This window comes from Oncorhynchus nerka, linkage group LG4, assembly GCF_034236695.1.
Source record: "Oncorhynchus nerka isolate Pitt River linkage group LG4, Oner_Uvic_2.0, whole genome shotgun sequence".
Lineage (NCBI taxonomy): Eukaryota > Metazoa > Chordata > Actinopteri > Salmoniformes > Salmonidae > Oncorhynchus > Oncorhynchus nerka.
In genome coordinates this window covers 92,043,317-92,115,145 of record NC_088399.1, presented here as the reverse complement: position 1 = coordinate 92,115,145, position 71,829 = coordinate 92,043,317, and the positions used below count along the sequence as shown (strand labels likewise).

Genomic DNA, 71,829 nt, shown 5'->3' with positions numbered 1-71,829 from the left:
GAGTTCTAACTGTAAGTTAATACTGAGTTCTACCTGTAAGTTAATACTGAGTTCTACCTGTAAGTTAATACTGAGTTCTACCTAAGTTAATACTGAGTTCTAACTAAGTTAATACTGAGTTCTAACTAAGTTCATACTGAGTTCTAACTAAGTTAATACTGAGTTCTAACTGAAGTTAATACTGAGTTCTAACTGTAAGTTAATACTGAGTTCTACCTGTAAGTTAATACTGAGTTCTAACTGTAAGTTAATACTGAGTTCTAACTGTAAGTTAATACTGAGTTCTAACTAAGTTAATACTGAGTTCTACCTGTAAGTTAATACTGAGTTCTACCTGAGTTAATACTGAGTTCTAACTAAGTTAATACTGAGTTCTAACTGTAAGTTAATACTGAGTTCTAACTGTAAGTTAATACTGAGTTCTACCTAAGTTAATACTGAGTTCTAACTAAGTTAATACTGAGTTCTAACTAAGTTAATACTGAGTTCTAACTGTAAGTTAATACTGAGTTCTAACTAAGTTAATACTGAGTTCTAACTGTAAGTTAATACTGAGTTCTAACTAAGTTAATACTGAGTTCTAACTGTAAGTTAATACTGAGTTCTACCTGTAAGTTAATACTGAGTTCTAACTGTAAGTTAATACTGAGTTCTACCTAAGTTAATACTGAGTTCTACCTGTAAGTTAATACTGAGTTCTACCTAAGTTAATACTGAGTTCTAACTAAGTTAATACTGAGTTCTAACTAAGTTAATACTGAGTTCTAACTGTAAGTTAATACTGAGTTCTAACTGTAAGTTAATACTGAGTTCTAACTGTAAGTTAATACTGAGTTCTACCTGTAAGTTAATACTGAGTTCTAACTGTTCTAACTGTAAGTTAATACTGAGTTCTAACCTGTAAGTTAATACTGAGTTCTAACTGTAAGTTAATACTGAGTTCTAACTGAGTTCTAAGTTAATACTGAGTTCTAACTGTAAGTTAATACTGAGTTCTACCTGTAAGTTAATACTGAGTTCTACCTAAGTTAATACTGAGTTAATACTGAGTTCTAACTGTAAGTTAATACTGAGTTCTAACTAAGTTAATACTGAGTTCTAACTGTAAGTTAATACTGAGTTCTACCTGTAAGTTAATACTGAGTTCTAACTAAGTTAATACTGAGTTCTACCTGTAAGTTAATACTGAGTTCTAACTGTAAGTTAATACTGAGTTCTAACTAAGTTAATACTGAGTTCTAACTAAGTTAATACTGAGTTCTAACTGTAAGTTAATACTGAGTTCTACCTGTAAGTTAATACTGAGTTCTAACTGTAAGTTAATACTGAGTTCTACTGTAAGTTAATACTGAGTTCTACCTGTAAGTTAATACTGAGTTCTACCTGTAAGTTAATACTGAGTTCTAACTAAGTTAATACTGAGTTAATACTGAGTTCTAACTGTAGTTAATACTGAGTTCTAACTAAGTTAATACTGAGTTCTAACTAAGTTAATACTGAGTTCTAACTGTAAGTTAATACTGAGTTCTACCTGTAAGTTAATACTGAGTTCTAACTTAATACTGAGTTCTAACTGTAAGTTAATACTGAGTTCTAACTGTAAGTTAATACTGAGTTCTAACTAAGTTAATACTGAGTTCTAACTAAGTTAATACTGAGTTCTACCTGTAAGTTAATACTGAGTTCTAACTGAGTTCTAACTAAGTTAATACTGAGTTCTAACTGTAAGTTAATACTGAGTTCTAACTGTAAGTTAATACTGAGTTCTACCTAAGTTAATACTGAGTTCTAACCTGTAAGTTAATACTGAGTTCTAACCTAAGTTAATACTGAGTTCTAACTGTAAGTTAATACTGAGTTCTAACTAATACTGTAAGTTAATACTGAGTTCTAACTAAGTTAATACTGAGTTCTAACTGTAAGTTAATACTGAGTTCTAACTAAGTTAATACTGAGTTCTAACTGTAAGTTAATACTGAGTTCTAACTGTAAGTTAATACTGAGTTCTAACTGTAAGTTAATACTGAGTTCTACCTGTTAAGTTAATACTGAGTTCTAACTGTAAGTTAATACTGAGTTCTACCTGTTAAGTTAATACTGAGTTCTAACTGTAAGTTAATACTGAGTTCTACCTGTAAGTTAATACTGAGTTCTAACTGTAAGTTAATACTGAGTTCTAACTGTAAGTTAATACTGAGTTCTAACTGTAAGTTAATACTGAGTTCTACCTAAGTTAATACTGAGTTCTAAGTTAATACTGAGTTCTAAGTTAATACTGAGTTCTAACTGTAAGTTAATACTGAGTTCTAACTGTAAGTTAATACTGAGTTCTACTGTAAGTTAATACTGAGTTCTAACTGTAAGTTAATACTGAGTTCTACCTAAGTTAATACTGAGTTCTAACTGTAAGTTAATACTGAGTTCTAACTGTAAGTTAATACTGAGTTCTAACTGTAAGTTAATACTGAGTTCTACCTAAGTTAATACTGAGTTCTAACTAAGTTAATACTGAGTTCTACCTGTAAGTTAATACTGAGTTCTAACTGTAAGTTAATACTGTTCTAGTTCTAACTGTAAGTTAATACTGAGTTCTAACTGTAAGTTAATACTGAGTTCTAACTGTAAGTTAATACTGAGTTCTAACTAAGTTAATACTGAGTTCTAACTGTAAGTTAGTTCTACCTGTAAGTTAATACTGAGTTCTAACTGTAAGTTAATACTGAGTTCTAACTGTAAGTTAATACTGAGTTCTACCTAAGTTAATACTGAGTTCTACCTAAGTTAATACTGAGTTCTAACTGAGTTCTAAGTTTAATACTGAGTTCTACCTGTTCTAAGTTAAGTTAATACTGAGTTCTAACTAAGTTAATACTGAGTTCTAACTGTAAGTTAATACTGAGTTCTACCTAAGTTAAGTTAATACTGAGTTCTAACCTGTAAGTTAATACTGAGTTCTAACTGTAAGTTAATACTGAGTTCTACCTGTAAGTTAATACTGAGTTCTACCTGAGTTCTAAGTTAATACTGAGTTCTACTGTAAGTTAATACTGAGTTCTAACTGTAAGTTAATACTGAGTTCTAACTGTAAGTTAATACTGAGTTCTACCTGTAAGTTAATACTGAGTTCTAACTGTAAGTTAATACTGAGTTCTAACTGTAAGTTAATACTGAGTTCTAGTTAATACTGAGTTCTACCTGTAAGTTAATACTGAGTTCTAACTGTAAGTTAATACTGAGTTCTAACTAAGTTAATACTGAGTTCTAACTGTTCTAAGTTAATACTGAGTTCTAACTGTAAGTTAATACTGAGTTCTAACTGTAAGTTAATACTGAGTTCTACCTGTAAGTTAATACTGAGTTCTAACTGTAAGTTAATACTGAGTTCTACCTAAGTTAATACTGAGTTCTACCTGTAAGTTAATACTGAGTTCTACCTAAGTTAATACTGAGTTCTAACTGTAAGTTAATACTGAGTTCTAACTGTAAGTTAATACTGAGTTCTACCTGTAAGTTAATACTGAGTTCTAACTGTAAGTTAATACTGAGTTCTAACTAAGTTAATACTGAGTTCTAACTGTAAGTTAATACTGAGTTCTACCTGTAAGTTAATACTGAGTTCTACCTGTAAGTTAATACTGAGTTCTAACTAAGTTAATACTGAGTTCTAACTGTAAGTTAATACTGAGTTCTAACTGTAAGTTAATACTGAGTTCTAACTGTAAGTTAATACTGAGTTCTAACTAAGTTAATACTGAGTTCTAACTGTAAGTTAATACTGAGTTCTACCTGTAAGTTAATACTGAGTTCTAACTGTAAGTTAATACTGAGTTCTAACTGTAAGTTAATACTGAGTTCTAACTGTAAGTTAATACTGAGTTCTAATACTGAGTTCTAACTGTAAGTTAATACTGAGTTCTAACTAAGTTAATACTGAGTTCTAACTGTAAGTTAATACTGAGTTCTAACTGTAAGTTAATACTGAGTTCTAACTAAGTTAATACTGAGTTCTAACTAAGTTAATACTGAGTTCTAACTGTAAGTTAATACTGAGTTCTAACTGTAAGTTAATACTGAGTTCTAACTGTAAGTTAATACTGAGTTCTAACTAAGTTAATACTGAGTTCTAACTGTTAATAAGTTAATACTGAGTTCTACCTGTAAGTTAATACTGAGTTCTAACTGTAAGTTAATACTGAGTTCTAACTAAGTTAATACTGAGTTCTAACCTGTAAGTTAATACTGAGTTCTACCTAAGTTAATACTGAGTTCTAACTGAGTTCTAAGTTAATACTGAGTTCTAACTGTAGTTAATACTGAGTTCTAACTGTAAGTTAATACTGAGTTCTAACTAAGTTAATACTGAGTTCTAACTGTAAGTTAATACTGAGTTCTAGTTCTAACTGTAAGTTAATACTGAGTTCTACCTGTAAGTTAATACTGAGTTCTAACTAAGTTAATACTGAGTTCTAACTGTAAGTTAATACTGAGTTCTAACTGTTCTAAGTTAATACTGAGTTCTACCTGTAAGTTAATACTGAGTTCTAACTGTAAGTTAATACTGAGTTCTAACTAAGTTAATACTGAGTTCTACCTGTAAGTTAATACTGAGTTCTAACTGTAAGTTAATACTGAGTTCTAACTGTAAGTTAATACTGAGTTCTAACTAAGTTAATACCTAACTGTAAGTTAATACTGAGTTCTAACTGTAAGTTAATACTGAGTTCTAACTGTAAGTTAATACTGAGTTCTAACTGTAAGTTAATACTGAGTTCTAACTGTAAGTTAATACTGAGTTCTACCTGTAAGTTAATACTGAGTTCTAACTGTTCTAATACTACTGAGTTCTAACTGAGTTCTAAGTTAATACTGAGTTCTAACTGTAAGTTAATACTGAGTTCTAACTAAGTTAATACTGAGTTCTACCTGTAAGTTAATACTGAGTTCTAACTGTAAGTTAATACTGAGTTCTAACTGTTAATACTGAGTTCTAACTGTAAGTTAATACTGAGTTAATACTGAGTTCTAACTGTAAGTTAATACTGAGTTCTACCTAAGTTAATACTGAGTTCTACTGAAGTTAATACTGTAAGTTAATACTGAGTTCTACCTGTAAGTTAATACTGAGTTCTAACTGTAAGTTAATACTGAGTTCTAACTAAGTTAATACTGAGTTCTAACTGTAAGTTAATACTGAGTTCTAACTAAGTTAATACTGAGTTCTAACTGTAAGTTAATACTGAGTTCTACCTGTAAGTTAATACTGAGTTCTAACTGTAAGTTAATACTGAGTTCTAAAGTTAATACTGAGTTCTAAAGTTAATACTGAGTTCTAACTGTAAGTTAATACTGAGTTCTAACTGTAAGTTAATACTGAGTTCTAACTGTAAGTTAATACTGAGTTCTACCTGTAAGTTAATACTGAGTTCTACCTGTAAGTTAATACTGAGTTCTAACTGTAAGTTAATACTGAGTTCTAACTAAGTTAATACTGAGTTCTAACTGTAAGTTAATACTGAGTTCTAACTGTAAGTTAATACTGAGTTCTAACTAAGTTAATACTGAGTTCTACCTGTACTGAGTTCTAAATACTTAATACTGAGTTCTAACCTAAGTTAATACTGAGTTCTAACTAAGTTAATACTGAGTTCTAACCTGTAAGTTAATACTGAGTTCTAACTGTAAGTTAATACTGAGTTCTAACTGTAAGTTAATACTGAGTTCTAACTGTAAGTTAATACTGAGTTCTGAGTTCTAACTAAGTTAATACTGAGTTCTAACTAAGTTAATACTGAGTTCTAACTGTAAGTTAATACTGAGTTCTACCTAAGTTAATACTGAGTTCTAACTAAGTTAATACTGAGTTCTAACTAAGTTAATACTGAGTTCTAACTGTAAGTTAATACTGAGTTCTAACTAAGTTAATACTGAGTTCTAACTAAGTTAATACTGAGTTCTAACTGTAAGTTAATACTGAGTTCTAACTAAGTTAATACTGAGTTCTAACTGTAAGTTAATACTGAGTTCTAACTGTAAGTTAATACTGAGTTCTACCTAAGTTAATACTGAGTTCTAACTAAGTTAATACTGAGTTCTAACTGTAAGTTAATACTGAGTTCTACCTGTAAGTTAATACTGAGTTCTAACTGTAAGTTAATACTGAGTTCTACCTAAGTTAATACTGAGTTCTAATTAATACTGAGTTCTAACTGTAAGTTAATACTGAGTTCTACCTGTTAATACTGAGTTCTAATACTGAGTTCTACCTAAGTTAATACTGAGTTCTACCTGTTTAATACTGAGTTAATACTGAGTTCTACTAACTGTAAGTTAATACTGAGTTCTAACTGTAAGTTAATACTGAGTTCTACCTGTAAGTTAATACTGAGTTCTACCTGTAAGTTAATACTGAGTTCTAACTGTAAGTTAATACTGAGTTCTACCTAAGTTAATACTGAGTTCTACCTGTAAGTTAATACTGAGTTCTACCTAAGTTAATACTGAGTTCTAACTAAGTTAATACTGAGTTCTGACTAAGTTCATACTGAGTTCTAACTAAGTTAATACTGAGTTCTAACTAAGTTAATACTGAGTTCTAACTGTAAGTTAATACTGAGTTCTACCTGTAAGTTAATACTGAGTTCTAACTGTAAGTTAATACTGAGTTCTAACTAAGTTAATACTGAGTTCTAACTGTAAGTTAATACTGAGTTCTACCTGAGTTAATACTGAGTTCTAACTAAGTTAATACTGAGTTCTAACTGTAAGTTAATACTGAGTTCTAACTGTAAGTTAATACTGAGTTCTACCTAAGTTAATACTGAGTTCTAACTAAGTTAATACTGAGTTCTAACTAAGTTAATACTGAGTTCTACCTGTAAGTTAATACTGAGTTCTACCTGTAAGTTAATACTGAGTTCTAACTGTAAGTTAATACTGAGTTCTAACTAAGTTAATACTGAGTTCTAACTGTAAGTTAATACTGAGTTCTAACTGTAAGTTAATACTGAGTTCTAACTGTAAGTTAATACTGAGTTCTACCTAAGTTAATACTGAGTTCTACCTGTAAGTTAATACTGAGTTCTACCTAAGTTAATACTGAGTTCTAACTAAGTTAATACTGAGTTCTAACTAAGTTAATACTGAGTTCTAACTAAGTTAATACTGAGTTCTAACTGTAAGTTAATACTGAGTTCTACCTGTAAGTTAATACTGAGTTCTAACTGTAAGTTAATACTGAGTTCTAACTGTAAGTTAATACTGAGTTCTACCTAAGTTAATACTGAGTTCTAACTAAGTTAATACTGAGTTCTAACTGTAAGTTAATACTGAGTTCTACCTGTAAGTTAATACTGAGTTCTACCTGTAAGTTAATACTGAGTTCTAACTGTAAGTTAATACTGAGTTCTACCTAAGTTAATACTGAGTTCTACCTGTAAGTTAATACTGAGTTCTACCTGTAAGTTAATACTGAGTTCTACCTAAGTTAATACTGAGTTCTACCTGTAAGTTAATACTGATTTCTAACTGTAAGTTAATACTGAGTTCTAACTAAGTTAATACTGAGTTCTAACTAAGTTAATACTGAGTTCTACCTGTAAGTTAATACTGAGTTCTACCTGTAAGTTAATACTGAGTTCTAACTGTAAGTTAATACTGAGTTCTACCTAAGTTAATACTGAGTTCTACCTGTAAGTTAATACTGAGTTCTACCTGTAAGTTAATACTGAGTTCTACCTAAGTTAATACTGAGTTCTACTGAGTTCTAACTGTAAGTTAATACTGAGTTCTAACTGTAAGTTAATACTGAGTTCTAACTGTAAGTTAATACTGAGTTCTAACTGTAAGTTAATACTGAGTTCTACCTGTAAGTTAATACTGAGTTCTAGTTCTACTAAGTTAATACTGAGTTCTAACTGTAAGTTAATACTGAGTTCTACCTGTAAGTTAATACTGAGTTCTAGTTAATACTGAGTTCTAAGTTAATACTGAGTTCTAACTGTAAGTTAATACTGAGTTCTAACTGTAAGTTAATACTGAGTTCTACCTGTTAATACTGAGTTCTAATACTGAGTTCTAACTGTAAGTTAATACTGAGTTCTACCTGAGTTCTAACTGTAAGTTAATACTGAGTTCTAACTAAGTTAAGTTCTAACTACTGAGTTAATACTGAGTTCTACCTGTAAGTTAATACTGAGTTCTACCTTAAGTTAATACTGAGTTCTAACTGAGTTCTAAAGTTAATACTGAGTTCTACCTGTTAATACTGAGTTCTACCTGTAAGTTAATACTGAGTTCTAACTGTGTTAATACTGAGTTCTACCTGTAAGTTAATACTGAGTTCTAACTGTAAGTTAATACTGAGTTCTAACTGTTCTAACTAAGTTAATACTGAAGTTAATACTGAGTTCTACCTGTAAGTTAATACTGAGTTCTAACTGTAAGTTAATACTGAGTTCTACCTGTAAGTTAATACTGAGTTCTACCTAAGTTAATACTGAGTTCTACCTGTAAGTTAATACTGAGTTCTAACTGTAAGTTAATACTGAGTTCTAACTGTAAGTTAATACTGAGTTCTAACTAAGTTAATACTGAGTTCTACCTAAGTTAATACTTAGTTCTAACTGTAACTGAGTTCTAACTGTAAGTTAATACTGAGTTCTACCTGAAGTTAATACTGAGTTCTACCTGTAAGTTAATACTGAGTTCTAACTGTAAGTTAATACTGAGTTCTACCTGTGTTAATACTGATAATACTGAGTTCTGAGTTCTACCTAAGTTAATACTGAGTTCTAATACTGAGTTCTAACTAAGTTAATACTGAGTTCTAACTGTAAATACTGTTAATACTGAGTTCTAACTGTAAGTTAATACTGAGTTCTAACTAAGTTAATACTGAGTTCTACCTGTTAAGTTAATACTGAGTTCTAACTGTAAGTTAATAAGTTAATACTGAGTTCTACTGAGTTCTACCTAAGTTAATACTGAGTTCTAACTGTAAGTTAATACTGAGTTCTACCTAAGTTAATACTGAGTTCTAACTGAGTTCTAAGTTAATACTGAGTTCTACCTGTAAGTTAATACTGAGTTCTACCTGTAAGTTAATACTGAGTTCTAACTGTAAGTTAATACTGAGTTCTACTGTAAGTTAATACTGAGTTCTAACTAAGTTAATACTGAGTTCTAACTAAGTTAATACTGAGTTCTAACTGTAAGTTAATACTGAGTTCTACCTGTAAGTTAATACTGAGTTCTAACTGTAAGTTAATACTGAGTTCTAACTGTAAGTTAATACTGAGTTCTAACTAAGTTAATACTGAGTTCTACCTGTAAGTTAATACTGAGTTCTAACCTGTAAGTTAATACTGAGTTCTAAAGTTAATACTACCTAAGTTAATACTGAGTTCTAACTGTAAGTTAATACTGAGTTCTAACTAAGTTAATACTGAGTTCTAACTAAGTTAATACTGAGTTCTACCTGTAAGTTAATACTGAGTTCTACCTGTAAGTTAATACTGAGTTCTAAAGTTAATACTGAGTTCTAACTGTAAGTTAATACTGAGTTCTAGTTCTACTGTAAGTTAATACTGAGTTCTAACTGTAAGTTAATACTGAGTTCTAAGTTAATACTGAGTTCTACCTGTAATACTGAGTTCTACCTAATACTGAGTTCTAACTGTAAGTTAATACTGAGTTCTAACTGTAAGTTAATACTGAGTTCTAGTTCTACTAAGTTAATACTGAGTTCTAACTGTAAGTTAATACTGAGTTCTACCTAAGTTAATACTGAGTTCTAACTAAGTTAATACTGAGTTCTAACTGTAAGTTAATACTGAGTTCTAACTAAGTTAATACTGAGTTCTAACTAAGTTAATACTGAGTTCTAACTAAGTTAATACTGAGTTCTAACTAAGTTAATACTGAGTTCTAACTGTAAGTTAATACTGAGTTCTACCTGAGTTCTAACTGTAAGTTAATACTGAGTTCTAACTAAGTTAATACTGAGTTCTACCTAAGTTAATACTGAGTTCTAACTACCTGAGTTCTAACTGTAAGTTAATACTGAGTTCTACCTGTAAGTTAATACTGAGTTCTAACTGTAAGTTAATACTGAGTTCTAACTAAGTTTAATACTGAGTTCTAACTGAGTTCTAACTAAGTTAATACTGAGTTCTAACTGAGTTCTAAGTTAATACTGAGTTCTAACTGTAAGTTAATACTGAGTTCTAACTGTAAGTTAATACTGAGTTCTAACTTAAGTTAAGTTAATACTGAGTTCTAACTAAGTTAATACTGAGTTCTAACTGTAAGTTAATACTGAGTTCTAACTAAGTTAATACTGAGTTCTACCTGTAAGTTAATACTGAGTTCTAACTGTAAGTTAATACTGAGTTCTACCTGAGTTAATACTGAGTTCTAACTAAGTTAATACTGAGTTCTAACTGTAAGTTAATACTGAGTTCTAACTGTAAGTTAATACTGAGTTCTACCTAAGTTAATACTGAGTTCTAACTAAGTTAATACTGAGTTCTAACTAAGTTAATACTGAGTTCTAACTAAGTTAATACTGAGTTCTAATACTGAGTTCTAACTAAGTTAATACTGAGTTCTAACTGTAAGTTAATACTGAGTTCTAACTAAGTTAATACTGAGTTCTAACTAAGTTAATACTGAGTTCTAACTAAGTTAATTCTGAGTGTCCCATGTCCGGGATCGTTGTCATCATCTGACACTAATTAGCATAACGCAACGGACATAAATATTACTAGAAAATATTCCTATTCATGAAATCACAAGTGAAATATATTGAAACACAGCTTAGCCTTTTGTTAATCACCCTGTCATCTCAGGTTTTGAAAATATGCTTTACAGCCAAAGCAAGACAAGCATTTGTGTAAGTTTATTGATAGCCTAGCATAGCATTATGTCCAGCTAGCAGTAGGCAACTTGGTCACGAAAATCAGAAAAGCAATCAAATGAAATCATTTACCTTTGATGAGCTTTGGATGTTTTTACTCATGAGACTCCCAGTTAGATAGCAAATGTTCCTTTTTTCCAAAAATATTATTTTTGTAGGTGAAATAGCTCCCGTTTGTTCTTCACGTTTGGCTGAGAAATCGACCGGAAATATCGACAGAAACATGGCAAACGTTGTTTATAATCAATCCTCAAGGTGTTTTTCAAATATCTATTCGATAATATATCCACCGGGACAATTGGCTTTTCAGTAGAACCGAGAGGAAAAATGGCTACCTCTGTATTTTACGCAAGAATCCCTCTGAGAGCCATCAGGTGACCACTTACGCAATATAGTCGCTTACGCTCATTCTTCAACATAAATGCGTGAAACTACGTCAAAATGCTGTAGACACCTTGGGGAATACATAGAAAAAGTAATCTGGTTGATAGCCCATTCACTGCTCAATAGGGACGCATCGGAACGCAGAGCTTTCAAAAATTATATGCATATTCTAGCATCTTGTCCTGACAAAATAGCCCGTTTACATTGGGAACGTTATTTTTCCAAAAATGAAAATACTGCCCCCTAGTTACAAGATTAACACTGAGTTCTAACTGTGGGTTAATAAAGTGACAATGCCTGAGAAGCCGGTGTTTAGAGGATATATTGGCACGGGTGTTGTTAGGCCCGAGACGAAGTCAAGCCAATCTATCCTCCAAAGACTGGCTTCATTATCACTTGTATACAACAGGTTACCAACATATTCAAATAATGATTTACATATTTTCATTAAAAACATAATTTTGATTCATTCATTCATACTATTTCATCCCTCCACAAGATCAAATCTAGGGTTTCTGCTCAAGCTGGCAAGTTGTTCGTTCTAGCGATTTGGTTGCCAGAGACGTGACCCAGTCATTAAGTCTTTTTGTTCTGTATCTATGGGCGCGACCATACTGCCATACTCACACTCAATGTCAACAAAACTAAGGAGATGATTGTGGACTTCAGGAAACAGCAGAGGGAACACCCCCCTATCCACATCGATGGAACAGTAGTGGAGAGGGTAGCAAGTTTTAAGTTCCTCGGCATACACATCACAGACAAACTGAATTGGTCCACTCACACTGACAGCGTCGTGAAGAAGGCGCAGCAGCGCCTCTTCAACCTCAGGAGGCTGAAGAAATTCGGCTTGTCACCAAAAGCACTCACAAACTTCTACAGATGCACAATCGAGAGCATCCTGGCGGGCTGTATCACCGCCTGGTACGGCAACTGCTCCGCCCTCAACCGTAAGGCTCTCCAGAGGGTAGTGAGGTCTGCACAACGCATCACCGGGGGCAAACTACCTGCCCTCCAGGACACCTACACCACCCGATGTTACAGGAAGGCCATAAAGATCATCAAGGACATCAACCACCCGAACCACTGCCTGTTCACCCCGCTATCATCCAGAAGGCGAGGTCAGTACAGGTGCATCAAAGCTGGGACTGAGAGACTGAAAAACAGCTTCTATCTCAAGGCTATCAGACTGTTAAACAGCCACCATTGAGTGGCTGCTGCCAACACACTGTCATTGACACTGACCCAACTCCTGACCCAACTCCTGACCCAACTCCAGCCACTTTAATAATGGGAATTGATGGGAAATGATGTAAATATATATATATACAACAAAGTAGCTGCATTTGCATTTGTTTAAGCTGTTTTCTAGTGACATTTATTTGGATATATCAATGAGCTAATGAGGGGCGATTTCGCCTGGCACAGAACATGTGCTCTCTCGTCAGGACACTGTTGTTCAGAGGAGCTAGCCAACAACACAGCTAACACAATCACTTCAAACTGAACCTGGAAAGACTGCAAACTAGCTGCACTTCATTTTGTTTGACCTGTTTTCTATTCATATTTCTTTGTGTATATCCATACAAATGATGCTGATTCATGATTTCGACTGGCTGAGAAAAGCTACCTGCCTGTCCGTCTCACCTCGACTGCTGACAATTTCATTACTATGCTACAGCTGGAGATCGAATTTGAATATAGAAACGATGTTGCAAATATTGGAGAGACAGACAGCAAGTTTATACAAATCTCTGCTGTTGAAAACTAAATGTCTAAAAGAAATGTGAGATAATGTCTAGATGCTTTTTATAGTGGAGATCAAGTTTATAAATTGCCTGGCTGGGCTGATGAGATGGTGGATTGCGTAGTCAGACGGAACAGAGTAAATAGGCATTTTAACGTCAAAGATTTAGCCGGTGGTACCAAGTGGAATAGACACCGGCTAGAATGCGGTTTTAACCAATCAGCATTCAGGATTAGACCCACCCGTTGTATAACACTGAGTTCTAACTGTAGTACTTGAGTTACAACCTTAGAAAGTACTCAACAACACGATCACATTATTCTAAAAGACCTTAGAAAGTACTCTTTCGGTAGTGTTTCTAAGTACTCCTACACACATTTCAGTGTTCTTTCTAAAATCACAAAACCCTGATCACCCACAGGGTTACATAAATGGCTGTAGTTTCCTCTAGCATGATAAATAGATAATACTAACGAGAGAAAGACTGAGGACTTTGGAGAGCATCGTCTGTGACTAATCAGCTGAAAAGGTGATAGACCGATGCCTCGGTTTGCTGTTGATCTTTAACCCCTGACATCATGCAGACAGCCAGAGAGACCTGGGTTACATCCGAATGGCACCCTAATCCCTACATAGTGCGCTACTTTGATATAGGGATTAGGGAGCCATTTGGGACACAGCCTGGATAATCTCTGCTAGCCAGATGCTTCTTCCAACTGGACTGACAGAGAGATTAGCAGCTAGAAATGTGGAATGTGGCCCAGCACAATGTGGCCCAGCACAATGTGGCCCAGCACAAAGTGGCCCAGCACAAAGTGGCCCAGCACAATGTGGCCCAGCACAATGTGGGCCAGCACAAAGTGGCCCAGCACAATGTGGCCCAGCACAATGTGGGCCAGCACAAAGTGGCCCAGCACAAAGTGGCCCAGCACAATGTGGCCCAGCACAATGTGGGCCAGCACAAAGTGGCCCAGCACAATGTGGCCCAGCACAATGTGGGCCAGCACAAAGTGGCCCAGCACAATGTGGCCCAGCACAATGTGGCCCAGCACAATGTGGCCCAGCACAAAGTGGCCCAGCACAATGTGGCCCAGCACAAAGTGGCCCAGCACAATGTGGCCCAGCACAATGTGGCCCAGCACAATGTGGGCCAGCACAAAGTGGCCCAGCACAATGTGGCCCAGCACAATGTGGGCCAGCACAAAGTGGCCCAGCACAAAGTGGGCCAGTACAATGTGGCCCAGCACAATGTGGGCCAGCACAAAGTGGGCCAGCACAATGTGGCCCAGCACGTGGGCCAGCACAATGGCTTGTTGGTGGTGTAATCACCGTGCCCCCCTAACCCCTCCCACATTATGTCATCCTCCACCTAGTTGTGATTTTGGCAGGACAAGGCCCTGGGGCTTGCCTGCTGGCTTTATGAGCTGTTAGAGTCGCAGAAGCCATCTTGTAAACAGCCAATTAAATGAGAAGAGATCACGAGAGACTGCATACCTATCCGGAAGGAACCACAAAATCTAATAAGGGGAGAAAAAGTTGGCCTGGGAGAGAGGCTCTGCTGAGGATAATTACAGCTGGGGAATTTCTCCTCCCCCCCCCTCAGGAGGACTGCTCCAACACGCGGCTGTGATGTGGGGACAGATCTGATCTACACAGACACACAGAGGAACTTGTGGTTTTGTAGATGTACTGTAGGTGAGTGTTATCTAATTCAAGGTCATAGGATGTCCTCTGTCGAAGTCTTTAGCATAGATTAGAATAATAGTAGTGGAGAAAGTAGATAGGAAAGTGCTTGTGTTACGAGAGATTCCAAAATTCTGTTCAGACTTCCATTTTGTTCCATTTGAATGCCTTGTGTCGTGGTAAACCCATGCTGATTGGCTCTGGTGACAACTAGGAGGCTCATTGGTTCACATCCCAGCAGAACGTCCTCAAGCTGGGAGGAACAATGAGACACGAAGCCCCTGTCGAGTGAGGAATAGGGTCATCAGTTTGGCACACACAAATAATGATACCATATAAATACCCCATCGGAAGGTTGTAACCTTGCCAAGGTGAACCAATGAAACCACTGACAACACAAGGAAGTGTTTTTGTTGTTGCTTTGCCTTATATTTGTAACACAGACATGGCATGTGAGTCTACGGGGTCAGACACAGACAATAATTGTTCTGTCAGACCTACTGATATTGCTTGGTAATACATTTAGAACACAAATTGTCACACTGACATGGCACACAAAACAGGCAACACTGACGAGAGAGAGAGAGAGAGAGAGAGAGAGAGAGAGAGAGAGAGAGAGAGAGACAGAGAGAGAGAGAGAGACAGAGACAGAGAGACAGAGAGAGAGAGAGACAGAGAGAGAGTGACAGAAAGACAGAGAGAGAGAGACAGAGAGAAAGACAGAGAGAGAGAGAGACAGAGAGAGAGAGAGACAGAGAGAGAGAGAAGGACAGAGAGAGAGAGAGAGAGAGAGAGAGAGAGAGACAGAGAGAGGACAGAGAGAGAGAGACAGAGAGAGACAGAGAGAAGGACAGAGAGAGAGAGACAGAGACAGAGAGAGAGAGGACTGTGGCATTGAAAATACAATGGCGCCTTCTCTCCACATCAGCCTGTGTGTGTGTGTGTGTGTGTGTGTGTGTGTCTTGTCCTAAGGGAACCAGACATGTCTTAATCACGTAGCCCCACACACCCCAACTGCATGCTAAAACATTGATAATTTCATTCCACTAAATCAAACAGACTGAGACAGTGCTGTCCTCCATTCCCTCACCTCTATTGGACGAAGAAAGGGGTGACCCTCCTCGTAAACATTAGGTCCGCGTCCCAAATGGAACCCTAGTCCTTATACAGAACACTACATAGGGAATAGGGTGTCATTTGGGACGAACACAAGATGCACTCTGAGAAGGAAGCAGTGAGAGAATCAACAGGCCGGTAGACAGGAGGAAGGGCTTTCTCCTCACCGCTGATTCCCACTGGTGAATTACCTGGGGATGCATCTCAAACAGCACCCTATTCCCTAAGCCAGGACTCCCCAACCCTGTTCCCTATGCCAGGACTCCCCAACCCTGTTCCCTATGCCAGGACTCCCCAACCCTGTTCCCTATGCCAGGACTCCCCAACCCTGTTCCCTATGCCAGGACTCCCCAACCCTGTTCCCTATGCCAGGACTCCCCAACCCTGTTCCCTATGCTAGGACTTCCCAACCCTGTTCCCTATGCTAGGACTCCCCAACCCTGTTCCCTATGCCAGGACTCCCCAACCCTGTTCCCTATGCTAGGACTCCCCAACCCTGTTCCCTATGCCAGGACTCCCCAACCCTGTTCCCTATGCCAGGACTCCCCAACCCTATTCCCTATGCCATGACTCCCCAACCCTGTTCCCTATGCCAGGACTCCCCAACCCTGTTCCCTATGCCAGGACTCCCCATCCCTGTTCCCTATGCCAGGACTCCCCAACCCTATTCCCTATGCCAGGACTCCCCAACCCTATTCCCTATGCCAGGACTCCCCAACCCTATTCCCTATGCCAGGACTCCCCAACCCTGTTCCCTATGCCAGGACTCCCCAACTCTGTTCCCTATGCTAGGACTCCCCAACCCTGTTCCCTATGCCAGGACTCCCCAACCCTGTTCCCTATGCCAGGACTCCCCAACCCCATTCCCTATGCCAGGACTCCCCAACCCTGTTCCCTATGCCAGGACTCCCCAACCCTGTTCCCTATGCCAGGACTCCCCAACTCTGTTCCCTATGCCAGGACTCCCCAACCCTATTCCCTATGCCAGGACTCCCCAACCCTATTCCCTATGCCAGGACTCCCCAACCCTATTCCCTATGCCAGGACTCCCCAACCCTGTTCCCTATGCCAGGACTCCCCAACCCTGTTCCCTATGCCAGGACTCCCCAACCCTATTCCTGGAGACATACCCTCTTGCAGTGAAATCCTACTGGATGGTATCTCTCCAGTAACAGGGTTGGAGTTAAAACCTACAGGAGGGTATCTCTCCAGGAACAGGGTTGGAGTTAAAACCTACAGGACGGTATCTCTCCAGGAACAGGGTTGGAGTTAAAACCTACAGGACGGTATCTCTCCAGGAACAGGGTTGGAGTTAAAACCTACAGGACGGTAACTCTCTAGGAACAGGGTTGGAGAGCCCTGCCCTATACAGACCACTACTTTTGACCAGAGCCCTATGAATGCAGGTCAAGAGTAGTGCACTATATAGGGAATAGGGTGTAGTTTGGGACACACACTTGGTAATTACCAGGAGAAGGACAGCAAACGGACAACATAGTACGTGAAGGGATTTATTACCCATTCATAAGCTCTACATAACCCATTCATAAGCCCTACATAACCCATTCATAAGCCCTACATAACCCATTCATAAACCCTACATAACCCATTCATAAGCTCTACATAACCCATTCATAAGCTCTACATAACCCATTCATAAGTCCTATATAACCCATTCATAAGCCCTACATAACCCATTCATAAGCCCTACATTACCCATTCATAAACCCTACATAACCCATTCATAAGCCCTACATAACCCATTCATAAGCCCTACATAACCCATTCATAAGCCCTTCATAACCCATTCATAAGCCCTACATAGCCCATTAACCAGTCCTTCATAACCCATTAACAAGCCCTACATAACCCATTCATAAGCCCTACATAACCCATTCATAATCCCTACATAACCCATTAACAAGCCCTACATAACCCATTCATAAGCTTGCATAACCCATTCATAAGCCCTACATAACCCATTAACAAGCACTACATAATACTTAATCAATGCTTATGTAGTGTTTATGAATGTGTAATGAAGTCTTTATTTAGGTAACCTTCAAATAAAGTGTTATCAACCAATCATTAACTATGTGTTTATCTGATCCACAGCCAATTAAAGCATTATTCTGCATAACTATGTAGATGTAGATTACACATGACATCTCTATCATCATGCACTTGTTTTGGTCTATGGAACATGTGTTTTATTGTACTAGCTGTTATCAGAAGCACATCTGAGGCTCGCCGACAGATTTGAGTAGTTTGGTTTTTAAATAGATTACACAGTGAAGACAGTCCCTCGTTATAATGCGTTTTCCACCTCCCACATTCGGATGTGCTTGTTGTGTCCTGGAAACAAGCAATGCCTTGGCAATGAAAGACAAATTGATTCCTTCAGTGTTGCCAAGTGTCAAGCCTAACTGCCACCCAGTACACAGACTGGGAAATGTCTCCAACGTATCTTTGACAGTATGGAGTATTGTTCCCCTCTTAAAACAGAATGTCTGCCAAACTGATCCCATTGGTCTGCAGTCTTCCAACACTTGTGTTTATATATCCACGCCATGGGAAGTCCGAGAAACAAGGTTTCTAAAAGGTTTGTATCTTCAGATTTGGAAGCTGCTCGACACTGTGGAGAGGAATTGGGTGTCGTACATAAAAGGGTTTCTGGGGTTCAGGAGTCAGTGAAAACAGTGTTATAATCCAACAGAAAAAGCTCCTACTCCTGGTCGTCGATATATCAGCATCCATGAGGATCTTTCTTTATAAACTGCTTTTAAAAAACAGACAGAGGACCCTGATATGGGGCCTTATTGAGATATGGGGCCATATTGAGATATGGGGCCCTTACTGGGTCTCATTGGAAAGGCCCTGAGCCGAAACTCTTATCCCACTGAGAACACTGCTGCTCCAACTGGTCTAGTAGTCTGTCCACCGAGTCCTCCTTATTGTCCAGCTTCAGGTACCTGCGGGCACAGCCCAGGTCTAACCGGGGCCAGCTGCGATGCCTCTGTTCCTCTACGGGGGTGAGCTCCGGGGTCTCCACACATCCAACCATGTTCACACACACGTCCAAGCTGCGCTCCCTCCGCGTGGGCTTGTGCTGCACTATCTGTGGGTCTGCCCCAGGTCCCCCGGGTCGCATGGCCCCTTCCTGTAGACGTATTACAGTCTGGGGCCCGTGGGGGCCTGGGTTAGTCCTGTAGCTAAGACTGTAGGAGCGCCTGGGAAGCATGGCTGTGACCTCCGACCAGTCGTCCCCTCCCAGAGTGGACATGGAGCTGGCTGACACCAGACAGTTGTGGAGTTTAAAGAGGTGAGCGGGCTGGGGGTCTGGGCTGGAGCCCCCTACGCCTGGCTCACCACCGCACCACAGCGTGTTGAAGTCAGTCTTGCTGGAGTTGCAGGAGTTGGAATGGGAGGAGTGGAGGGAAGGGGTGGAGGCTGACTCCTGGTGGTGTAGAGCCTCCGTCTGTATGGTGGCCTGCTGGTACGTATAGTCAGCCCTCTCCTCCTCCTCCCTGCTGTCTCTGGTCGTCTGCAGCAGGGGCTCTGAGCTGGCCAGCTGCTGCAGACAGAGGATGTTAAGGTGGGTGGCAGGCAGACTGCTCACCCACTGGTAGTGTCTGGCCATGGAGTTGGCTGCTGACATGTCTGAGAGGTCGGCCGAGGGCACGGCCGCCGACACCGAACAGATGACGTTCTGCATCTGGGCCAGCAGCATCTGGGTCTCTCTGTCGCGGTTCTCGTACAGCACCGTGTTGGCACAGATGAGGATGAACAGCCCCACGCCCATGATGACTGGTCCCAGGAGCTTCATCCGCTCACTGTGGATCAGACTGGCCGTGGTCAGGAGTCTCTTAGCCCCCAGGTTCCAACCGGATGACTGGGGCTCAGAGACACCCTTACCTCTACCTCCTGCTGCTCTGTCCACAGAACCAGAGCCTTGTTGTCCAAGTCCAAGGAGCTGTGATGATCGGTGGGACCGGTAGGGCCAGTACCCAGCCACTGCCAGAGCCGTGCCCACCACCACCACAATGACCCCCAGCACTAGGAAGGCTCCTGGCACAGAGCGGATCCGCAGCTTGCCTTGGATCAGGCCCTCCTTCTTCTTCCGGCCCCGCAGGCTGAAACCAGACATCCGTTGGCGTGGGGAAGGAGAGCTTGGCGTTGGGCCCCCGGGGGCCCCGGCCTTCTGGGTCTTCATGGTGCGACTCGGTCCAGCGCCCTATCGGAACACTGTGGAAGAACAGCAGGTTAATAGAAGAGACTACTAACGTGGCTTCTGCTTCCTGTATAGTTTTATACTGTTGTTGATATTGTTCACCTCTCTCCCTCCCTCTCCCTCCCACCCACCCACCCACCCTCCCTCCCTCTCTCTCTCCCTCTCCCTCCCACCCAACTTTGTTGCTCTATTGTTCTACTGTAAAAACAGCTTCTCTGGTTTTTGATATGTCACACAACCAAATGTTTCCCTGTTGAAACACTGTTCAAAATGTTTTATATAAGAGGGAGATAATAAAAGGTATTTCGTTAATGTTTTTATTCCTTTGGAGATTAACAGATTTATTACCACGTTTTGCATCACAGCAACCTTATTTTTTCTCCATTTTAATCTTCACAGAAAATCATTAAAGTTAGATAACTATTTTTAACAAACCGTTCCAAACCTTTCATGTCGTTGGCGAGCTTGTAAATGGTAAAGGTACAAACAAAACCCGGGGAAAACACTCTCTCACGTGGCGTTCTACTTGAGTGCACACATGACCATAAACAAGGTGAAACAGCTTAAAACGCTTTAGCTGCAATTAAGCTGCTAAGCAACAATTATTTTAAAACCTAGTGTCTCTAGTACCAAGATGATCTGATAACACTCAAAACACATGAAAGTCAAGTACATCTTTAAAACATTGATTCCTTGGGCCTCCCGAGTAGAGCAGCGGTCTAAGGTACTGCATCGCAGAGCTAGAGGAGTCACTACAGACCTTAGTGGAGCAGCGGTCTAAGGTACTGCATCGCAGAGCTAGAGGAGTCACTACAGACCTTAGTGGAGCAGCGGTCTAGACCTTAGTGGAGACAGCGGTCTAAGGTACTGCATCGCAGAGCTAGAGGAGTCACTACAGACCTTAGTGGAGCAGCGGTCTAAGGTACTGCATCGCAGAGCTAGAGGAGTCACTACAGACCTTAGTGGAGCAGCGGTCTAAGGTACTGCATCGCAGAGCTAGAGGAGTCACTACAGACCTTAGTGGAGCAGCGGTCTAAGGTACTGCATCGCAGAGCTAGAGGAGTCACTGCAGACCTTAGTGGAGCAGCGGTCTAAGGTACTGCATCGCAGAGCTAGAGGAGTCACTACAGACCTTAGTGAAGCAGCGGTCTAAGGTACTGCATCGCAGAGCTAGAGGAGTCACTAGACAGACCTTAGTGGAGCAGACCTTAGTGGAGCTCTAAGGTACTGCATCGCAGAGCTAGAGGAGTCACTACAGACCTTAGTGGAGCAGCGGTCTAAGGTACTGCATCGCAGAACTAGAGGAGTCACTACAGACCTTAGTGGAGCAGCGGTCTAAGGTACTGCATCACAGAGCTAGAGGAGTCACTACAGACCTTAGTGGAGTAGCGGTCTAAGGTACTGCATCGCAGAGCTAGAGGAGTCACTACAGACCTTAGTGGAGCAGCGGTCTAAGGTACTGCATCGCAGAGCTAGAGGAGTCACTACAGACCTTAGTGGAGCTGCGGTCTAAGGTACTGCATCGCAGAGCTAGAGGAGTCACTACAGACCTTAGTGGAGCAGGTAGTGCCAAGGTACTGCATCGCAGAACTAGAGGAGTCACTACAGACCTTAGTGGAGCAGCGGTCTAAGGTACTGCATCGCAGAGCTAGAGGAGTCACTACAGACCTTAGTGGAGCAGCGCGCCTGCAGGTACTGCATCCGCAGAACTAGAGTCACTACAGACCTTAGTGGAGCAGCGGTTAAGGTACTGCATGTTTCGGAGAGCTAGAGGAGTTGCATGACAACCAGATGTGATTGGTAGTGCCAAAGGGTGGCGCAAACAAATAAGAAAAGCGTTTCCGGGTTAGGGAGGGTTTGGCCGGGTCCTGTTTATTTAACTCTTCGTGCTCTAAATCTTACTCCTTTCCAGCAGTGTGTTTCTGACCTCAGTCCGTCAGGTGAACAGTGTTTCCTCCGACACATTGATGCGGCTGGCTTCCGGGTTAAAAGGGCGGGTGTTAAGAAGCATTTGGCGGGTCATGTTTCGGAGAACGCATGGCTCGACCTGTAGCCTCCCTTATTGTAGGCACAACTGGGGAGTGTAGGCACCAACTCCTTTTGTAGACCAGACTCGAAATTGTAGGGACAAAACTCCTAAAATACCAAACAAATAAGAAAAACGTTAATTCCTTTGTCACATAATCAACATGTCCTGTTCATTTAACAAAAAATATTCTGCATCCCAAATCTTACCGTATTCCATACAGTGTGTTTCTTTTGACCAGAGCCCTGTACAGTGAATAGAGAGCAATAGTAATGGCTCTTATTGTAGGCACCAACTCCTTATTGTAGGCACCAACTCCTTTTTGTAGGCACCAACTCCTTTTTGTAGGCACCAACTCCTTATTGTAGGCACAACTCCTTATTGTAGGCACCAACTCCTTTTTGTAGGCACCAACTCCTTATTGTAGGCACCAACTCCTTATTGTAGGCACCAACTCCTTATTGTAGGCACCAACTCCTTTTTGTAGGCACCAACTCCTTTTTGTAGGCACCAACTCCTTTTTGTAGGCACCAACTCCTTATTGTAGGCACCAACTCCTTATTGTAGGCACCAACTCCTTTTTTGTAGGCACCAACTCCTTTTTGTAGGGACCAACTCCTTTTTGTAGGCACCAACTCCTTTTTGTAGGCACCAACTCCTTTTTGTAGGCACCAACTCCTTTTTGTAGGCACCAACTCCTTTTTGTAGGCACCAACTCCTTGGCACCAACTCCCTTTTGTAGGCACCAACTCCTTTTTGTAGGCACCAACTCCTTGTAGGCACCAACTCCTTGTAGGCACCAACTCCTTATTGTAGGCACCAACTCCTTATTGTAGGCACCAACTCCTTATTGTAGGCACCAACTCCTTATTGTAGGCACCAACTCCTTATTGTAGGCACCAACTCCTTATTGTAGGCACCAACTCCTTATTGTAGGCACCAACTCCTTATTGTAGGCACCAACTCCTTTTGTAGGCACCAACTCCTTATTGTAGGCACCAACTCCTTATTGTAGGCACCAACTCCTTATTGTAGGCACCAACTCCTTATTGTAGGCACCAACTCCTTATTGTAGGCACCAACTCCTTATTGTAGGCACCAACTCCTTATTGTAGGCACCAACTCCTTATTGTAGGCACCAACTCATTGTAGGCACCAACTCCTTATTGTAGGCACCAACTCCTTTTGTAGGCACCAACTCCTTATTGTAGGCACCAACTCCTTTTGTAGGCACCAACTCCTTATTGTAGGCACCAACTCCTTATTGTAGGCACCAACTCCTTTTGTAGGCACCAACTCCTTTTTGTAGGCACCAACTCCTTTTGTAGGCACCAACTCCTTTTTGTAGGCACCAACTCCTTTGTAGGCACCAACTCCTTATTGTAGGCACCAACTCCTTATTGTAGGCACCAACTCCTTATTGTAGGCACCAACTCCTTTTGTAGGCACCAACTCCTTATTGTAGGCACCAACTCCTTATTGTAGGCACCAACTCCTTATTGTAGGCACCAACTCCTTATTGTAGGCACCAACTCCTTATTGTAGGCACCAACTCCTTATTGTAGGCACCAACTCCTTATTGTAGGCACCAACTCCTTATTGTAGGCACCAACTCCTTTTGTAGGCACAACCAACTCTCCTTTTGTAGGCACCAACTCCTTTTGTAGGCACTCAACTCCTTTTGTAGGCACCAACTCCTTTTTGTAGGCACCAACTCCTTATTGTAGGCACCAACTCCTTTTGTAGGCACCAACTCCTTTTGTAGGCACCAACTCCTTATTGTTGTGTAGGCACCAACTCCTTTTGTAGGCACCAACTCCTTATTGTAGGCACCAACTCCTTATTGTCCTTATTGTAGGCACCAACTCCTTTTGTAGGCACCAACTCCTTTTGTAGGCACCAACTCCTTTTGTAGGCACCAACTCCTTATTGTAGGCACCAACTCCTTTTGTAGGCACCAACTCCTTATCCTTTTGTAGGCACCAACTCCTTTTTGTAGGCACCAACTCCTTTTTGTAGGCACCAACTCCTTTTTGTAGGCACCAACTCCTTTTTGTAGGCACCAACTCCTTTTGTAGGCACCAACTCCTTTTTGTAGGCACCAACTCCTTTTGTAGGCACCAACTCCTTATTGTAGGCACCAACTCCTTATTGTAGGCACCAACTCCTTATTGTAGGCACCAACTCCTTTTTGTAGGCACCAACTCCTTTTTGTAGGCACCAACTCCTTTTTGTAGGCACAACTCCTTATTGTAGGCACAACTCCTTTTTGTAGGCACCAACTCCTTATTGTAGGCACAACTCCTTATTGTAGGCACCAACTCCTTATTGTAGGCACAACTCCTTATTGTAGGCACCAACTCCTTCATGGTTCATTGGACAAAGCCAATGAAAATAGAGTCTTTGTGGGGTTTTTGGGATAAAAAATTAGATGTTATACGTTTTCTTTTATGAGATCATCTTCATCAGCTAACATCACTTTCTGTGAATTTTGAGGCATTTTTGTCATTAAAAAAACAAAACACAAAAAGACTTCATTGTCCATAAAAGTCATGTTACGTGACTGGTATTGTCTCATAGAACAAAACGTATAAGATTTCCTAAGCCCGTGTTAACCTCAGACCTTATTTTCTAAGTTTATCCAAAAACCCATTCTTTCTTCATTCCTTTTCCCCATAGGAATGGCTAAACAAACCAGAGGTAAATCGTTTCCATTTTTTTTTTTTAGGACCGCAAGCAAACGAGCTTTATAGGGTGTCATTTGGACTCAGCCTCACTGTGGCCAGATAACACAGAGAAAAACAGCAACGCTGGACTGAAATGGTGAAGACATGTCTTTTCCACTGTTAGGTAAATATTCATACACAGAGACAGACGGGGGCCACGGGGCCACATCCTTTGGCTTGAGTTCATCAAAGCACTTTAGATATGGTTTAGAATGAATGATGAAACCCGGCACAACTTCATAGGCTCCGTACTGGTCTCCCAAAGGACTTCTTTAGTCATAAACTATATGTAAATGAAGTGGCAGAGTCTGGTAGCAGCAGTTGTGATGTGTGTGTGTGTGTGTGTGTGTGTAGCATGAATGTGTATGTGTGTGTGTAGCATGAATGTGTATGTGTGTGTGTAGCATGAATGTGTATGTGTGTGTGTAGCATGAATGTGTATGTGTGTGTGTCTGTGTATTTCCAGTTCAAGTGTTCAGCAGTCTGAAGGCTTGTAGATAGAAACTGTCTCTGAGCCTGTTGGTATGAGACATCATGCTCCGATACAGTCTGTCTGACGGTAATGGAGAGAACTGGCTGGTGGCTGGGATGTGTGGGGTCCTTGATGATGCTGCGTGCTTTCCTCAGGCATCGTTATGATTAGATGTCCTGGGTGGGTGGGAGCACGGTCCCAGTGATGTCCTGGGTGGGTGGGAGCCGGTCCCAGTGATGTCCTGGGTGGGTGGGAGCACGGTCCCAGTGATGTCCTGGGTGGGTGGGAGCACGGTCCCAGTGATGTCCTGGGTGGGTGGGAGCACGGTCCCAGTGATGTCCTGGGTGGGTGGGAGCACGGTCCCAGTGATGTCCTGGGCCATCTTCACCACCCACTGGAGGGCCTTGCGGTCGTGGAATGAATAATTCCCGTACCAGGCCGTGATGCAACCTGTCAGGAGACTCAATGGCGCAGTGGTAGTATTTGGAGAGGACCGGGATGACATGCTGAATTTCTTCAGCCGCCTTAGGAAGTAGAGACGGTGTTGCGCCCTGTTGACAAGAGTGGTGGTATTGTCGGTACATGACAAGTCTTCTGTGATGTGGACACCGAGGAACTTAAAACTTGTGACTCTTTCTACTGCAGTCCCATTGATATGGTGTCTCAGAGCGAGGGTACTGGAGTCTCAGAGCGAGGGTACTGGAGTCTTCAGAGCGAGGGTAGTCCCTACTGTGGCATGTAATTTACAACACTACTTTGAATCCCATCCTCATTTAGTTTGGCTTATTTGACCTCAGTGGAGACGCAGGGCTGGTTTTGACAGCCACTACATCCTAAATGGCACCCTAATGCACTATAAATGGAATAGGGTGCAATTTGGGACACAACAAAACAGCAATTCAGTTCAGTCAGAGAACACATTAAGGCCCTGTGCACACTCATGTTGTACAACACATTAAGGCCCTGTGCACACTCAGGATGTGCAACACATTTGACACAATAATTGTGATGCAACAGAGAGTTTGGTATGAACCAATATGTCTACAAAATCATTGTTTACACAATGTTTGTGTAGGGCCTAATATTTTTTTGTGTAGAAAAACAACCATTGTGTAAAAAATGAGTTGAACTTGTGTCCAGACCAGAGAGTTACAGGTTCAAATGCCATCTGGGTGATCTGGATAGTTAAAGATGCACTATGCAGAAATCGCTCCACCATTTCCTGGTTGTTAAAATTCTAATAGTGCACCTAATTTTAGTTTATGTGACAAAACAAGCAAGTATAGTTTAGAGCACCATTGTACCATCTAAAACTCTGTGAAATATATTTCCATAAGCAAAAATATTGTATTTTCAGCTGTTTGAAGCTGGTGTACAAAACCCAAAGTAAAAGACCCAAAAACAAAACATTAGGACGGGAATTGTAGAAATAGAGCACATAGAATAGCTCTACCGCTTCTTAAATATGCGTTCAATGAGAAGATCTATAACTAACATTTCTATGTGAATTTGGTCTGGTTGCCCAAAAGTGTACAAATAGCAGCTTTAAAATCATGTACGGCTGCTAATTCCACTCTCACTGAGAATAGTTGCCTGGCTACCTGGAGCAAAAACATGCGTGGCTAGAGCAAAGAATTCATTCCTGGCTCTAGTTGCCTGGCTACCTGGAGTTCAAAAACATTCCCTGGCTAGTTGCCTGGCCCCTGCAGAGCAAAACATTCCCTCTAGTTGCCTGGCTACCCAGAGCAAAAACATTCCCTCTAGTTGCCTGGCTGCATGAAGCAAAACATTCCCTCTAGTTCCCTGGCTGCATGGAGCAAGAACATTCCCTCTAGTTGCCTGGCTACCTGGAGCAAGAACATTCTCTCTAGTTCCCTGGCTGCATGGAGCAAGAACATTCCCTCTAGTTGCCTGGCTACCTGGAGCAAGAACATTCCCTCTAGTTCCCTGGCTGCATTCCCTCTAGGCCTGGCTAGCAAGAACATTCCCTTGCCTGGTTGCCTGGCTGGCTACCAGAGCAAGAACATTCCCTCTAGTTGCCTGGCTGCATGGAGCAAGAACATTCCCTCTAGTTGCCTGGCTACCTGGAGCAAAAACATTCCCTCTAGTTGCCTGGCTACCTGGAGCAAAAACATTCCCTCTAGTTGCCTGGCTACCTGGAGCAAAAACATTCACTCTAGTTGCCTGGCTACCTGGAGCAAGAACATTCCCTCTAGTTGCCTGGCTACCAAGAGCAAGAACATTCCCGCTAGTTGCCTGGCTACCTGGAGCAAAACATTCCCCTGGCTAGTTGCCCTGGCTACCTGGAGCAAAACATTCCCTCTAGTTGCCTGGCTACCAGGAGCAAGAACATTCCCGCTAGTTGCCTGGCTACCCAGAGCAAGAACATTCCCTCTAGTTGCCTGGCCTGGCTACCAAGAACATTCCCTCTAGTTGCCTGGCTAGCAAGAACATTCCCTAGTTGCCTGGCTAGAGCAAGAACATTCCCTCTAGTTGCCTGGCTACCTGGTTGCCTGGCTACAAAACATTCCTCTAGTTCCCAAAAACATTCCCTCTAGTTGCCTGGCTACCCAGCAAAAACAGTTGCCTGGCTACCTGAGCAAGAACATTCAAGTTGCCTGGCTACCTGGAGCAAAAACATTCCCTCTAGTTGCCTGGCTACCTGGAGCAGCCTGGCTAGAACATTCCCGCTAGTTGCCTGGCTACCTGGAGCAAAAACATTCCCTCTAGTTGCCTGGCTACCTGGAGCAAAAACATTCCCTCTAGTTGCCTGGCTACCAGGAGCAAGAACATTCCCGCTAGTTGCCTGGCTACCCAGAGCAAGAACATTCCCTCTAGTTGCCTGGCTACCAAGAGCAAGAACATTCCCGCTAGTTGCCTGGCTACCTGGAGCAAAACATTCCCTCTAGTTGCCTGGCTACCAAGAGCAAGAACATTCCCGCTAGTTGCCTGGCTACCTGGAGCAAAAACATTCCCTCTAGTTGCCTGGCTACCTGGAGCAAAAACATTCCCTCTAGTTGCCTGGCTACCAGGAGCAAGAACATTCCCGCTAGTTGCCTGGCTACCCAGAGCAAGAACATTCCCTCTAGTTGCCTGGCTACCTGAAAAACATTCCCTCCTGGCTACCTGGAGCAAAAACATTCCCTCTAGCCCTGGCTACCTGGAGCAAGAACATTCTCTCTAGTTGCCTGGCTACCTGGAGCAAGAACATTCCCTCTTGTTGCCTGGCTGCCTGGAGCAAGAACATTTCCTCTAGTTGCCTGGCTACCCAGAGCAAGAACATTCCCTCTAGTTGCCTGGCTACCTGGAGCAAGAACATTCTCTCTAGTTGCCTGGCTACCCAGAGCAAGAACATTCCCTCTAGTTGCCTGGCTACCTGGAGCAAGAACATTCCCTCTAGTTGCCTGGCTACCCAGAGCAAGAACATTCTCTCTAGTTGCCTGGCTACCTGGAGCAAGAACATTCCCTCTAGTTGCCTGGCTACCTGGAGCAAGAACATTCCCTCTAGTTGCCTGGCTACCTGGAGCAAGAACATTCTCTCTAGTTGCCTGGCTACCTGGAGCAAGAACATTCCCTCTAGTTGCCTGGCTACCTGGAGCAAGAACATTCTCTCTAGTTGCCTGGCTACCTGGAGCAAGAACATTCCCTCTAGTTGCCTGGCTACCAGGAGCAAGAACATTCCCTCTAGTTGCCTGGCTACCCAGAGCAAGAACATTCCCTCTAGTTGCCTGGCTACCTGGAGCAAGAACATTCCCTCTAGTTGCCTGGCTACCTGGAGCAAGAACATTCTCTCTGGCTAGTTGCCTGGCTACCTGGAGCAAGAACATTCCCTCTAGTTGCCTGGCTACCTGGAAAAACATTCCCTCTAGTTGCAAGAAAAACATTCTCTGCCTGGCTAGAGCAAGAACATTCCCTCTAGCCTGGCTACCTGGAGCAAGAACATTCCCTCCTGGCTGCCTGGAGCAAGAACATTGCCTGGCTACCCAGGAGAACATTCCCTCTAGAAGCAAGAACATTCCCTCTAGTTGCCTGGCTACCCAGAGCAAGAACATTCTCTCTAGTTGCCTGGCTACCTGGAGCAAGAACATTCCCTCTAGTTGCCTGGCTACCTGGAGCAAAAACATTCCCTCTAGTTGCCTGGCTACCTGGAGCAAGAACATTCCCTCTTGTTGCCTGGCTGCCTGGAGCAAGAACATTCCCTCTAGTTGCCTGGCTACCCAGAGCAAGAACATTCCCTCTAGTTGCCTGGCTACCTGGAGCAAGAACATTCTCTCTAGTTGCCTGGCTACCCGGAGCAAGAACATTCCCTCTAGTTGCCTGGCTACCTGGAGCAAGAACGTTCTCTCTAGTTGCCTGGCTACCTGGAGCAAGAACATTCCCTCTAGTTGCCTGGCTACCTGGAGCAAGAACATTCTCTCTAGTTGCCTGGCTACCTGGAGCAAGAACATTCCCTCTAGTTGCCTGGCTACCAGGAGCAAGAACATTCCCTCTAGTTGCCTGGCTACCAGGAGCAAGAACATTCCCTCTAGTTGCCTGGCTACCTGGAGCAAAAACATTCCCTCTAGTTGCCTGGCTACCTGGAGCAAGAACATTCCCTCTAGTTGCCTGGCTGCCTGGAGCAAGAACTATCCCTCTGCTCATATGGCCACTGATCATAAATGAGTGAGGCAAACCAGACCTCACCTTTCATTTGCTAGCTGTTTTTTCCACTCTCACTTTTAATGAGTCAGGAACAAGCAGTACTACATGACAGTGGAATAAACTTAATATTTTGTTTAAATTATATAAGAGATGTATTAAGTTATATAATTATCAGGTAAAGTGACTTTGGTCCCAAGACAGCCTCTTATAGCATGGAGAGAATAGGAACGTACCTTTGACAGTCCACTCTCAAAATGTAAGTCACGTGACCGTTTCTGCGTTTTTACTGTTTCTCTTAATTACCCTCTTGGTAATCGACAAAACACTCAGGGCAATATTCTTCTACTGAATCCTGTTCCTAGGCATGTATGACGCACGGTAAATAATTATTTTGATGATTGCCAAGCTCATTGACTATGCAAAAGAGGTCCACATACTATTTAGGAGTTGGTCCATGCGTCGTGCTTGCAATATCTTTCCCTTATTATATACATTTTTTATCTGCACTGATTAGCTTACAAATATTGCGTGCAAAACGCTATTATGCGCACTCCAAATGAACTATATAATACTCGACTACTTTATCAATTAACTGTATAATAAATTGAGTACAATATACCTTGAAGACCCATATTGGGATCATGTTACAGATATTCAACCCCCCTTGCAAATAACGGTTTTATATCGGTCGCGTCATAGCAGGCTACGGGGGAGAAAACGATGGAGCGCTGCTACATTCCTTCAGTCCATTGCCCAGTCTCATTGTGCACTGGTCAGGGTTTGCGGGGAAAATGTAATCTTGTTTTTATTTCCTCTAAATTACAGATCAAATCTCCCAAATATCATACAGTTGAAATAGGCTAATAGGTGAGGGGAAACCAGACAGTGACAGCTTCACTGATTGTCTCGAACTTCAGTAGGTGCACGGTGTCAAAATATAATATTTTCCTTCTGACCTACCAGAAAAGTCTACATTTAATTTAACGTGAATTGTCTGAAGTTGGCGCTCTCATCCAAAGATTCCGCAACACTGTAACAATAATCTTTCCACAACCAGTTGAGTGATGATAGCCTACTTTTGAATGTTTATACCGGGGAAAGTTATAGCCTACTTGCCTTTGACGCAGAATTCTTCGGTTCTATTCATTGTCCCCCGACACATATCGATACAGTATCGTTTGGTTTGTTGTGTCATGTAGCCTTAGGATCTTGTCCGTGAAGAAGCAATTTAATTTGCCTATAATTTAAACCAAAACAGAAGGATCAAGGATGAGTGTGGTTCTGCTGCTCGCCGTCTCCTATAAACTCTATCTCTTATTCAATACGTTTTCTAGATATCCTTGTCGTTCGTTACTGGGGAGAAAAAAAAATGCATTTTCAAAAGCATTAGCCAAAAATGACGCTACATGTGGCCGCCCTCCTCACAAGACAGACCGAACATTCCCACCTCTACTTTTCTTTGACGCTTCCATTCCTTCTCCAGCCGTGATGCTATGCGCACTGCACTTCCATGGAAATGGAGCAGTGGAGCAGGCTGCTCTTGAAGGATTATTCCATATGCGCACTGTTGACTGACTGACCGACGATCTTAATCGTAGCCAACCATTAGAAGTGGTCTCAAACATATTTAAATATGGTCAAATTGTTGTGCCTGGTAATTCGATCAGATTTATATGCCAATTTAGTATGGCCCTACAATTTATTGTAATGAACTTTAATTGCTGCAATTGATGTGATAATTGAAACCAAAACATTGGAAGGGAATATATTTTATTCCCATGGTTACTCATTGCTAATTACCATTGCTAGGGAGGGCATTTCTGTTAGCATGAATGCAGGACTGTTAAATTACTACTGCCATCTTGTGGCTAAGAAGGGGCACATACCCCAAACCTTTATGGTCCACCATAGAGCCCCACCGTGGAGATGTCATAATACCCATAAAACCTAGAGGTCAAACAGAGAAATGGTTCCAATCGTTTTCCCACCATTCCATAGAGGATTTTAGAAACACTTAAAATAAGGGCTGTGTTTCATGCAGCTTACCCTGGCGTGATGTATTGATAACCATGTAAATCTCTCTCGGAGAAGGTGACTTTAATATATTAGTCTATTTACTCTGATTCAAAAATGCTAATTAGCATCAAAGTAGACCATGCAAAACTACAAATCCCTGCACATCAGTTCTGACAAATTTGCTAACAGGTATTTTGTCAATTTTAAACTTGCACCACAGTTCACAGAATTGTCCACTTAAAGAAATTGAGCTAATTTATTCATTACTACATTTAAGATAGTTAATCCAGAGATTCTTACCTTTGACTTGAGTCGGCAGTGTCATCCAGGTCTTGGCATTTATAATTTATTAATGATAGTCACATTAGCATTTCATTTTTTTTGGGGGGGGGGTGTAAATACAGGCAAATATGTTGAAGTCACCTCGTCCTAGAGAGATTTACACGGTTATAAAAACCACCACACCAAGTTAAACCTACATGAAACACGGCCCTTATTTTAAGTGTTTCTAAAATCCCCCATGGGAACAATGAATGGTGGAAAAACAATTGGAACCATTTCCCTTAATGACCGCTAGGTGTTATGGTATTATGACTCCAACTGTGGTACTCTATAAAACAGACATTCTTGTTGCCCTTATAGTGGTGTAGTTTCTCTGGCACCACGGTGTCATGTGCTGAGTGGAGGAACACGTACTCCACCCTGGAGCAGAGGTTGGTTCCAACAGTACTAATCTCAGTACCCAGAACTTCACCAATTTGATCAGTATGACATGTTCATGCAACCAAACTTATTTTAGAAACCAAAAGTCAACTCCATTTGAGATCAGGATTTTTATTTTTTAAAAGTGGTAAAAAGGATTTTCCACAAAATGAGAAGATACAACTGAACAAAACAACCAAACAAAACAACCCCCATCCTTGCACAACTTGGACAGCTCGGTATGCTTAAGTATGTCATTAAGGTCAACACACTTACTACAGCACTTGTAACTTACAAAAAATCTATCCAAGCAAATACCCTCCAACTTAGGTCGCACATTTTCATATTTTTACAAACATCTCAATTAAGAGACAACACTACTGCGAAAAAGATGCAGATTGACCGACAAGCACTGTATATTTAAAAGAATTGGGGAAGACAACTTGAGCGTGAGTGCCTGGGTTTTTCATACAACCATTTATCAAAAATACTAAAAGAAATGTGACCAAAAAAGAAAGGGGGGGGGGGGGGTTGCTGGGGATGAGAAGAAACAGAGGGGGAAAACGATGGATGGGAGCTGTTGGTATCCTAGCTCAGGACTGTGATCGAGAACGGGAGCGAGAACGAGATGCGGAGCGAGATTTGGAGTGGGACTCTGAGCGGGAGACGGAGGGGGAACGGGAGCGGGCTTTGGCCGGGGAGGGAGATGGAGATTTGGACTTTGACTTGGATTTAGGTTTGGATTCAGTGGGCGTATGGGAGCGAGAGCGGGGAGCCCCCTTCTCGACTGCAGCTGCCTCGTTGTCGCTCTTGGCCGGTTCACGGCTCTTGGAGCCTGACTTCCTGGAGCGATCCTTGGCTGCTGATCTAGAGCGAGAGCGGGAACGAGACCTGGACTCATCCTTCCTGCTCTTCTTCCCTTCTTTCTTGCTGCTCTTTTTGCTCTTACTGCGGCTCTTACTGCGGCTCTTACTGCGGCTCTTACTGCGGCCCACATCCTTGGCCTTGTGTGCACCGTTGGTGCGCTCCTCCTCTCTGCGGCCCTTGATCTTGTCCTTGTCCTTCTTGCTGTGGGAGCGACTACGTGAGCGGGAGGCAGCACCCCTGGGGAACAGGAAGGAGCAGACAGACAACCGGTCAACTAAAATGTCATTGAACTACGGCCAACACCCCAAGCAATAGCTGGTCATGACATCTGCTAGGACATCTGGGTAGCAAGAAAAGAAGGGGGGGGGGGGGGGGGCAAAGTCCATATTGGAGTCAAGAGCTCTGGGTAAGTGGACATTTACTACACAGTGACTTGAGATACGGGTGATGTCCCTCAGAAAATGACTAAGTACAGTCGCAGTAGATAAGGGCAGAAGTAGAGAGTAATAAATGGCACCCTATTCCCTTTATAGTGCACTAATTTTAACCTAAGCCCCAGTCAAAAGTAGTGCACTGCATAGGGAATATGGTTCTATTTGGGACACATTAAAGAGGTCAGGGGTCACCCATGAGTTAAACGTTGCCTGCGCTCTGGGACTCACCTGGAGCGGGAGCGACTGCTGCTGTCACTGCGGCTGCGGCTCTTACGGGACCTGCGGCTCCTGGAGCGAGACCTGGAGACAGAGGGAGGTGAACAGAAGTTAAAAAAGGTAAGCCATGTGCATGAAAGATGCTTGAGGGGTTAGGGTGAAGTGCAGTCAAATGGAAGTGTGAACCTTAAAATTGTGAACTGGTGGGAGAAGCAGTGCATTGAGGGGGAGGGAGCACAACTGAAGAAACTAGTCCTTTGTTTTAATGCATTTTGCTCAGTCGCTGATTAAAGATGGTCCATTGAATAACTACTCGTTATGATTTGCAGCTCGGTCTCATATACAGTGGAAATCCCATCCTCTTCTAGAAGGCCTACTCAGTGTTGGACACGACCAATTAGGCTTTGTTTACACAGGCAGCCAATTCTGATATTTTGCCCAATTATGGGTAGCAAGATCCGATTGGTCAAACGACAAATTAGTGGCAAAAAAAAAACAACTGAATTGTGAATTCAGCCTTAGCTTTAGTCACTGATCAGACTGATCACCTTGCATCAAAAATAACTATGAGACTTGTAAATAATAATAGCGATTTAGCTACCTGGAGCGACTGCGAGAGTAAGAGCGCTTGCTGCGCTTGGCCCCGGGGCGGTCCTCAATCAGCCGGATCTTCCTGCCGTTCACCTCTGTGCCGTCCAGCTTCTCCAGGGCTCTCTTCATGTCAGAGTACAGCCTGAACTCTATCACGCCCTCGTTCCTGCGTCCTTTATTGGTGTCAGCATACGTCACCTCACCCGCCTGCCTCATGTAGTCCTGGTGAAGGAAGGGAAAGGGTTGGGATTTGGCCAGCAAACCACAAAGATATTAATGAATTAATAAATATAGGTCATTTTATATGGTATACATTATATACACATTTCATGTTATATATGTATTTTGTGAACGGCTAGAAATGTCTGATTTATTCGGCGCCATCTAAAGCTAGTTCAAGCATGACAATTATGGGCATTTAATTCAATGACGAAGGTGCACAAAGATGGCGGATTTCAGCTATGACGTCATTATTTAAGCACTACCCACAAGAGTTTAAAAAAAAAATACGTCTCACGACATGGTAAAAGGTCTACACTCCTACTGTCGTTTCATGTTTTCCAAATTGCCGCCATCTTGGGATCATGTATACCGTGACAATGAACATACAAAAACAAGCGTCACAGAGAGCAGTACGATAGGGAGAACACAGTAAACTAGGCATGTGTGGTAAGTGCATGGGGACCTCCATCTTTATACACCTCCGCTATTGTAAAACCATTGGGTCTTATGACTAAATGTACATGTAATAAGGCTATAGGCTTTCTCTCCAAAACATGACCATAGGATGCAGAAATCATAATGAAGAAGAGTTATTTTTTTAATGATAAAAAAATAAAAAATAAACTTTATTTAACTAGGCAAGTCAGTTAAGAGGCGGCAGGGTAGCCTAGTGGTTAGAGCGTTGGATTAGTAACCGGAAGGTGAATACAAAACTAGGCTACATTAAGTTCAAATCCCTGAGCTGACAAGGTACAAATCTGTCGTTCTGCCCCTGAACAGGCAGTTAACCCACTGTTCTTAGGCCGTCATTGAAAATAAGAATTTGTTCTTAACTGACTTGCCTAGTTAAATAAAGGAAAAAAAAGAACAAATTCTTATTTTCAATGACGGCCTAGGAACAGTGGGTTAACTGGTCTAGGAACAGTGGGTTAACTGGTCTAGGAACAGTGGGTTAACTGGCCTAGGAACAGTGGGTTAACTGGCCTAGGAACAGTGGGTTAACTGGCCTAGGAACAGTGGGTTAACTGGTCTAGGAACAGTGGGTTAACTGGTCTAGGAACAGTGGGTTAACTGGTCTAGGAACAGTGGGTTAACTGGCCTAGGAACAGTGGGTTAACTGGTCTAGGAACAGTGGGTTAACTGGTCTAGGAACAGTGGGTTAACTGGCCTAGGAACAGTGGGTTAACTGGTCTAGGAACAGTGGGTTAACTGGTCTAGGAACAGTGGGTTAACTGGCCTAGGAACAGTGGGTTAACTGGTCTAGGAACAGTGGGTTAACTGGTCTAGGAACAGTGGGTTAACTGGTCTAGGAACAGTGGGTTAACTGGCCTAGGAACAGTGGGTTAACTGGCCTAGGAACAGTGGGTTAACTGGCCTAGGAACAGTGGGTTAACTGGTCTAGGAACAGTGGGTTAACTGGTCTAGGAACAGTGGGTTAACTGGCCTAGGAACAGTGGGTTAACTGGTCTAGGAACAGTGGGTTAACTGGTCTAGGAACAGTGGGTTAACTGGCCTAGGAACAGTGGGTTAACTGGTCTAGGAACAGTGGGTTAACTGGTCTAGGAACAGTGGGTTAACTGGCCTAGGAACAGTGGGTTAACTGGTCTAGGAACAGTGGGTTAACTGGTCTAGGAACAGTGGGTTAACTGCCTGTTCAGGGGCAGAACGACAGATTTCTACCTTGTCAGCTCAGGGGACTCGAACTTGCAACCTTCCGGTTAGTAGTCCAACACTCTAACCACTAGGCTACCCTGCCGCCCCCAACATTCCTGAATAACCCGTCGCCACCTTACCTTCAGGTCCTGCCAGCTGCAGCGACTGGACAGGTTCTCAACGATCAGCCGATAGTCTGTCCTTGCGGGTGGGCCATATCTGTCTCTGCCACCACGCCCATACCCGCCCCCGCCTTCACAAGTAACAAGGATAGAGCAACAGCAATTAGGGCAAGGGGGCACACCGAGAGGACAGCCTCAACACTAATCTCCAAGCTACATTATGTAAACAATGGCCACATAAAAAATATGGGAGAAATTTAAATAGATTACAGATGGGGGGAAAGTAATGACGAAAACAAGCTAACCAAAAAGAAACAAAAAAAGGAAATCAAATCCTGTGTGTAGGTTAATTAATGTAGCCTAGAAACCTGCACATTTCCATCAGGAACACTGACATACCCTATTCCTCATCTAAACTACTAAATCATTAACTGATGAGTCACGCTTGGGTAGAACTGAATACAAAACTCTACATAACTTAAAAAATGAAAAAAAAAAAAAAAACTACATAAAAATCTGACTGAAAACAGTACTTACGGTGACACTAATGTTTAACTTAACTAGCACATCTAAATATATAGACATTTCACATTTGTTTCAGGCACCTATAAGAGCTCAACCCACATCTGTTCCTAACCCAATGGCATCCTCACCACCCGGCCTGGGACTAATGGGACAAGCGGTCTTCATTCACATTGGCTCCCTTTTTTGGTCTGCCCAGGGGCCCAGAATGGTCAAACCACACTCTTGGTTGGAAAGGGGACACCATGGCCAGGCCAGCAATAGGGGCAGGCAGTCAGCAAAGGACTCTTTCAATTAAAACATTGGAGGTTCTTTGTTAAATCTTTACCTTTATTATTCAACATTCATTTAATTAAAACAAAATAAAAAAGAATCCTGAATAAAACAAGCAGATTACACGATTCTCAAATTACTCAAACAAATGAGCTAGTTAATTTATTCTAGTCAAAAATCACAGAATTTATCAGCAAATATTCTAAATGGTAGTGAATCTCAAGCTAGATTCCCCCTGACAATTTGAATGAATACGAGTGCATTTGTTTCTCCTGTGACAGTTTCAAATCAAGCACACCGTTTCCCAAGATAACGGCATGTCATTTGGTGGTTGTGGTTCATGTAATTTTAATTCCAGTCATCAACTCAAATATAAAAATCTGTTCTCTACACCCATTATTTAAACAATTACTGTTAAGTACCATAAAAGGGTTTAATTCAGTAGTACTAGCTCGTCCGTGATGTGACTACGTCTGCAATACAATACCGGTGTTGTCTTAAAAAAAAGAAGAGGATGGGCCCTCCCGGGTGGCGCAGTGGTTAAGGGTTGGGTTCGCGCCCAGGCTCTGTTGTAACCGGCCGCAACCAGGAGGTCCGTGGGGCGACGCTCAATTGGCCTAGCGTCACCCGGGTTAGGGAGGGTTTGGCAGGTAGGGAAATCCTTGTCTCATCGCACACCAGCGACTCCTGTGGCGGGCCAGGCGTAGTGCGCGCTAACCAAGGTCGCCAGGTGCACGGTGTTTCCTCCGACACATTGGTGCGGCTGGCTTCCGGGTTGGATGTGCGCTGTGTTAAGAAGCAGTGCGGCTTGGTTGGGTTGTGTATCGGAGGACGCATGACTTTCAACCTTCGTCTCTCCCGAGCCCGTACGGGAGTTGTAGCGATGAGACAAGATAGTAGCGACTAAAAACATTCGGATACCACGAAATTGGGGAGAAATAGGATAGTTTGTCAATGCCGTCCTTTTATCTAATTCCCCAGAGTCATAAACTCATGGATACCATTTTTCATGCCCGTGTCCAGCAAGCCTATGGTATCTGTGAGCATGCGACGTGTACGCTAATTGAGACTAGGATTTAGAACAGAACCCTTGGCAGCCACTCGTCCCAGAAACTAGGGGAAACTACAACAAAGAAGTTAAATATGTCCTCTTAAAAAGTCACAGAAAAACAACTTGAGGTGCAACTAATCAAATCATAAAAAGGGATGGAATCCCAAAATGTAACGGAACACAATTATATGAACTACAACCACCAAGGACAAACTTGAGATGTTATGCAGTAGTCTCCTATCCTACATGCACTGCCATGTTGGCCTCCTCAATCACATTTCAAATCATGTTAAAACACAGCTGCATTGTAAACTTACTTCTTCCACCTCCTCCTCCCCCTCCGCCGCCGCCTCCTCCTCCGCCTCCTCCTCCTCCTCCTCCTGAGCCATAGCTGCCGTCCCGCCGCGGCCCCTTTGTGTGTTCCACAATAACCCTCTCCCCACACAGGTCTTTCCCATTCAGGTCATACACAGCATCATCTGCATCGCGGGGGTCATCAAATTCAACAAACCCATACCTTTACACAGAGGAGACAAAGCATGTTAGGCCAGAGACAAGGTACAGATTTGGGATCCAATTATTTGACTAAATCTACTGCCAGACTCAAATGTATATGATACTTTTCATAAATCACAAAGTAACATTTGAATCGGTCCCACTCAAGACACATTGATTTGATAAAAACAGAACATTTCCCCCAATTCCAACGTTCCACCTGCAACTAGCGATGGGCGTTGAGAAGACTGGCAAGTTCCAAGTTGAGAATTAAGCAGGGGTGAAGTGAAAAAAAAAAATGTTAGATTATATTTCTTCCCAGTACGGGAGCTCTTTGTGAAATATTATTAAATCATAGAATCCCATATAGAATCCCTATTAATTTTAACTTTTAAAAATGCATTACCTTTTATTAAGGTGGCATAAACTAGAGCTGACCCATTTAGTCGACAGGCTGTTGGTTGACCGAGATTTCTTTAGTCGAGCAGACAAATGCTCTCTCTTCTCTTTTTCAAACTCTCATGGTGTACAAGACACCCGTCTGATTCACACAGAGTGGACTGATCCATTGTGGAGGCCGTGGGGGTGGCACAGTCCATCAGTCTAAGACTGATGTGCTCCTGAAATTGTATATGGTTATATTACATAAGAACAAAATGGTGCAACACTAATAAAAATAATTTATATCAAATGCACTTTCTCCCTCGATGAATAGTGGTCTCTGTCCACGGTTCTGAAACACTTCAGTGCGCCTGTTGAATTGGCGCCTTTTCCTAGACCATATTCCTATGTGCATAATAGCAAAGTTAACCAAGATATTGGTGTTGAGAACAATACAGTGGAGGTAGCAGCAGAATGAGATGAGAAAACAGCCCTTGCCTTATTGTCTAAGAACAGTGAGAAGAGGGGAAACCAACTTAAGTGTATAAATCAATAGCCTAACTGTTAAAATGTGCCTGGCTTTATAAATCAATACATCTACAGAAAAAAAGAAAGATCCTGCTTATGTGTGTTTGTTTAAAAGCCTACTGATTCCGTGAGCACTAAGCCTCACGCAACGACACGGCAAGTAAACAATTCCACAGCTGTTTTTACATTTTTTTTAACGTTTTGCTGTAGCAAATAAAGGCGTTAGACTTCTTTGTGTTGGATCAGCCTCTGCGGTATTATTGATTTAGTGTTCTTTAGCGCGGTTCCAAATTTCCTGGAAAATTCTATAATAATGCTACATTTTCTTGGATCTTCTTCTTGCCATTATTATGATCATACGTAACATGGGAAAGTAAAACGATTTGTCATGGGTCCTGAGATCCTCAAAAAAAAGGTTCTACAGCTGCAACATCGAGAGCATGGTTGCATCACTGCCTGGTACGGCAACTGCTCGGCCTCTGACGGCACTAGAGGGTAGTGCGTACGGCCCAATACCTCACTGGGGAAAAGCTGCATCCAGAACCTCTACACCAGGCGGTGTCAGAGGAAGGCTCCCCAAAAAATTGTCAAAGACCCCAGCCACCCCAGTCTAAGACTGTTCTCTCTACTACCGCATGGCAAGCAGTACCAGAGTGCCAAGTCTAGGACAAAAAGGCTCCTCAACAGTTTTTTACCTTCAAGACATAAGACTCCTGAACAGGTAATCAAATGGCTACCCGGACTATTTGCATTGTGCATTTTAGTTTGAAAATAAAGCGAGCCTTGAATAATTAGCTTATACAATAAATAAAAACGGTTCCATTTCAGAAATTGCATTCACGGATGAATGTTACTGTTAAGGTCTTTGCTGTAATAAACTCTTCAGACAAATAAATAAAGTGTTACAGACTCTCTGGTACATTTATACTTTAGTGTTGTTTATACAGCATCTGTTTGGCACAATATGTACGCAGAGCTGGCTCCTTACCTGCCTTTTCCCTTTACCTCCTGAGCAACCAGTAAACATACCGGTTTCTCGAGTTTGTAACGTCCTCTGCATCCATTTTGCTGTCACGTGTGTTACGGTGTTCAAAGTTGGTTTAAAACCAATTTATTGACGTGATTATGATGCTATAGGTCAGGGCCTATTCAGACGGGATTAGTTTTACAATGGGAGGTTGGGTAATGTATGTGCACAAAACATAGGTAATTTTAGTCCCGTCCGAAAACTGCCACGTCAGTAATTTTTATATGGCAGGAGTGTAATAATCCCAGCCAGAATAACCTACTGTTTTTTGGGGGCAAACTCCAATACTATCCCTGTGCCAGTCGACATCCCTGTGTTTTAAGAGAAATGTCTGAGTATGACCAGTGTTGATCAAGGTTTTCGCGAGAAAACAATAACGGATTTGATAAATTGACATGTGCTGCGAATAAGCTATATACATACATACATACATACATACGGAGTTGGAAGTCAGAAGTCTAAATACAGTTAGGTTGGAGTCAGTGAAACTTGTTTTTCAACCACTCCACAAATTTCTTGGTAAACTATAGTTTTGGCAAGTCGGTTAGGACATCTACTTTGTGCATGGCAAGTAATTTTCCCAACAATTGTTTACAGACAGATTATTTCACTGTTTCACGATTCCAGTGGGCCAGAAGTTTACATACACTAAGTTGACTGTGCCTTTAAACACCCTGGAAAAGTCCCGAAAATGTAATGGCTTTAGAAGCTTCTGATTGACTCAAATTATCTTAATTAGCCTATTGGAAGTGTAACTGTGGATGTATTTCAAGGCCTAACTTCAACACCAGTGCCTCTGCTTGACATCATGGGTAAATCACAAGAAATCAGCCAAGTGGTAGACCTCCACAAGTCTGGTTCATCCTGGGGAGCAATTTCCAAACGGCTGAAGGTACCACGTTCATCTGTACAAAACAATAATACGCAAGTATAAACCCCATGGGACCACGAAGCCGTCATACCGCTCAGGGAGGAGACGCGTTCTGTCTCCTAGAGATGAACGTACTTTGGTGTGAAAAGTGCACATCAATCCCAGAACAACAGCAAAGAACCTTGTGAAGATGCTGGAGGAAACAGGTACAAAAGTATCTATATCCACAGTAAAACGAGTCCTATATCGACGTAACCTGAAAGGCCGCTCAGCAAGGAAGAAGCCACTGCTCCAAAACCACCATAATAAAGCCAGACTACAGTTCGCAACTGCACACAGGGACAAAAATCATACTTTCTGGAGAAATGTCCTCTGGTCTGATGAAACAAAAATAGAACTGTATGGCCATAATGACCATCGTTATGTTTGGAGGAAAAAGGGGGAGGCTTGCAAGCCAAAGAACACCATCCCAACCGTGAAGCATGGGGGTGGCAACATCATGTTGTGGGGGTGCTTTGCTGCAGGAGGGACTGGTGCATTTCACAAAATAGATGGCATGAGGTAGGATAATTATGTGGATATATTGAAGCAACATCTCAAGACATCCGTCAGGGAGTTAAAGCTTGGTCGCAAATGGGTATTCCAAATGGACAATGACCCCAAGCATACTTCCAAAGTTGCGGCAAAATGGCTTAAGGACAACAAAGTCAAGGTATTGGAGTGGCCATCACGAAGCCCTGACCTCAATCCTATAGAAAATGTGTGGGCAGAACTGAAAAAGCGTGTGCGAACAAGGAGGCCTACAAACCTGACTCAGTTACATCAGCTCTGTCAGGAGGAAATGGGCCAAAATTCACCCAATTTATTGTGGGAAGCTTGTGGAAGGATACCCAAAACATTTGACCCCAAGTTAAACAATTTAAAGGCAATACTACCAAATTGGGTGCATGTAAACTTCTGACCCACTTGGGAATGTGATGAAAGAAATAAAAGCTGAAATAAACCATTCTCTCTACTATTATTCTGACATTTCACATTCTTGTGGTGATCCTACCTGACATAAAACAGGGAATTTTTACTAGGATTAAATGTCAGGAATTGTGAAAAACTGAGTTGAAATGTATTTGGCTAAGGTGTATGTAAACTTCCGACTTCAACTGTATGTATGTATATATAGATATATATATATATATATATATATATATATATATATATATATATATAAAATGGCCTACATGTAGCCCATTAATGCTTTTGTTTCTATGCATTACGCCGCCACTATAGGGAAGATGGTTCAGAAACCAAGCTGGAGTTCAATGTGGCCCCATCACTTGGACATGTTGAATCTGTATCCTCACTCCACCAGGCTTCTGTCACAACAGTCATATATATATATATATATATATATATATATACACACTTAATTTTAGGGGGGGGTTCTGAGAAAAACAAAAACAAATCCCATCTAATCTGTTCTCTGGAATAATGGACATTCTGGATTAATCAATACACAACCGTTCAAAAGTTTGAGGTCACTTAGAAATTCCGTTGTTTTCCATGAAAACATACATGAAGAGTTGCAAAATGAATAGGAAATATAGTCAAAAACGTTGACAATGTTATATATACATTTTTAGTAAGTGTTCAAACTTTGCTTTCGTCAAATAATCAATTTGCAGCAATTACAGGCTTGCAGACCTTTGGCATTCTAGTTGTCAATTTGTTGAGGTAAATCAAGAGATTTCACTCCATGCTTCCTGAAGCACCTCCCACAAGTTGGATTGGCTTGATGGGCTTTTCTTACGTACCATACGGTCAAGCTGCTCCCACAACAGCGCAATAGGGTTGAGATCCGGTGACTGTACTGGCCACTCCATTATAGACAGAATACCAGCTGACAGCTTCTTCCCTAAATAGTTCTTGCATAGTTTGGAGCTTTGCTTTGGGTCATTGTCCTGTTGTAGGAAGATATTGGCTCCAATGAAGTGCCGTCCACAGGGTATGGCATGGCGTGAGTGAGCCTTCCTTGTTCAAGATCCCTTTTACAAATCTCCCACTTTACCACCAACAAAGCACCCCCAGACCATCACAATGCCTCCACCATGTTTGACAGATGGTGTCAAGCACTCTTTCAGCATCTTTTCTGCCTCATACGAATATTCTTCTTCGTGATCCGAACACATCAAACTTAGATTTGTCTGTCCATAACACTTTTTTCCCAATCTTCCTCTGTCCAGTGTCTGTTCTTTTAAGCCCATCTTAATATTTCTTTGGCCAGTCTGATATATATTTTTTTTCTTTGCAACTCTGCCTAGAAGGCCAGCATCCCGGAATCACCTCTTCACTGTTGACGTAGAGACGGGTGTTTTGCGGGTACTATTTAATGAAGCTGCCAGTTGAGGACTTGTGAGGCGTCTGTTTCTCAAACTAGACACTGATGAACTTGTCCTCTTGCTCAGTTGTGCACCAGGGCCTCCCAATCCTTTTTAGATTCTGGTTAGAGCCAGTTTGGTGAAGGGGGTAGTACACAGAGTTTTATGAGATATTCAGTTTCTTGGCAATTTCTCGCATGGAATAGCCTTCATTTCTCAGAACAAGAATAGACTGACGAGTTTCAGAAGAAAGTTCTTTGTATCTGGTCATTTTGAACCTGTAATCGAACCCACAAATGCTGATGCTCCAGATACTCAACTAGTCTAAAGGCGGACCGTTTTATTGCTTCTTTAAATCAGAACGGTTTTCAGCTGTGCTAACATAATTGCAAAAGGGTTTTCTAATGATCAATTAGCCTTCTAAATTATAAACTTCGATTAACTAACACAAAGTGCCATTGGAACACAGGAGTGATAGTTGCTGATAAATGTCGATAGTCCATTGAAAACAGACGTTTCCAGCTACAATAGTAATTTACAACATTAACCATGTCTACACTGCATTTCTGATCAATTTGATGTTATTTTAATGGGGAATTATTTTTTATATATAAAAAAAAAAAGTGTTTTTCTTTCAAAAACAAGGACATTTCGAAGTGACCCCAATCTTTTGAATAGTAGTGTAGATAACCAATGTAGTCTAGTAATACTAGTACCATGCGATTAGGTCTCAACTCTTGCTCGATTCACGTGACACATGTTTGTAATGCAATGTCACGTGAAGAGAGCAAGGGTTAAAAGGAATAGGGAATGTTTTTCCTAAACAAAGGAGGGATTTTGGAAACATAACTTTTCAGTCAGATAAGGCTATAATTATGTTGCAGCTTCAGCAACACGGACAGCGAGATACACACTGATTTTCTGTGGTCGGTGCAGCAGGGAGTCCAATTGCAGCGAGCTTTACACCACTCCAGCCGACGCTTGCGTATGGTTATTTTAGGATTGTGTGCAGCTGGAAACCCATTTCATGAAGCTCCAGACGAACAGTTATTGTGCTGACGTTGCTTCCAGATGCAGTTTGGAACTCTGTAGTGAGTGTTGCAACCAAGGACAGACGATTTTTACACCCTTCAGCGATCCCGTTCTGTGAGCTTGTGTGGCCTACCACTTTGTGGGTGAGCCATTGTTGCTCCTAGACATTTCCACTTGACAATAACAGCAGTTGACCGACCGGTGCAGCTCTAACAGGGCAGAAATTTGACGAACTGACTTGTCGGAAAGGCGGCATCCTATGACGGTGCCATGTTGAAAGTCACTGAGCTCTCCAGTAAGGCTATTCTACTGGCAATGTTATGTTATGGAGATTGCATGTTTGTTCCCCCACCAGTCAGCCACAGGTGTGGCTGAAAAAAAAAAATCTATATACAATTTTGTAGATTGATGTGTCCACAAACACTATGCATACAAAAGTATCTGCCGTGGCAAATTATTACTGTTATTGTCGAACCACACCGTATTTTGGAGGGTATTTCCACATGTTTAAATCCATGTACATTTTCCATGCAACTGACATGTGGCAATGATGTTTTAATTATTGTGATAAGCTAACATTTTACCAGTAGGTCATATCCCCACTATTTATTTTGCCGGTATGGCTTACTTTCCCCTCTGTAGTAATCAGCATGAAACGGTTAGTTGAAAAATTGCTGCCGTTGCTAAGGTGTACCGGCTGTATGGAAGCATGAACTTATCACAGTCACAATATATGGCTATGCTGCTGCTATAGTTGTGATACTTTGCGGTCCTGCCTATGTGTACTAGGGTTGAAGGGTGGGAACCCGGTTACTGAGATTTACCACCCAAAACCACTCCCTTTTCCCGGGATAAATAACGGTGAAATAATATACCTAGACTAGACAGTTAAGAACAAATTCTTATTTACAATGACGGCCTACCCCGGCCAAACCCAGACGACACTGGGCCAATTGTGCACCGCCCTATGGGACTCCCAATCACAGCCAGATGTGATACATTTCATTTAACAGTTGAAAGTGAGGAAGGAAGCAACCATAGAGAAAGAGGTAGGCTAATAACATTTGGGGAAATATTTAGAAAGGTATATACGCGGCAGCCTACTAATTATACCAATAGGCCCTATTATATTTAACTAGGCATGTCAGTTAACAAATTCTTATTTACAATGACGACCTACCCCGGCCAAACACAAACGATGCTGGGCCAATTGTGCGCATCCCTATGAGACTCCCAATCACGGCTGGATGTGATTCAGCCTGGATTCGAACCAGGGACTGCAGTGCCTTAGACCGCTGCGCCACTCGGGGGCCTGAGTCTGCAATCAATGCAGGGTGCTAACCAAATTCCATCTGCAAACATGGTGCAGTTTTTAGTACAGTTAACGTTAGACTGACTAGCCATGTCGAAATAGTGAGCATTTTGTTTTTATAAACCCATGTAATATTAGTAACTGGCTTTGCAAATGGGGTCTCTGGATAAGAGCGTCTGCTAAATGACTTAAATGTAAAATGTCTCATCTGATCCACCAGACACCAAATATCACCATTATGTTGGCTGTACAGCAAACTAAGTTACAGAAGAGAGAAAGTGTACACGTTGCCAGCTATGGGGGTAAGTTAACTAGCGTAACGTCGTTAGCAGATAGCTAGCATGCCAAACGTATTTCAAGGTGCCTGCTAACGTTACCTAATTAAGATTTTGGCTATAAAACGTGTAACTACCTTTTATTTTATATAGGAAGCGTCTAGTACTCAAAACAATTAGACGCGAACGTTAGCTAGGTGCTAACGACAGCTAACGTTAGCTAAAACTAGTTAACTGAAATTGGTTAACAAACTTTGGTTGTGTAGCAAATATCTTATAAATTACAACCCATACAAATAAATAATATGTAAATCGGGTTGCCAAACAATGTACGAGAATTGTCAATAAACGGCGCTTCAACAGGCCTAGCAACTAGGCCACGAACTCAACGCGGTAAGCTAGCGGTTAGTTAGCGGTTAGCTAGCACAGAACAACGACACGGAGAGCGGCGTTCATTTTGTTACCCGTTTTTCAGGTCAACTTCAAGTATCTTCCCATAGCCTTTGAAGAACTTCTCGACGTCCTTTTCCCTTGCTCGATAGCTCAATCTTCCGATGTAAACTCTCGACATTTCCCCTGTGCTGATTTTGTGTAACAGTCACAGGAACAAAGACACAGTTGCGCGGTAGTGGGAAAAGGCACATATATTATACACGCTATTCTGAACACTGTAGGATCAAGCGCAGAAGTGGGCGTACCGTCAATAGTAGGTCCAAGGATCTTTATACTGCTGTTCAAATGTAGCAAGTTTGCAATTACAATTGGTTATGTCTTGTGTGCGTTCATTTACTTTCCAATGTTCAGTCCATATATATATATAACAACATTCCAATTTTATTTATTTATTTTTAGGCCAGATTGATTGCCATTGGGTCTTTTGTATGTCAATGGGGTCAACATGAATCCCAGTTTAATTCCAGAATGACCTTAACATGTAAATGCGATAACTGTGTGAATAAACAAGTTGACTTGTCTACCTAGTAGTGTCAATGATTTCTATATAATTGAGTAGTATAGATGATTATACAGTGGCTTGCGCAAGTATTCACCCTCTTGGCATTTTTTCCTATTTTGTTGCCTTACAACCTGGAATTAAAATGGATTTTTTTTTGTGGGGGGGGGGGTGTTCTATAATTTCATTTACAAAACATGCTTACCACTTTGAAGATGCTAAATATTTTTTGTGAAACAAACAAGAAATAATATTTTTTTTTAAAGATAACTTGAGCGTGCAAAACTATTCACCCCCCCAAAGTCAATACTTTGTAGAGCCACCTTTTGCAGCAATTGCAGCTGTAAGTCTCTTGGAGTATGTCTCTATAAACTTGGCACATCTAGCCACTGGGATTTTTGCCCATTCTTCAAGGCAAAACTGCTCCAGCTCCTTCAAGTTGGTTGAGTTCCGCTGGTGAACAGCAATCTTTAAATCACCCCACATATTCTCAATTGGATTGAGTTCTGGGCTTTGACTAGGCCTGTAGAAAAGGCCCATGGAGTTGGTGGAATAATCCTTTAATTCATTGCCACTTACTCAGATGGGCCAGGGGCGCTTTAATTAGGTCAGGTGGAAATGTCCGACAGATCTCAACTCCATAAAAGGAGGAAATTGCCATCGCCTGATCTCGCTGCTTTCTCTTCCTTAACTCCGTCTGATCCAGAGGTTCTGTGCGTCCATGAATCCACGTAAATCCACTGACTCTGTTACCTTTCATCTGAACTATCTGCGGCGATCGGGGGAGTGGGCCATCAGTTATTACTTATAGTTATTACCGCGGAGCGCGGCTTGGAGCGCACGCTTCAAACATATTGTGTAATGTGAATTGTCAATGATCACGGATCCCCATAGGCCAATTATGCAATCGATATGGTTAATATGTAATGAAATGAATTATATGTACACATGAAGACAATGAAAGGGTGAAATGAGAAACGTCATTGTTTGCTAACTGATTGACTTTGATACCAAACTAATGGGGATTATAGATTGAATAACAGATTCACTGTTTGTATTTTTTCCATGATTTATGATAAATAGTTACGAGCCTAAATGACTCATGGACGATTACTATTGACTTCTTAATGAACTGGATTGTTGACTTCCCTAATTATGTTAATCATGAATGGTTGTTATGATATTGTCTTTGGGATGAGGAATTTGATCAGATACATGTTATTTGTTTCCTTTGTGATGCAGCACAGACTACTCAGTAAATCTACCACTTTATGGTTAAAGGAATTCCTGCCTCAGTCTCATCCATTCCTCTGTCACCTGACACATGACATCCTGTTCACCTTCACTGTCAGTCATCCTACCTGTCCAGCTACCCACACAGATTCTACTAATCTTTCAAGGCCATTCCAAGACATTTTTATTTTATTTTTTATTTCACCTTTATTTAACCAGGTAGGCTAGTTGAGAACAAGTTCTCATTTGCAACTGCGACCTGGCCAAGATAAAGCATAGCAGTGTGAACAGACAACACAGAGTTACACATGGAGTAAACAATTAACAAGTCAATAACACAGTAGAAAAAAAATGGGCAGTCTATATACAATGTGTGCAAAAGGCATGAGGAGGTAGGCAAATAATACAATTTTGCAGATTAACACTGGAGTGATAAATGATCAGATGGTCATGTACAGGTAGAGATATTGGTGTGCAAAAGAGCAGAAAAGTAAATAATAAAAAAAACAGTATAAAAACAGTATGGGAATGAGGTAGGTGAAAATGGGTGGGCTATTTACCAATAGACTATGTACAGCTGCAGCGATCGGTTAGCTGCTCGGATAGCTGATGTTTGAAGTTGGTGAGGGAGATAAAAGTCTCCAACTTCAGCGATTTTTTGCAGTTCGTTCCAGTCACAGGCAGCAGAGTACTGGAACGAAAGGCGGCCAAATGAGGTGTTGGCTTTAGGGATGATCAGTGAGATACACCTGCTGGAGTGCGTGCTACGGATGGGTGTTGCCATCGTGACCAGTGAACTGAGATAAGGCGGAGCTTTACCTAGCATGGACTTGTAGATGACCTGGAGCCAGTGGGTCTGGCGACGAATATGTAGCGAGGGCCAGCCGACTAGAGCATACAAGTCGCAGTGGTGGGTAGTATAAGGTGCTTTGGTGACAAAACGGATGGCACTGTGATAGACTGCATCCAGTTTGCTGAGTAGAGTGTTGGAAGCCATTTTGTAGATGACATCGCCGAAGTCGAGGATCGGTAGGATAGTCAGTTTTACTAGGGTAAGCTTGGCGGCGTGGGTGAAGGAGGCTTTGTTGCGGAATAGAAAGCCGACTCTTGATTTGATTTTCGATTGGAGATGTTTGATGTGAGTCTGGAAGGAGAGTTTGCAGTCTAGCCAGACACCTAGGTACTTATAGATGTCCACATATTCAAGGTCGGAACCATCCAGGGTGGTGATGCTAGTCGGGCATGCGGGTGCAGGCAGCGATCGGTTGAAAAGCATGCATTTGGTTTTACTCGCGTTTAAGAGCAGTTGGAGGCCACGGAAGGAGTGCTGTATGGCATTGAAGCTCGTTTGGAGGTTAGATAGCACAGTGTCCAATGACGGGCCGAAAGTATATAGAATGGTGTCGTCTGCGTAGAGGTGGATCAGGGAATCGCCCGCAGCAAGAGCAACATCATTGATATATACAGAGAAAAGAGTCGGCCCGAGAATTGAACCCTGTGGCACCCCCACAGAGACTGCCAGAGGACCGGACAGCATGCCCTCCGATTTGACACACTGAACTCTGTCTGCAAAGTAATTGGTGAACCAGGCAAGGCAGTCATCCGAGAAACCGAGGCTATTGAGTCTGCTGATAAGAATATGGTGATTGACAGAGTCGAAAGCCTTGGCGAGGTCGATGAAGACGGCTGCACAGTACTGTCTTTTATCGATGGCGGTTATGATATCGTTTAGTACCTTGAGCGTGGCTGAGGTGCACCCGTGACCGGCTCGGAAACCAGATTGCACAGCGGAGAAGGTACGGTGGGATTCGAGATGGTCAGTGACCTGTTTGTTGACTTGGCTTTCGAAGACCTTAGATAGGCAGGATGGATATAGGTCTATAGCAGTTTGGGTCCAGGGTGTCTCCCCCTTTGAAGAGGGGGATGACTGCGGCAGCTTTCCAATCCTTGGGGATCTCAGACGATATGAAAGAGAGGTTGAACAGGCTGGTTTAAATATTTCCCCCTTAAACCACTCAATTGTTGCTTTAGCAGTATGCTTAGGGTCATTGTCCTGCTGGAAGGTGAAACTCTGTCCCAGTCTCAAATATCTGGAAGACTGAATTTCCCTGTATTTAGTGCCATCCATCATTCCTTAAATTTTGACCAGTTTCCCTGTCCCTGCAGATGAAAAACATCCCCACAGCATGATGCTGCCACCCATGCTTCACTGTGGTGTTCTCAGGATGATGAGAGGTGTTGGGTTTGCACCAGACATAACGTTTTCCTTGATGGCCAAAAAGCACCATTTTAGTCTCATCTGACCAGAGTACCTTCTTCCATATGTTTGGGGAGTCTCCCACATGCCTTTTGGCGAACACCAAACGTGGTTGCTTATTTTTTTCTTTAAGCAATGGCTTTTATCTGGCCTCTCTTCCATGAAGCCCAGCTCTGTGGAGTGTAAGGCTTAATGTGGTCCTATGGACAGATACTCCAATCTCCGCTGTGGAGCTTTGCAGCTGCTTCAGGGTTATCTTTGGTCTCTTTGTTGCCTCTCTGATTAATGCCCTCCTTGCCTGGTCCGTGAGTTTTGGTGTGCAGGTTTGTTGTGGTGCCATATTCTTTCCATTTAAAAAAATAAATAATGGATTTAATGGTGCTCTGTGGGATTTTCAAAGTTTCTGATATTATTTTTTATAACCCAACCCTGATCTGTACTTCTCCACAACTTTGATTTTCGTGGTGCCACTTGCTTGGTGGTGTTTTAAATTATTTATTTAAATTTCACTTCACCAATTTGGACTATTTTGTGTATGTCCATTACATGAAATCCAAATAAAGATTCATTTAAATTACAGATTGTAATGCAACAAAATAGGAAAAACGCCAAGGGGGATGAATACTTTTGCAAGGCACTGTATATGTTTGCTTAATGCATAGTTGTTCACACATGTGTATTGGGAATAATCTGATATGGGATGGTCAATGCAAAGATAGTTTTCTTTCATTTGTACCCCTAAAGTCATCCATCTTCTCTGGCCACCAGATTAGACTACAATCACCATTGTTGTCTAATCGGGTTGCACAGGCACTCCAGATGATTCCTACATGTTGTTGTGGGAGGGGCTTCTATACATTTGGATGCTGATCGTTGTGTGGGACACACGACACTGGTGTCAATTCAAACTGGGCTGCGTTCAGTACGAAGAAACGTACTGCAACATTCAATTCAACGGAAACGGTGCTGTTCGGAACGAACATTTCAAAAACGGGGAATGGCTGAATTGTGGGTTTGGGGAACACTGTCAGCATGGCCGCTGCCCTTAAAACACGTCACGCTTTGCTTCAAGCCACACCCACCAACCAGAGCAAACGTACCTCCAAGTCTGTTCAAGAACTTTGAACCTTTTGGGGAAACTTGTCGTTCAGTATAAACCGTTAAGCTACGTAGCAAACGTTCAATCCAACTGAACTCACCTCTTGAGATCAACTTTACAATGGAGATGTGATCGTTAGCTACAATGCCTGTCCTCGCTTCATTGTTGCATTCAAATGTAACTACAAGTTGTGTTCCATGTTTAGTTTTCCTAATGGATGCATTGGACAACATGCGGGAGCTGTCATTATTCTTTAGACTTGTAAAATTCGACAGCTCATGATAGCGGATAGCTTTCGCTAAAGATGGTACAACAAATGCATGAAGCAAGACAAGCTAACGGAAAAACTTTAGAGAGCGGCGGGACAGGGGGTATTTAGCTATGGATAGCCCAATGTTTTCGAAGTACTCATGGCTCGATTTTCTTTTCTCGGTAGTCGGTGTGTGTACCTTCTTGTTTGACGTGGGATCCGACATTTGGGTCGCTACGGAGTTCTACTCGCGTGGGGATTTCTTCTGGTTCGGGGTGTTGATCGGCCTTATGGTCCTGTCTTCGGTAGTGGTCCAGATGTTTAGCTGGTTCTGGTTCAAATACGACCGCGAACTGGAGGGCTTCGATGAGCAAACTGCCAAGAATGTCCTCTTTGGAGGCTGCGTCAAACTTTCATTCCTGCTACATGTACTTCAGCTCGGATTCTTTTGCAGGTACTGTAGATAGCTTTTTAGTTTGACACTTGATTGCATGCACGTCATTGTCACGTGGACCATCTTTGTTAACACCTTGTTTATCACAGTGTACTAGACACAGTCGTCTAAAAATACATAATCTACATTGATTGAGAAATACATAGTAATTTATTTGTTCTATGGCTACAGTGTAGTGCATCATTTTTTGGGCTTCATGAAACTATGCATTGTATAATATTTTTATTATTTGGTCATATTATAATAATAATAATAATATATATATATATATATATATATAATTTCCTCAGAAGTTTTTTTAAAATGTAGCCTATGAAATTGATTTCCTAAAATGTATAATTTCCTTAGTCTCATTAATACTGAGAGGCTCGCTGAGCAGCTCATGTACAGCTAATAACATTAGACTTATGTAGAAAACATCAAGTTACCCAACTCACAGGTGTGTCAGCGTGATGGGATGGACATACAATGTAATAAGTGCACAGTAACACACATGATAGTTCATTGGGAATTCAAACTATTTGGGCGAAGTACAGGAATGATCCTACAGCTCACGATGCACATATTTGTATACTTTTCTCATTGTGGTGTGAATACTGAGGCTCACAGAGCAGCTCATGCACCACTAATAACATGTGACTTGTGTAGAAACCAATCAAGTTACCACTCTGGTGTGTCAGGTATGTAACCATACCCAGTAGGCTCTGTCTTGACAACCTCACTCCCCACCTACACAGATGTTAAGTTCCTAAGTGGAAGACATTGTTTTGAATGACATAAATAGGCCTATGTCTGCGTCCTGTTCTCTGACAATGATAGGTGTCTTCTGGATTATTGCCGCTTAGTAACACACAAGATGGCAATTCAAACCATTTAAGTGGTGTAAGGACCCTACAGCTCATGATGGTGCTCTGTTTCGTCAACTTACTCCCCACCTACACAGAAGACAAGTTAGCTAAGTGGAAGACATTTTTTAGAATGATGCCCATGTGTGTATGTTCTATTGTCCCTGACAGGTGTTTCTGTTGGTTATTGCTGTTCATACTAACAGACAGTGTTTGTTGACAGACACATCTCAGCCATATGGCAGGGCTTCCGTGTGTGGTGGCGACAGGAGCAGGGCTCGGGGTACGCCGTGTACCTGACCCACGACCTGAGCATGCTGCGCCTCATCGAGACCTTCTGTGAGAGCGCCCCACAGCTCACCCTCATGACCCACATCATGCTGCACACCAACAAGGCCAGGACGGTACAGTGTGAGTCACCTCTACACACACCTCTACACACACCAACAAGGCCAGGACGGTACAGTGTGAGTCACCTCTACACCCACCTCTACACACACCAACAAGGCCAGGACGGTACAGTGTGAGTCACCTCTACACACACCTCTACACACACCAACAAGGCCAGGACGGTACAGTGTGAGTCACCTCTACACACACCTCTACACACACCAACAAGGCCAGGACGGTACAGTGTGAGTCACCTCTACACACACCTCTACACACACCAACAAGGCCAGGACGGTACAGTGTGAGTCACCTCTACACACACCTCTACACACACCAACAAGGCCAGGACGGTACAGTGTGAGTCACCTCTACACACACCTCTACACACACCAACAAGGCCAGGACGGTACAGTGTGAGTCACCTCTACACACACCTCTACACACACCAACAAGGCCAGGACGGTACAGTGTGAGTCACCTCTACACACACCTCTACACACACCAACAAGGCCAGGACGGTACAGTGTGAGTCACCTCTACACACACCTCTACACACACCAACAAGGCCAGGACGGTACAGTGTGAGTCACCTCTACACACACCTCTACACACACCAACAAGGCCAGGACGGTACAGTGTGAGTCACCTCTACACACACCTCTACACACACAACAAGGCCAGGACGGTACAGTGTGAGTCACCTCTACACACACCTCTACACACACACCAACAAGGCCAGGACGGTACAGTGTGAGTCACCTCTACACACACCTCTACACACACCAACAAGGCCAGGACGGTACAGTGTGAGTCACCTCTACACACACCTCTACACACACCAACAAGGCCAGGACGGTACAGTGTGAGTCACCTCTACACACACCTCTACACACACCAACAAGGCGGGGACGGTACAGTGTGAGTCACCTCTACACACACCAACAAGGCCAGGACAGTACAGTGTGAGTCGCTGTCACCACTACACACACCTCTACACCTGGGGTTCGTTCCAATTGGCACCCTTTACTTTAATGAAAACAATAAAAACCTTAAAGGGTTCTTCGGCTGTCCCCATAGGAGAAACCTTTGAAGATCCCTTTTTGGTTGGAGGTAGAACCCTTTTGGGTAACATGTAGAACCCTTTCTACAGATGGTTCTACATGGAACCCAAAAGGATGCTCCTATGGGGACAACCAAAGAACCCTTTTTTCTAAGAGTGTATTCCATTATTGTGCACTACATTTGAGCAGGGACCATAGAGCTCTGGTGGAAAGTAGTGGACTAAATAGGGAAGAGTGCCATTTGGGAGACATCCCTGTTATTCTGGACACCAGACTGCAGTAGAAATCACCACTGATGCTGTAGGTCAGCGGTCCCCAGTTACATTCAGCGGATGGTTGAGGGTCAGAAAATAGTTGTAATTAATTTGTGCGCAGCATATTGACGACAAGAAGCCTAAACAGATAGGGAAATACAATCGGACGGAATGTCATAATCACATACTATGCCTCTCTATGTATATGTGTGGGAATACTTGGGAACATATTTTCTAAATTAAAATAATTTTAGATAAACCCCCCCCCCACACCAAAAAAAACATATTTGCTCAGAATGTTTTTTTGCGGAGGGGATGGGAATTCGGCAAATAAAATCACCCGTGAGCCGAATTAGGCCCGCAGGTCACCTTTTGGCGAACACTGCTGTAGGCTATTGAGAATAGAGGTCGACCGGTTAATCGGAATGGCCGATTAATTAGGGCTGATTTCAAGTTTTCATAACAATCGGAAATCTGTATTTTTGGACACCGATTTGGCAGATTTAAAAATTTATTTACACCTTTATTTAATCTTTATTTAACTAGGCAAGTCAGTTAAGAACACATTCTTATTTTCAATGGCGGCCTAGGAACGGTGGGTTAACTGCCTCGTTCAGGGGCAGAACGACAGATTTTCACCTTGTCAGCTCGGGGGATTCAATCTTGCAACCCTACAGTTAATTAGTCCAACGCTCTAACCACCTGATTACATTGCACTCCACGAGGAGCCTGCCTGTTACGCGAATGCAGTAAGCCACGGTAAGTTGCTAGCTAGCATTAAACTTATCTTATAAAAAACAATCAATCATAATCACTAGTTATAACTACACATGGTTGATGATATTACTAGTTTATCTAGCGTGTCCTGCGTTGCGTATAATCGATGCGGTGCGTATTGTTGCTCCAATGTGTACCTAACCATAAACATCTGCCTTTCTTAAAATCAATACACAGAAGTATATATTTTTAAACCTGCATATTTAGCTAAAAGAAATCCATGTTAGCAGGCAATATTAACCAGGTGAAATTGTGTCACATCTCTTGCGTTCATTGCACGCAGAGTCAGTGTATATGCAACAGTTTGGGCCGCCTAATTTGCCAGAATTTTACGTAATTATGACACAACATTGAAGGTTGTGCAATGTAACAGCAATATTTAGACTTATGGATGCCACCCGTTAGATAACATACGGAATGGTTCCGTATTTCACTGAAAGAATAAACGTCTTGTTTTCAAGATGATAGTTTCCGGATTCGACCATATTAATGACCTAAGGCTCATATTTGTGTGTTATTATGTTATAACTAAGTCTATGATTTGATAGAGCAGTCATTCAAACAGCAATTTCGTGCGTTTTGCCAGCAGCTCTTCGCAAGCACAGCACTGTTTATGACTTCAAGCCTATCAACTCCCGAGATTAGGCTGGTGTAACCGATGTGAAATGGCTAGCTAGTTACTAACTAATCCAAGTACTAACGCTAATAGCGTTTCAAATGTCACTCGCTCTGAGACTTGGAGTAGTTGTTCCCCTTGCTCTGCATGGGTAATGCTGCTTCGAGGGTGGCTGTTTTCGTTGTGTTCCTGGTTCGAGCCCAGGTAGGAGCGAGGAGAGGGACGGAAGCTATACTGTTACACTGGCAATACTAACGTGCCTATAAGAACATCCAATAGTCAAAGGTTAATGAAATAGTCCTATAATTCCTATAACCTAAAACTTTTTACCTGGGAATATTGAAGACTTGGTGTTAAAAGGAACCACCAGCTTTCATATGTTCTCATGTTCTGAGCAAGGAACTTAAACATTAGCTTTCTTACATGGCACATATTGCACTTTTACTTTCTTCTCCAACACTTTGTTTTTGCATTATTTAAACCAAATTGAACATGTTTCATTATTTATTTGAGGTTAAATTGATTTTATCGATGTATTATATAAAGTTAAAATAAGTGTTTCTAATCAGTATTATTGTAATTGTCCCCCCTTTTTTAAAATTTTTTAAAAATTTTTTTAATCGGCCAATTAATCGGCATCGACCTTTTTTGGTCCTCCAATAATCGGCATCGGCGTTGAAAAATCATACTTGGTCGACCTCTAATTGAGAACAATCTGAATCCAAGGGCAACTCTTAGGTTTGGGATTCTTTACTATACTGTAGTCCTGCTGTATGTCCTTAAACCAGGGGACAGGTTCACACTGTCACTGACACTCCGTACAGTGGTCCACATAATACATTTTTCAATTAGGAAGTATTTAGAGGAAGAAAAAGTGTATAAATTACCTTCATTGTGTCCCTCGGTAAGTTTAGCAATAGTTTACACAATGACATAGCTACATATTGTGTTTACACAACTTCCTCTCTATATCCCCTTCCTCTCAGGTTTCAGTTTTCTTTTGACTGTATGCTAGTGTTGATCGATTAACCGACATTTCTGTTATTTTTTTGTTTTTTAAACAACTAATTGACCGACGTTGGTTCAGTTATTTGAATTATATTTTTTCTGCTCTATGTGCAATTTCTGTAGAGATAAATCAGATGAAGCCTGAACTGTGCGATGTAGTAGGGAGTTGTAGTTTCCAACAGGCCAATATTCTACATAGTTTAGCACAGAAAAAGTGGTAATTAACTACAATGACCATTATCCATTGCGCGTCCGCTTAAACTTGTCTGGTCTGTGTGGAGCAGACATGGAGACTGAGAGATTAGAGAACCGCGATCGAGAGGGATAGAAAGCTGTTGCTTCGTGAGCCTGAAAGTACACGGTCTAAGTGATTGACAGTTGGTATTCAGCAGTTATAATAGTATGCCTTATTTACTTTGAAGAACTATTAAAATAGTGATTTTTGTCAGGCAGCAGCTCTATAGAGATGAGATGACTTGGAATGAAATAATAGTCATCAAATTAAACAAATATTTTATTAAAGTAAAGTTTAAATGTTTTATTTTATTTAACCTTTATTTAACCTTTATTTAACCTTTATTTAACCTTTATTTAACCAGGCAAGTCAGTTAAGAACAAATTCTTATTTACAATGACGGCCTAGGAACAGTGGGTTAACTGCCTTGTTCAGGGGCAGAACGACAGATTTATACCTTGTCACCAAAAGGACTCCTGCGGAGACAAAGTATTGTGATTAACTGATGGTTGATAAGCGATAAGTACTAATGGGCAGTCACTACCATCGTGGGACTTATTTTATTTATTTCACCTTTTATTTAACCAGGTAGGCTAGTTGAGAACGAGTTCTCATTTGTAAATGCGACATGGCCAAGATAAAGCATAGCAATTCGACACATACAACAACACAGAGTTACAGTAGAGTTATAGTAGAACAAAATACTGTAGAGCAAAAGAAAACAAAAAGTCTATATACGATGTGAGCAAATGAGGTAAGATAAGGGAGTTAAGGCAATAAATAGGCCATGGTGGTGAAGTAATTACAATATAGCAATTTAAACACTGGAATGGTAGATGTGCAGAAGATGAATGTGCAAGTAGAGATACTGGGGTGCAAAGGAGCAAGATAAATAAATACAGTATGGGGATGAGGTAGGTAGATAGATGGGCTGTTTACAGATGGGCTATGCACAGGTGCAGTGATCTGTGAGCTGCTCTGACAGCTGGTGCTTAAAGCTAGTGAGGGAGATATGGGTCTCCAGCTTCAGAGATTTTTGCAGTTCGTTCCAGTCATTGGCAGCAGAGAACTGGAAGGAAAGACGACCAAAGGAGGAATTCGCTTTGGGGGTGACCAGTGAGATATACCTGCTGGAGCACGTGCTACGAGTGGGTGCTGCTATGGTGACCAGTGAGCTGAGATAAGGTGGGACTTTACCTAGCAGAGACTTGTAGATAACCTGTAGCCAGTGGGTTTGGCGACGAGTATGAAGCGAGGGCCAACCAACGAGAGCGTACAGGTCGCAATGGTGGGTAGTGTATGGGGCTTTGGTGACAAAACGGATGGCACTGTGATAGATTGCATCCAGTTTGTTGAGTAGAGTGTTAGAGCCAATTTTATAGATGACATCACCGAAGTCGAGGATCGGTAGGATGGTCAGTTTTACGAGGGTATGTTTGGCAGCATGAATGAAGGATGCTTTGTTGCTATATAGGAAGCCAATTCTAGATTTAATTTTGGATTGAAGATGCTTAATGTGAGTCTGGAAGGAGAGTTTACAGTCTCACCAGACACCTAGGTATTTGTAGTTGTCCACGTATTGCTAAGTCAGAGCCGTCCAGAGTAGTGATGCTGGACGGGCGAGCAGGTGCGGGCAGTGATCAGTTGAATAGCATGCATTTAGTTTTACTTGCGTTTAAGAGCAGTTGGAGGCCACCGCAGGAGAGTGGTATGGCATTGAAGCTCGTCTGGAGGTTAGTTAACACAGTGTCCAAAGAGGGGCCAGAAGTATACAGACTGGTGTCGTCTGCGTAGAGGTGTATCAGAGAATCACCAATTGTTTTATTCTGTGTTAGTGTTCAACCCACATAATGCATAGTGCATTTAAAAAAAAAAATCTAAACCAAAATGTTTGAATAATCAAATCAGTACCAAACCGAACTCAAAAAGCATCGCCCAGCACTACTATGTGCTCAACTATCTTTGGCCTATAAACTTCCTCTTTGTCATTTCTCTGATAGTTTTACATCTCTTTTGTAGGTGTGAGTGTCGTGGCGTCAACTACTTCCATAGCCTGGATGGTGGTGGATTATCACCGTTCCCTGCGTTCCTTCCTCCCAGACAAGGCCAAGCAGGGCTGGGGCTCCGCCTTGGTCTACTTCCTGTGGAACCTGCTCCTCATCGCGCCGCGCGTGGCAGCAGTCGCCCTCTTCGCCACAATTCTGCCCTCCTACCTGGCTGCCCACTTCCTGCTTATCTGGCCAGTGCTGGTGTTCTGGGTGTGGCGGCAGGAGACAGACTTCATGGACAGCGCCGGCGGAGAATGGCTCTACCGGGCCACCGTAGGTCTCATCTGGTACTTCAGCTGGTTCAACGTGGCGGAGGGAGGGACCAGAAGGAGGAGCATCATCTATCACTCCTTCATGGCTACGGACGGAGGGATTCTGCTTGTCACATGGTGGTTCTACAGAGACCCGGTCCTGACACAGTCCTACGCCCCCATCCTGCTGGCCACTCTGCCCCTCACCTACCTGATGGGAGTCCTGTTTAAAACACTCTACTACTACTGTTTCCACCCCACGCTGTGGATGCCCTCCGTCAGGGAGGCAGGGTTAGAAGAGGAGCTGCCTGATGGTCAGGAGATGGTGTTCAGATCCATCGCCCAACAAACTGGTACTCCCCGGTTCCGTAACAAGAGGATGGCAAGCCATGCCACTCACTTCTACTCCGAGGAGGAAGCCAGGAAGCCCAGTAAGATAAACGGGCGCGAGGCCAACACTGTTGTCTGACTGGATGTGCTTGAACGAGGCTCTTATTTACATGCAATGATGGAGTGATGGAATGTCTGGTGTCTCTTTCTCCTGTTTTTCCATGCTGCATTTTTGTATAAATAAGGTGCTGCACAACTTATTGTAAATCAGACTTTATGTTTTAATTAGCATATTCTGTGAAACAGTGATAAGGTCACTGAAGTTTTGTCCCAAATGGCACCATATTCCCTATATAGTGCACTACTTGTGGCCAGGGCCCATAGGGATATGGTCAAAAGTAGTGCACGATGTAGAGACTAGGGTTCCATTTGGGATACAAGTCTGAGCAGGTTCCATTGATCAATATTGGAGTTGTCATGAAACAGCTATTGGGTTATTCAACGAAATGAGTCCTTTTTGGTTTCTGTAACTTAGTGGGAGAAAAACTATGTTTAATTTCACTCAATTGTAACATTCTGTCACAAAGAGCACATGTTCAACTTAATAAAAAACATATTTAACAACATTTAAAAACTATATTAAGTGGCAAATAAAGTAACAGGGTTGACAACTTTTTATATTAAATCAGCGATAGTTCCCCTTGTGACAGGGGGAATATAAGCTTGTGTGCAACAGGGAGAGGCAATTGAATGCAAGCTTCACAAAACAATTGAAATTGTAAAACATTTCTAGCCTGTCTATCCATGGGTAACAGGGTTGATTTCTTATCCTCGAACCGCTCAGTTTTCCACCACAAAACACCAGAAAATGGCCAAAACAAGTAGATTCAGCTCACCTGCTCTTACACTATTAATGTTCAATGTAAAAAAAAAAAAATGTTTTCATCATATTAAAACGAGAGTTCAGATCAAGAAACAGTATTGACCTTAAAATGAGGGAAAGAAAAGTAAAAATCTTCCTAGATGTCACAAAATGCTTTTGTACTTTCGCAAGTCTTCATTTATAATTAAAGCTCAGAGTTGATAGAATTTTCTATTCGGTCAATATTAAAGGGATACTTTGGGATTTTTGCAATGAGGCCCTTTATCTACTTCCCCACACATAGATGTGGATACCATTTTTTTACGTCTCCATGTCCAGTATGAAGGAAGTTAGATGTAGTGTCGCCAGCCAATGTTAACTAGCGTTTGTGCAATGAATGGAAGTCTATGGGTATCTTAAGTTAGCATGTGCACTAGAGCTAGTTAGCAACTTCCTTTAAACTGCACACAGAGACATAAAAATGGTATCCCACGAGTTCATCTGACTCTGGGGAAGGCGATAAAGGGCCTCATTGCCAAAATCTTGAAGTATCCCTTTAAAGGACACTTAATTTAATATAACAGGCTTGTAAAATTCAATATTGGTGCCCAGTTTCTACTTAAAATCTCAAAATACCTAATTGCGCGTGAAACAACCCTGCTACCGTTCATGATGCCAAAGGTAATTAGAAGAATAAGTAATGGTACATTTGTATCCATTATTATCATTGTGTGAAAAGTTAGTATTTTTATTTGGGAGATTGTTTACCCATCTACAGGGTTCTGAAAGTTATTTGACATTGTTGTTTGCTATTTTTGAATGTACGATGAACTATCACCTTCCTCGCTTTCCTGTTGTAACTTTTGTGTTCTTTTTGAAGTCTTTGTATCTCTGCCGACAGTGCATCCACTAATGTCTGTGACGGTCACTCGTCCACCAGCTTCATTTGTCTTTTTTTCTATACACAGCATCAAATCTATGTAGGCCACACTGTAATGTACACATGGATGGAACGTCAGTACAGTTAGATTAGAGTTCCAAATGACACCCTATTCCTGCACTACTTTTGACATTATGTTGTGGACAATGTTCTGGATGTTACGGCTCCCGAGTGGCGCAGCGGTTTAAAGGCACTGCATCTCAGTGCTAGAGGCGTCACTACAGACCCTGGTTCGATTCCAGGCTGTATGACAACCGGCCGTGATTGGGAATCCCATAGGGCGGCAAACAATTGGCCCAGCGTCGTCCGGGGTTTGGCCCAATGAAGGCCGTCATTGTAAATAAGAATTAGTTTTTAACTGACATGCCTAGTTAAATAAAAAAAAATGTATAGCCATACCTGAGGCCTTGTGAAGTTATGTTCCTAGAATGTTAAGATTTCTGTGTGAAACATTATTGGATACTGCAGAATGGAACCAAATATCCCATATTTTAACTGTCATCTCATTCGTTCTGCACATGATTGTTATTACACAGTGTGTTGTGGGGAACCTATTCCCCCGAAGGTCAACAATTCAGCCTTTCTCTTACCTCATCATTTAAAGGGCATGTAAATGCTGGGCTATTAAAATCATAAGACCATCACAAAGTTATGTAGTTTCATGACTTATCTTTTGTGTTGTTTATGTCTGTGGTTTCAATGTTATTTTCTTAGAAGTTCCTCAAGTGCTCTTCCGGGGCTTCACCTATTGACATCGTCAATACATGAGTATAATGTAATCTCCTATGAGTAATGCTCACACATATCTGTCTTCAAACAGAATGTAAGTTAAAGAGTACTAGATAGTATTGCATTGTTGTACCTGAGGACCCATAGTGATGTCAGTAACGTCATCTACCTGAGGACCCGTAGTGATGTCAGTAACGTTATCTACCTGAGGACCCGTAGTGATGTCAGTAACGTTATCTACCTGAGGACCCGTAATGTCAGTTATCTACCTGAGGACCCATAGTGATGTCAGTAATCGAGGACATAGTGATCTTACCCTGAGGACCCGACAGTAACGGTATCTACCTGAGGACCCATAGTGATGTCAGTAACGTTATCTACCCGAGGACCCGTAGTGATGTCAGTAACGTTATCTACCTGAGGACCCGTAGTGATGTCAGTAACGTTATCTACCTGAGGACCCAGTAACGTTATCTACCTGAGGACCCGTAGTGATGTCAGTAACGTTATCTACCTGAGGACCCGTAGTGATGTCAGTAACGTTATCTACCTGAGGACCCGTAGTGATGTCAGTAACGTTATCTACCTGAGGACCCGTAGTGATGTCAGTAACGTTATCTACCCGAGGACCCGTAGTGATGTCAGTAACGTTATCTACCCGAGGACCCGTAGTGATGTCAGTAACGTTATCTACCCGAGGACCCGTAGTGATGTCAGTAACGTTATCTACCCGAGGACCCGTAGTGATGTCAGTAACGTTATCTACCCGAGGACCCGTAGTGATGTCAGTAACGTTATCTACCCGAGGACCCGTAGTGATGTCAGTAAAGCATCCCCAAACCATCACACTACCACCACCATGCTTGACCGTTGGTATAAGGTTCTTACTGTGGAATGCAGTGTTTGGTTTTAGCCAGGCATAATGGGTCCCATGTCACGCCAAAAAAGTTACACTTTCGAATCATCTGTCCATAGAACATTCTTCCAAGAGTCTTGATGATCGTCCAGGTGCTTTTTGGAAAACTTGAGTCAATTTTTTGGATGACATTTGTCTCATTAAAGCCCAATTTGACTCCAATGCTTCCCAAAGTTGTATTACATTTTTACATTTAAGTCATTTAGCAGACGCTCTTATCCAGAGCGACTTACAAATTGGTGCATTCACCTTATGACATCCAGTGGAACAGTAGTGCATCTAAATCTTTTAAGGGGGTGAGAGGGATTACTTTATCCTATCCTAGGTATTCCTTAAAGAGGTGGGGTTTCAGGTGTCTCCGGAAGGTGGTGATTGACTCCGCTGTCCTGGCGTCGTGAGGGAGTTTGTTCCACCATTGGGGGGCCAGAGCAGCGAACAGTTTTGACTGGGCTGAGCGGGAACTGTACTTCCTCAGTGGTAGGGAGGCGAGCAGGCCAGAGGTGGATGAACGCAGTGCCCTTGTTTGGGTGTAGGGCCTGATCAGAGCCTGGAGGTACTGAGGTGCCGTTCCCCTCACAGCTCCGTAGGCAAGCACCATGGTCTTGTAGCGGATGCGAGCTTCAACTGGAAGCCAGTGGAGAGAGCGGAGGAGCGGGGTGACGTGAGAGAACTTGGGAAGGTTGAACACCAGACGGGCTGCGGCGTTCTGGATTAGTTGTAGGGGTTTAATGGCACAGGCAGGGAGCCCAGCCAACAGAGAGTTGCAGTAATCGAGACGGGAGATGACGAGTGCCTGGATTAGGACCTGCGCCGCTTCCTGTGTGAGGCAGGGTCGTACTCTGCGGATGTTGTAGAGCATGAACCTACAGGAACGGGCCACCGCCTTGATGTTAGTTGAGAACGACAGGGTGTTGTCCAGGATCACGCCAAGGTTCTTAGCGCTCTGGGAGGAGGACACAATGGAGTTGTCAACCGTGATGGCGAGATCATGGAACGGGCAGTCCTTCCCGGGAGGAAGAGCAGCTCCGTCTTGCCGAGGTTCAGCTTGAGGTGGTGATCCGTCATCCACACTGATATGTCTGCCAGACATGCAGAGATGCGGTCGCCACCTGATCATCAGAAGGGGGAAAGGAGAAGATTAATTGTGTGTCGTCTGCATAGCAATGATAGGAGAGACCATGTGAGGTTATGACAGAGCCAAGTGACTTGGTGTATAGCGAGAATAGGAGAGGGCCTAGAACAGAGCCCTGGGGGACACCAGTGGTGAGAGCACGTGGTGTGGAGACGGATTCTCGCCACGCCACCTGGTAGGAGCGACCTGTCAGGTAGGACGCAATCCAAGCGTGGGCCGCGCCGGAGATGCCCAACTCGGAGAGGGTGGAGAGGAGGATCTGATGGTTCACAGTATCGAAGGCAGCCGATAGGTCTAGAAGGATGAGAGCAGAGGAGAGAGAGTTAGCTTTAGCAGTGCGGAGCGCCTCCGTGATACAGAGAAGAGCAGTCTCAGTTGAATGACTAGTCTTGAAACCTGACTGATTTGGATCAAGAAGGTCATTCTGAGAGAGATAGCGGGAGAGCTGGCCAAGGACGGCACGTTCAAGAGTTTTGGAGAGAAAAGAAAGAAGGGATACTGGTCTGTAGTTGTTGACATCGGAGGGATCGAGTGTAGGTTTTTTCAGAAGGGGTGCAACTCTCGCTCTCTTGAAGACGGAAGGGACGTAGCCAGCGGTCAGGGATGAGTTGATGAGCGAGGTGAGGTAAGGGAGAAGGTCTCCGGAAATGGTCTGGAGAAGAGAGGAGGGGATAGGGTCAAGCGGGCAGGTTGTTGGGCGGCCGGCCGTCACAAGACGCGAGATTTCATCTGGAGAGAGGGGGGAGAAAGAGGTCAGAGCACAGGGTAGGGCAGTGTGAGCAGAACCAGCGGTGTCGTTTGACTTAGCAAATGAGGATCGGATGTCGTCGACCTTCTTTTCAAAATGATTGACGAAGTCATCTGCAGAGAGGGAGGAAGGGGGGAGGGGGAGGAGGATTCAGGAGGGAGGAGAAGGTTGCAAAGAGCTTCCTAGGGTTAGAGGCAGATGCTTGGAATTTAGAGTGGTAGAAAGTGGCTTTAGCAGCAGAGAGAGAAGAGGAAAATGTAGAGAGGAGGGAGTGAAAGGATGTCAGGTCCGCAGGGAGGCGAGTTTTCCTCCATTTCCGCTCGGCTGCCCGGAGCCCTGTTCTGTGAGCTCGCAATGAGTCGTTGAGCCACGGAGCGGGAGGGGAGGACCGAGCCGGCCTGGAGGATAGGGGACATAGAGAGTCAAAGGATGCAGAAAGGGAGGAGAGGAGGGTTGAGGAGGCAGAATCAGGAGATAGGTTGGAGAAGGTTTGAGCAGAGGGAAGAGATGATAGGATGGAAGAGGAGAGAGTAGCGGGGAGAGAGAGAGCGAAGGTTGGGACGGCGCGATACCATCCGAGTAGGGGCAGTGTGGAAGTGTTGGATGAGAGCGAGAGGGAGAAGGATACAAGGTAGTGGTCGGAGACTTGGAGGGGAGTTGCAATGAGGTTAGTGGAAGAACAGCATCTAGTAAAGATGAGGTCGGCGTATTTCCTGCCTTGTGAGTAGGGGGGAAGGTGAGAGGGTGAGGTCAAAAGAGGAGAGGAGTGGAAAGAAGGAGGCAGAGAGGAATGAGTCAAAGGTAGACGTGGGAGGTTAAAGTCGCCCAGAACTGTGAGAGGTGAGCCGTCCTCAGGAAAGGAGCTTATCAAGGCATCAAGCTCATTGATGAACTCTCCGAGGGAACCTGGAGGGCGATAAATGATAAGGATGTTAAGCTTGAAAGGGCTGGTAACTGTGACAGCATGGAATTCAAAGGAGGCGATAGACAGATGGGTAAGGGAGAAAGAGAGAATGACCACTTGGGAGAGATGAGGATCCCGGTGCCACCACCCGCTGACCAGAAGCTCTCGGGGTGTGCGAGAACACGTGGGCGGACGAAGAGAGCAGTAGGAGTAGCAGTGTTGTCTGTGGTGATCCATGTTTCCGTCAGTGCCAAGAAGTCGAGGGACTGGAGGGGGCATAGGCTGAGATGAACTCTGCCTTGTTGGCCGCAGATCGGCAGTTCCAGAGGCTACCGGAGACCTGGAACTCCACGTGGGTCGTGCGCGCTGGGACCACCAGATTAGGTGGCCGCGGCCACGCGGTGTGGAGCGTTTGTATGGTCTGTGCAGAGAGGAGAGAACAGGGATAGACAGACACATAGTTGACAGGCTACACAAGAGGCTACGCTAATGCAAAGGAGATTGGAATGACAAGTGGACTACACGTCTCGAGTGTTCAGAAAGTTAAGCTTACGTAGCAAGAATCTTATTGACTAAAATGATTAAAATGATACAGTACTGCTGAAGTAGGCTAGCTGGCAGAGGCTGCGTTGTTGACTATGTAGGCTAGCTGGCAGTGTCTGCGTTGTTGACACTACACTAATCAAGTCGTTCCGTTGAGTGTAATGGTTTCTACTGTGCTACTGTGCTGCTATTCGGGGCTAGCTGGCTAGCTAGCAGTGTTGATTTACGTTACGTTGCGTTAAAAGAACGACAATAGCTGGCTAGCTAACCTAGGAAATCGCTCAAGACTACACAATTATCTTTGATACAAAGACGGCTATGTAGCTAGCTATGCTAGCTACGATCAAACAAATCAAGCCGTTGTACTGTAATGAAATGAAAATGTGATACTACCTGTGGAGCGAAGCGAAATGCGACCCGGATTGTTGAGTGCGGAAGTTCTGTTACGTTAAGGACGACGAATAGCTGGCTAGCTAACCTCGGTAAATTAAGATAATCACTCTAAAACTACACACTCTAAACTACACAATTATCTTGGATACGAAGACAGCAAAGACAACTATGTAGCTAGCTAACACTACACTAATCAAGTCGTTCAGTTGAGTGAAAGTTGTGCTGCTAATCGGTAGACGGTGGACTAGCTAACGGTAGACGTTAGCTAGCTAGCTAGCTGCAGGGCGGTGTAGACTGCGTTAGGACGACGAAATACGATAATTACGCAATTATCTATGATACAAAGACGGCAATGTAGCTAGCTAAGAAGAAAAATTGCTAAGATTAGACAAATCAAACCGTTGTACTATAATGAAATGTAATGAAATGTACTACTACCTACTACCTGCGGACCGAGTGCAGATGCGACCGCTCGCTCCAACCCGGAAATAGAAGTCGTATCACGAAGTTGTATCACGTTGGCTGGATGTCCTTTGGATGGTGGACCATTCTTGATACACACGGGAAACTGTTGAGCGTGAAAAACCCAGCAGTGTTGCAGTTCATGACACAAACCGGTGCGCCTGGGAACTACTACCCTACCCTGTTCAAAGGCACTTCAATCTGTTGTATTGTCTTATTCACCCTCTGAATGGCACACATACACAATCCATGTCCACATTGTCTCAAGGCTTAACACATCTTCTTTAACCCGTCTCCTCCCCTTCATCTACACTGATTTAAGTGGATTTAACAAGTGACATCAATAAGGGATCATAGCTTTCACATGATTTCACCTGGTCAGTTTATGTCATGGAAAGAGCAGGTGTTCTTAATGTTTTGTATACTCAGTTTAAAATGGTGTGTGTAGACATTGACAGTTTATGACTAGAAAAGGTGTGGACAGCAGTATAGAATCATATAGAATGAGCCATGACTAGAATACAGTATAATGTATACTATACATACAAAGTGTGTAAAACAGTATGTTAAAATGATTTTACTATCTCATTATGTTGCCTACAACTTGAAATACTCTGTTATATGCTAAATGTCTCTTGTCCCTCCCCCAAAAGCATTTGGGAGGCGGGAGGAATGAAAACCTGCTGTACTTCTGCCGTTTGCTTACTTTCAGTTTCACAGTACAAGGGTTCTTCCACAGTGAGGAGACGTCAGAAGTAATGCATTCTTTCTCTCTCGCTCTCTTTCATTGGGTTGATAAGTGCTAGAGCCAACGCAAACGTGTGAATTTTCAGTTTTACACAGCCACCATGGAGGAGGACGCGGGACAATCTATCCCATTCAAGTACCCCGCCTCTGACTTCTTGTTGACTGTCGGAGGTATGTTGTTTTTTCTCCTGGATGTGGTACTAGACGTGTGGGCGGTGGTGACTTTCTATCAACAAGAGGCCTACGTGTTCATGGGACTGCTGATGTTTCTACTACTAGGCTCCTCAGCCCTGGTCCAGGCTTTCAGCTGGCTGTGGTACCACTATGACAAGGACAGCACTGAGACCAGGACAGAGAGCCTTGTGAAGAGCCTTCACTCACTCAAGATCCTTCATGTGTTCCAGATGGGAGTCTACCTCAGGTTCAGTTAAACTTTGTTGACTTGATTTGTTGAACTGGGAAAAGAAACAGCCACGGACTGGGTTGATATCATAAGGAACTTGTATCACCAGTGGTGGAAAAGATACCCAATTGTCATACTTGAGTAAAAGTAAATATTCCTTAATAGAAAATGACTCAAGTAAAAGTCACCCAGTAAAATACTACTTGAGTAAAAGTATTTGGTTTTTATAGATACTTAAGTATCAAAGGTAAATGTAATTGATAAAATATACTTAAATATCAAAAGTGTTTTTTCTGTCCCCAGGACATTACATAAATATCCATGACAAGTATCTGTATAATACATTATATTATCAAGCAAAGTGTCCACTTTGTCCTAATTGCAATTTAAAGATACATTTTTTAAATTTTACCTTTATTTTACTAGGCAAGTCAGTTAAGAACAAATTCTTATTTTCAATGACGGCCTAGGAACAGGGGCAGAACGACAGATTTGTAAACAGGGGCAGAACGACAGATTTGTACCTTGTCAACTCGGGGGATTTGAACTTGCAACCTTTCGGCTACTAGTCCAACGCTCTAACCACTAGGCTACCCTGCCTGTAAAACCTTAATTAAAAACTACCTAGAACACTGAAAATGTTTGATTTTTAGCCTGTCCCCCCTCTCTAACACTACACTTCACCATGAAATATAAGGATTAGAATCCTTCAGAAATCTTTTTTTAAGGTATTATTGTGTGACCTCTATTTCCAATTTAGACAAAAAAAATAATACATTTTCTCATCGGAAATTCCTAATATGTTAGTTAAAATACACATTTTCGTTGTGTTGTGTCCCCAGGATTTCAGTCATCCCGCGATGATTGTGTTTTCAGCCACCAGTCAATTATGAGTATATAATTAATATACGCCTACTCTATGATAGCTAGAAAATTAATTAGCTAACTAACGTAACTAACGTTAGCCTGCCTAGCTGGAACTTCTGAAGAATATATATTTTTCTTCTTCTACAATTTCCAAAAGAACCAAACAACACATTTACTTTTTATGATACGTGTTTGTGCAGTCATGTGCATTAGTAGTACAATGTCTAATCTATTTGCATTCGTTTCTACTTACACTTATATTTTGACTTCTCCATTGATACATTTTCGTGGACTTTTCTTAGCGGATGTACAATCATCGCGAATTGAATTCTGGGGGAGTTTCAGACCTCGGAGTGAACATAATTGTACACTCGCAAAGCCGAATTAAAAACGAGGCCTGAGGGGCTTACATTGCAAATTTCCCTTGTTTGGCTAATAATTTGGATCGCCCGCCAAAATGGCAACAGGGATTCCCCCAAGGGCATAAACCGAGGGAAAGTGGACGAGGGTGTGTCTTATAAGTGTTTGGACCGCAAACCAAAAGTAAGTTATCACTCTTTTCTGTATGACTGAGAATGTCAATCTTATTTATTGGATGTTATTCTTGTTTTGTGTTTTTTTAAATATAGTTTTGATAAACCACTTGAAGGTGCTATTAGCGTTGATGCCATGTGGCTACATTTAATGTATTTGCAAATGATATGCTAAAAAAACCTCAGTCCTCTTACTCATATATTACATTTACATTTAAGTCATTTAGCAGACGCTCTTATCCAGAGCGACTTATATGAAGGGTAACAGGTGTGAATAAGAATAACAGGAGTGAGAAGTTTGAATGAAATAGCCATTTTTAAATGTGTATGTAACCGGTTCTGTACCGGTACCTTTCTGCGTTATGTTCTGGTAAGGTGTAGGTGGAAGATGAGGCTCTGGACACAATTCAGCCGGTTGTCTCTCTTTTAATGACTGCATGGAATGGATACAAATACAAGGCAAAAGTTACTGCTGCCGTCTGGACTCCATACAAGTATATGTGCCTCTCCTCATAACGCGCTGAGCAAACTCAGTAGTAAAAACAGCAACAATAAAATACATTGTACATGTTCATATTTTCAAAAGACTCATTTCGTTTTTATAAAGGTTGTACACTAATAATTTGCTAATAACTGCTAAATATTTATTCTTAAAGAGTGTACTATTGTATCGGAGGCATAGTAATG

The 71,829-nt window shown here is 42.5% G+C and overlaps 4 protein-coding genes across 5 annotated transcripts in view; 2 read left to right on the top strand and 2 right to left on the bottom strand.

Annotated features, from left to right (window-relative positions):
- Positions 1-16,879: 16,879 nt before the first annotated feature.
- Positions 16,880-31,466, bottom strand: tmem200b (transmembrane protein 200B). The gene is made up of 2 exons (XM_029643664.2): positions 31,058-31,466; positions 16,880-20,090 (listed from the first exon to the last, which is right to left on the bottom strand). Exon 2 carries the CDS (start codon positions 20,056-20,058, stop codon positions 18,709-18,711), a length of 1,350 nt encoding a protein of 449 aa, XP_029499524.2. The 5' UTR covers positions 20,059-20,090; positions 31,058-31,466; the 3' UTR covers positions 16,880-18,708.
- Positions 31,467-32,775: 1,309 nt separating this feature from the next.
- Positions 32,776-47,568, bottom strand: LOC115115168 (serine/arginine-rich splicing factor 4). The gene is made up of 6 exons (XM_029643655.2): positions 47,368-47,568; positions 38,928-39,127; positions 36,783-36,895; positions 34,778-34,989; positions 34,189-34,260; positions 32,776-33,763 (listed from the first exon to the last, which is right to left on the bottom strand). The coding sequence occupies exons 1-6, from the start codon at positions 47,472-47,474 to the stop codon at positions 33,253-33,255; spliced, it is 1,215 nt and encodes a 404-aa protein (XP_029499515.2). The 5' UTR covers positions 47,475-47,568; the 3' UTR covers positions 32,776-33,252.
- A 4,983-nt stretch (positions 47,569-52,551) lies between these two features.
- xkr8.3 (XK related 8, tandem duplicate 3) lies at positions 52,552-63,413 on the top strand. The gene is made up of 3 exons (XM_029643653.2): positions 52,552-53,148; positions 54,217-54,404; positions 60,354-63,413. The coding sequence occupies exons 1-3, from the start codon at positions 52,826-52,828 to the stop codon at positions 61,100-61,102; spliced, it is 1,260 nt and encodes a 419-aa protein (XP_029499513.2). The 5' UTR covers positions 52,552-52,825; the 3' UTR covers positions 61,103-63,413.
- Positions 63,414-69,297: 5,884 nt separating this feature from the next.
- LOC115115169 (XK-related protein 8-like) overlaps positions 69,298-71,829 on the top strand; it is a 9,387-nt gene continuing 6,855 nt past the window's right edge. Inside the window, exons 1-2 of one of the 2 annotated variants that reach the window (XM_029643657.2) lie at positions 69,298-69,510; positions 69,619-69,760. In XM_029643657.2, coding sequence (XP_029499517.1) covers positions 69,441-69,510; positions 69,619-69,760 — 212 coding nt within the window. In that variant the 5' untranslated portion in view covers positions 69,298-69,440. Of the gene's footprint in view, positions 69,761-71,829 lie in introns of both variants that reach the window. The other variant, XM_029643656.2, reaches the window with a different exon arrangement.

Excerpts from the sequence above, each read along its gene's own strand:
- tmem200b (XM_029643664.2), bottom strand. The coding sequence starts at position 20,058 with ATGAAGACCCAGAAGGCCGGGGCCCCCGGGGGCCCAACGCCAAGCTCT.
- LOC115115168 (XM_029643655.2), bottom strand. The coding sequence starts at position 47,474 with ATGTCGAGAGTTTACATCGGAAGATTGAGCTATCGAGCAAGGGAAAAG. Across the intron at positions 34,261-34,777 it reads TACTCTCGCAGTCGCTCCAG|GTCTCGCTCCAGGAGCCGCA; the intron begins GTAGCTAAATCG and ends CTCTGTCTCCAG. Across the intron at positions 33,764-34,188 it reads AGCAGTCGCTCCCGCTCCAG|GGGTGCTGCCTCCCGCTCAC; the intron begins GTGAGTCCCAGA and ends CCTGTTCCCCAG.
- xkr8.3 (XM_029643653.2), top strand. The coding sequence starts at position 52,826 with ATGGATAGCCCAATGTTTTCGAAGTACTCATGGCTCGATTTTCTTTTC. Across the intron at positions 53,149-54,216 it reads CAGCTCGGATTCTTTTGCAG|ACACATCTCAGCCATATGGC; the intron begins GTACTGTAGATA and ends GTTTGTTGACAG. Across the intron at positions 54,405-60,353 it reads CAAGGCCAGGACGGTACAGT|GTGTGAGTGTCGTGGCGTCA; the intron begins GTGAGTCACCTC and ends TCTCTTTTGTAG.